Genomic DNA, 65778 nt, shown 5'->3' on the forward strand with positions numbered 1-65778 from the left:
ACGTGTCCAGCACCCAGTTAAAGCCTGGTCACACTGCAGCTGTGGTAACAGCTTCCCAGGGCTTCCCCGGCTGGAATATTGGTGTGTGTGGCTGCAATTTAAGGCAAACCCACCTCGCTAACCTGGTTACTCATCTTTTGGTAAATGTAAGAGTGCTGCCATGAAGAAAAGGCCCTCTAAGGCTGGATCAGCCAAGCCCTGACGTGCGCCGCGAGGAGTGGGGACATTGGGGGCTGGCAGAAGCATTCATTGGGTTTGTGCATGGAGAAGTCACCCGGCCATAGCCTCACAGCTGTCTCTGTGTTCCATGGCTGCTGAGAAGTGATTTCTGTGGCTGCAGTCAGCTTTCTTCAGAGGCACGATAGCTTTGCACGAAGCGTGGACGAACGTGGGAGGAGGCGACGTGGAACCGGAGCACACAACAGCAGCGTTTGTCTCCTGCAGTTACATTACACAGCGAGATGGCAATGGTGAAAGGTCAGAGGTTTGCCTACCCAGTTCCAACTTAATGCTCCTGACCCCTCGGGATTTCTGAAGCGGATCCGATGTTACCTTATAGGAAAGGACAAGCACCTGCGTGGAAAAAGATTGCCTTAATTTGTAAAGCTGTGATTTGACGGTAGTGCAGCCTGCAATAATTGATATTCCCGCGTGCTTAAAGGAGCGCGTTTAACATCTGGCATTTAGCAGAGAGGAGCTGTGCATGCAGATTGCAAGTCCTAAAATAGTTTTCTGCTCCCTCGTGGTATCGGGCCACTTGCTGGCTGGCACCGGCCCCGCTCCAAAGCCTCCGAGCGGAGCTGTGGGGCCTGCCCGTGCAGAGGCTGCCGGCTTTGTCCCTTCCCTGCCCACCCTTCCCTTCGGCTGCCCCCGCTCCCCTGCCCTTCATCCCTGCTCGCCCTGCTGGGATCTCCTCACAGCACCCAGGGCAGCGTCCCTCTGCGGCTCCTGAGCTTCATCCGTCAGCTGCTGGGGCTCAGATTATAAAGAGCAGTTGTTAGGTCACCTCTAATGAACGCCTCTCCCTCATTATGACTTGCCCTTGCTGTCGTCTCTGTTCTTCTGCAGCTTTTTTTTTCCTCTGCATTGTTTTAATTGAGTGCTGCCAGGCCTTTGTGACGGGGAGAATCATCTCCATGCCCCAGCTCTGTACCTGCTCGGACTGCTGCCGGCCGTTCGGATCTCAGTGCTGCTGCAATCCAAGCTCTAGCACGAAGGACTAAGTGAACAAACTTACCATATTCACAATATTCTTTTCCAGTGCTCCGCTTTGCTTCCTCTATTTTAAAACCCCATTGAAAAAAAAAAAGCTGTTTTGCCCGAAAGGAGCTTCCTGTCTGCTGCATAAATCTCAATGTTCTCCTCGGAGCAGACCTTAAATCTCATTTCTCATTGTGTTCCTTTTCCTGTAGTTATAATCGTGTTTAAATCATCCAAAAAAACAGATGCTGTCAGAGTTGCATAATGCTAAGGGCTGGATTCTCACTCCTTACTGCCATGCAGAAAGGATTACGTGCATGAAACATAGGTTAGCCTTCTAAAGGAGCACACCATGACTGAAAACAATTCCATATTTAAATACGGCCGTGTCGGTGTGCTAGAGCACCGGGGTCCTTCCCCCTGCTCGTTAAAGCAGAGCTCTCTGTGTGTTAGCACTGAAGTTCTGTTCACTTCTGGAAAACAGGAAGCAGCTTCCTGGCGTGTCCTTTAATGTTAAGGGCTCGAGCGAATTTGGAGCAGAAACTGTCTTTTGTGCTAATGAGCTGTCTGTTTTGTGGGAGCTGGCGTTCGCTGCTTTGCTTCTGAATTCGGTAATTCACTCTATAAAGCAGAATTAATGCACCCCAAAGGACGTGTCCGCTGGGCAGTGGGTTTAGAAGCGAAGCTTAGACCATAGCTTCCAAAAGACAACATCTGCCTCCTGATGAAGTAGGAGAAAAAGCTCAGAGATAAAGAACCTGTTCAGTGATAAAGAGCGAGGGGTCCCCACCCCATCCCCTCCTCGCTGGCGGCCGTGACTTCAGCGTGTCTTCGCTCCCGATATCTGGCTCTGGGGAAAGGAGCTGATGAGGAAGTGGAAGGCGGTAAGGAGCTATTTGCAGATTATACCACTCTGCAGCATAAAGGAGGAACTGCTGTGCGTGTTATTAGCAGAGAACTGCATACGCAGGAGCTCGGGTTAATTAACACCGTGTTTGTGTTGTGCCCAGGGTTAAATCCCGAGCCCTAAAATTACAGGGAAGAGCGATATTCCACCTTGTGTCCAGAAAAACACTTAAAGCAAGTGCTGGAAATTCCCCATGCGAAGTTCCAGTAAAACAAGTTGTGAAGCTTATTGAAGGCAGAGAGAAACTGCTGTCTCATAAACAAGGTTTCAATAAAAGGAAATCTTCTTTAAAAAAAATAAAAAATATAAAAAGCATATTATGGGAAACATCCAGCCTGACACAGCGTGGAAATCCCAGGAGGAAGCACTTTGCCCTAACCAAGTGAAGTTCTGCGGTCTGAAGTCTGTGCAGGAAGCATCCCTTCACCGCTGTCAGATGTTGCTTCTGCTCCAAACGTCAGCGGGAGCCCTTGCCAAAAGGGACCGGCCGTGGTCTTCAACCTGAGCAGGAGCTAAAGGCCAGCCTAGGCTGGGACCCCCCCAGTGCCTGCTTCTGATCATCAGCAGTTTTAATTCACTCGCATCGCTGCTGCCTGGGGTTTTGTCTCTTTGGGGTTCTGTTTGTTTGTTTCTTTTTTTTAAGAGCTGCCCGGACTTAAATGTTAACTCTCTTCCTCTTGGCAATATAATCCTCCGCAAAATTGCCAAATAGTCCATTTAGCTGCTTCCAGAGTTTGAATTTTTTTGATAAGTTTCCACGTCTGAGATGGTGGAGATGAAGGTACTGAAATAGAGGAACTTCTAAGTGTAGAAAATTGCGTCGCCTTCCGAAGAGCAGCGATCTTGTGGGGTGTATGCACATCATCTCGGCTTTTCCAGACCCAATTTTCTGCTGTTGGGTTAGAAATGCTTCTTGCAATGGTGTTTGTTTATTACTGAGGCTCGATCTTTATATGTTACACCAGGTTGATACTGGGAGCTGACATCTAGGTTGATTTTTCTTCCATGCTGGGCTCAGCAACAGAATATTGCTCTTGCCTCATTGAGTTGCTTCTCTTCCGAAAGCTGAACAAAAACTGCATTGATACCCGGATTCCAGTTCAGCCAGGACAAAACCCAAACTGATGGAGCTGTTTCTGTGTCATCCCCAACGTAGCTGGGGGAAATGGAGCTGAAGAGGTGCCGGGGTGAGCAGCGTCGGGCAGGGGAAGCCCCACGCGTGCGCGCCCGTCCCGAGTGGGTGCAGTGGTGGCGGCCCCGTGGCACGGGGGTGTCGCAGGCAGGCTGCAGGTCGGTGCCTGTGTTCCTGGTGTGTGGCGGCCCGGATGCCCGAGCAGCGGATTTCGTTTTGTAAACTCATTGCAGTCTGTGTAGGACGGGCTGTTTAAGACTTTTCCTAGTCTAGACAGCTTTAATTAAATGTTTACGCTGCGCTGGCTACTACAGAGGAATAGCTGGACTTCACCAAGCTCCTACTGTTATGATAGGCTCATCTGTTTGTCCTGCTGGTGCAGGAAAACACTTAATTGCAGAGCAGCAAGGAAAAACTTCTCGTTCTTTCCCAGGCAAGAAGCAAACCTCCCCGGCTCAGCCCGGCCGAGCCCGGAGCTGCCTGGGAGCGAGGGAGAACCACGACTTGTGTCAGCGCCTGCAGAAAGCCAGAGGTTATACGCAGGGGGTGTGAACTTAGCTGGTGATAAATCCCAGCTCTTTGGGCTTTTATTAGAAAGCAGCAGCCTGGCAGGGAGCTCCCCAAACGTCCTCCCCCCTGCGCGCACCGTGCCGAGGGGTCTCTCCGGTGTTTTCCTGCGGCCGTGCGGTGCCCACCAGCAGGCGGGTTTGGCCCCGGGGAGGAGCAGCTCGTCTGAAAGCAGTTTGGCAGCTGGATGAATGTCCAGCTCTGTATTCGAAGCCTTTTTAATGTCTGAGTCACTTAGAAGTGCCCTGCGCGCTTGCAGCGAGGTCGGGTTGAGTCACTTTTTATAAATACTTCGGAAGAGCTGAAGTTCCCCGCCCTGCCACAAAAAAAAAAAAAAAGTCTGTAGTTTTTCCTGTGATTCATTAAGCCATGGGTGGCTTATTATCTAAGGCTGCCCTCCCGTTTCCAGGGCTGATCCTTTCCTTCCTCTTTTTTCTAAACACACAGAACAATATCTCCAGCTCTGCCCAAGCGCGTGTGGCACCCAGCCGTGCCCACCTTTCCCGGGAAGGCAGCAGGGCTATGGCAGAGCCGAATGTTCCTCTGGATTTTTGTGCTGTAGGGGTTAAAATGCAACTCCAGGTCCCTATCCTCGGACAGCTGTCTCTGGGTTGGGTCACGGAGGAGATGTGGAAGGAAAGGGGCTTTTTGTGCCTCTGGAACGTAACCCACACGCTTCCCCCTTTTGAGGGCAGTGCTCAACTTTGGCATGTTTTTTCCACGCTAATCCCATGGTTCTGTCCTGGGATATAGGCAGGACCAAAAAGTCTCCGTCAGCTATTTGAGTAAAGATTTATTTATTTATTTATTTACATCTGTGTGTTCACAAAGGTTTGGTTTGGTTTTTAGGACTTCCCAGTAGTCGGTCAGTAGGGTAAGGCATCCTAACCACCAGCTTTCCAGCTGGAAGGGAGGGCTCTAGATGTAGGAAATGTAAAGCTTAGGAAGTGTGAGCTCCTTGAATCCTTACGTGTCACCAAAAGAAACCCAAGCGTTCCTATCTCGCTCCTCGAGCCACTAAGCTTTGTTTAGTCTGGAGGAGATTAGAAAGGATTTCATTAACAATTTACAGCTTTCTAGGTTATTGTGAGAGTAGAAAACTCTTTAATTGCTCAACATGAAATTCTTTGATGGTGACGTAACGAAGCAAACCAACGCACGACTGCTCTCCCCCCCAACGTGTAAATGCTCGGAGCTGTCGGCGAGCAGGACCTGATATTTACCTTCTGCAGGGGAGGAATGGAGGCAGGTGGCTGCGGTACGAGGGTGTTGGGCTGTGTGCTCTGAAGGGTTTTGAAGCCAGACTTCCTTCTCTTCTCTTTCTGGTTTGCGTGTGTTTTCCTCCCTAAATACACTTACAGCAGGTGGTAGGTTACGTATCAGGCTCTGTCAGATTTCTATAAGTGGAAAGTTGGGGAAGGGGCTATTAACGATGAACCGTTTTCTTCTTTGTAGCTAGTTTTGTATTTTAAGTATGTTGAAATGCAAATTCGTTTTATTTTATCACAGGCCCAGCGTAGAGACACCTTCATTGAGGAGCGCTATGGAAAGTACAACATCAGTGATCCATTGATGGCTTTGCAAAGAGATTTTGAGACCCTGAAAGAGGGGAATCATGGTGAAAAGCAGCCAGTATGCTCCAATCCCTTATCTATTTTGAAAGTGGTGATGAAACATTGCAAGAATATGCAGGAAAGAATGTTATCCCAACTAGCTGCTGCAGAAAGCAGACACAGAAAGGTAAGTTTTTCCTCAAATAAGCTATACAGAATTTAACAGTTACATTTTGAAAGTACGTCAACTTAAACAAAAACTCTTAAATGCCTTGAGTTTTGGTAGCTGGAAGGACTTTTCACCTTTATTTAAACTTCATGTCACTCAATATGATGCAACTGTTAGGCTTGTCAGTTTGAAATTTGAAAGGCAAACAAGGTGTCTTTATTAGGGGACACAGGAAAGGAAGTAGTTTATCCACAACTGGGAGGAATGGTACTTACTAAAGGGTAAGAACGCGCTTCTGGAAGGTTGAATTGTCAGCAAACATATCCCTGTTTATCTCAGAAAGAGCTGGCACCAGCTACTTACGGCAGTGCACCCCTGGAAGCTGGGCTTTTCTAACAAAATAGGGCTTGACAAAAACTAAAACTTGACCAAAACTTGGCCTCTTTAATGGATTATCTATTATTCTTCATATATAGCTTGAACGTACAGTGACACCAGTGAAGTGCCTGGGCCACATGTCAGACTTTACTTCCTCAGAGGTTTGCTCACCTGCCATACGTACCTCTGTTTGCTAGGGGAGCATAAACCCGCACACAAGCCTGAGAGCAAGAGTCTGCTGACCTCAGCTTCTTAGGCTTGCTACAAGAGCTTCTCTTTAGGTAACTGCTTAGTTTTTAAAAAAAAACAAACAAAAAAAACATGTGTTTACATGGAGCTCTTTGTGTCCCACAGTAAATTTGACAAGCCGAAATGATTAAAATACTTGTCCCTCCTGTATAGTCAGAGCACAGAGTAATTGTCCAGGAGCGCATCGCTGGGATCCGCGGCTGGGAGGAGCCCTCCCGAGTCTCGAACCACCTGCACTGCAGCACCATACCTTAACCTCTTCACAAACTTCTGCTCCACCTAAAAAAGTAGCTGGGATTTTTGCCTTTACTGGCTTTTACTTGCATCAGTGGCAGACTGGTATCCGGAGGCCAGCTTTTATAATGTCACATTTAAGAATATTTTTGGCTACTGCCTGTGCGTGAGCCAGTATCATCTTGGGTGTGGTTTCTTGTTTTCTCCAGATGTCACTCCTGCTTTGATTAAAGCTTACACAATCAAATACGAAGATACCAAATGCGAGTAGTCACATTTTATTTCTAATCAAAAGGCTCAAAGTTGAACCCTCTGTTCCACTGCTCATCAGTGCATGGTTTGAAGTTTATTTTCATGTCATCTGCTGATGGGGACAAGAGCAAGGCTGTCCTTTCAGGCTGTGAAGGGTGTGAAGCATTTCTGTCGCCCTTGTGAAGAGGTTTCCTTCTAAAGAGGTTTCTGTCGCTCTTATAAAGAGGTTCCCTGGGTACCTAGAAATAGTTAAGCATTGTTTGGAAGCTTAAATTGCAGGAAAACTGAGAAGCCACTAAATCCCTGGTAAGTGTGTTTTAGGAAAGTCCTAGAGTTCTGGAGGTGAGGTGCAAGCTTCCCCCAAGAGACTCTGCCTTATTTGGCTTTTCTTGTTGAGTTAATAGAATTTCAATTATTCATGTAATTCAGCATGAAAACTGAAGGAGCTCCTTAACTGGGTCCTTATGGCAAGCAGTTTCATTTCAAGAGCTCATCTTGTTCTTAAGTGGAAGAACAAATTAATGCTCTTTAAAATAAACTTTGCACCGCAGTCCTCAAATCTCCTGTAAGAAACTGAAGAAGTCTGGGCGTGAATTAGTGCTGGAGCCGTAGCGCGGCCCATCGCTGCGACTGTAACGCCCTGCCTCGCCTGGGTGCATCCTCCCTGAGGCAGAGCATTTGCTCTGCTGGCTCTGGTGCTAGAGGTCCTGCCAGGAAACTCTGATGAGGGCACCCTGCTGCCAGTGGCAGCTGATGGGAACTTCTCGAGGCCGTTTGCAGCTGGGAGGAAAAGCGCAAATTTTGGCTACTGGGTAATAAAGCGATTTGGGAAGGGTGACATTCTCTGGCTCCTTTCACAACCTGGCTCAACTATACCAAATAACAACACAGTGTAACTTGTCCAAAAGCTGCTTTTATCTGATTTTTGGGTTGAATTTGGATGTCAGGCTGCAGTGGTAGCTCTCCCGTGTCACTTGGCTTTGGGTGGTGTGCGGCTGGGGGCTGCAGTGACCCGAGTCTCTTTGGCAGGTGATCCTGGACCTTGAGGAGGAGAGGCAGCGTCACGCCCAGGACACGGCAGAGGGGGATGATGTGACCTACATGCTGGAGAAGGAGCGGGAGCGGCTCACCCAGCAGGTACGCTGCGCCTCGGTAGCTGCTGATTACCCAGCCCACGGAAACCCGGGGCCCCGGGTGCTCAGGCAGGGTGCTGAGCGTTGGATCACACCTCCACATCTAACGAGTATCAGGGGCCTCGCTCCTCTGTAAGGCTCTCCTGCTTTTTTTTCATTTTGATGTGAAAAACAACCTCATTTCTCTGATAATTATTTTTTTTTGAAGATGAATGGTGGTTAAAGCATTAATAGACGAATGCTTTGAAATCTTTCTTTGGCCTGAAATCTGAGAAGTTCTCAAGAGCAGGGCTGCGCTTACAAATGATAACACTTCCTAGCACTCAAAAATCAGAATAAGTCGTCATGAAAGGTCTCCCGGTGTGATTGCTCAGGGATTATAATAAATATTTAAGCTGCTGTTTTCTCTTACTCAATTGCTGCAGACTTTAATGAACACATGTAATGTATCAGCATTTCAAAGCCCGATGCCTTTAAAAGGCAAACCAACAAAGTAGTAAATGAGGTGGAAGGAGATTTTTGCTCAGATCACCTGTTCAATCAGTGCGTGGTATATTGTATATCCCACAAAGTGCCAAGTGAATATCATACGTGGTGTAACTACTCATAAGTAATAACTCGTAATAGATGTGAACTGAGTTGCCTGTCATACAGGACTGTCTTGCAGACACCTGGGGCAAGAACCTCATTCTTTGTCGTAGGCATTGCCGTCTTTTACTGGGGAATGTCTCCAACGTGTATAGTAACCCCATTAGCTTTTGGGGTGCTACACGTCGTTGTCTTTCAGGAGGTCTCGTGGCTCCTTTACAGCTCTTCTTTGTTATCTTCTAGTTGGAGTTTGAAAAATCCCAAGTGAAAAAGTTTGAAAAAGAACAGAAGAAGCTCTCAAGCCAGTTGGAGGAAGAAAGGGCTCGCCACAAGCAGCTGTCTTCCGTGCTTGTAGTAGAGTGCAAGAAAGCCACTGCCAAAGCAGCAGAAGAGGGTCAGAAGACAGCAGAATTGAGCTTGAAATTGGAAAAAGAGAAGAGTAAGGTGAGTAAACTGGAGGAGGAGCTGGCATCCAAGAGGAAGCGGGGTTTGCAGATGGAAGCACAAGTAGAAAAGCAGCTCTCGGAGTTTGACATTGAAAGAGAGCAGCTGAAAGCCAAGCTGAACAGAGAAGAAAACCGTACAAAAGCACTGAAAGAAGAGGTGGAATGTTTGAAGAAAGCCCTGAAGGAGCTGGAGGCTGCTTGCCAGGAGCACAGTCCTGCTGAGCCTTTGCAGCCAAGCCCCTCGGTGATGTCCAGAGGAGTCGCTACCGACAGTCCCGCAGTGAAGTCTGTGTCTTGCCAGACGGAGTGTCCCCAAGCAGACCGAGCAAATCCTGCCAGCACAAGCAAAGCTGTGCATGCCGTGTTCCCCAGCCCTACTACACCTACGCATTCCTATGCAAAATCCAATGGCCATTGCAATACAGACATGCAAACGGGTGGTGAGCTGCTGCAGACAAACGCAGCGGAGAGCCAGGCTCAAAAGGAGAAATCTGCTGGTGCGACACCAGAAAACACAGTGGAAAATGGAAGTTCTCCTGTAAGAACAGAGTCACCAGTGCATCTGATGTCCCAGCTCCCTTCTAGTGGGGTCTCCCTGTCTCCCAGCAGCACAGCTGCCTCCTCGCTAACACCTTCGCCCTGCTCCTCACCGGTTCTGACTAAACGCTTAGTGGGAGCTTCAGCGAGCAGCCCTGGGTATCAGTCATCCTACCAGGTGGGGATCAATCAACGTTTCCACGCAGCTCGGCACAAATTCCAGTCCCAAGCTGAACAGGACCATCAGTCAAGTGGCTTGCAGAGCCCACCGTCAAGGGATTTGTCTCCTACTCTAGCAGATAACTCAGCAGCCAAGCAGTTAGCACGCAATACAGTCACTCAGGTCCTTTCCAGATTCACCAGCCAGCAGGGAGCGATTAAACCTGTCTCCCCTAATAGCTCACCTTTTGGCACAGACTACCGAAATCTGGCAAATGCCGTGAGCCCCAAAAATGAATCTGGTCATTCTCCGAGCCCTGGCAAGGTTTCCAGTCCACTAAGCCCGTTGTCTCCTGGGATTAAGTCACCAACCATTCCTAGAGCAGAAAGAGGGAACCCTCCACCCATTCCTCCAAAGAAACCTGGCCTCGCTCAGTCGCCTGCTGCTCCTGCTCCGCTCACCAAAACCTCCTCTCAGGCATCTTCTCTGGGTGCCCCCATGGACGTGGCAAGTAGCTGCTCTACCAATACTGTAGTGTCAAACGGCAAAGACATGGAGATACTCCTGCCAACCAGCAGCTAGTCTCCAGAAAATGTGAATGTGACATTCCATGGCTTAGCGTCCTAGAGCTAAGGCACTGGTTTTCCACTCCATGTTATTTATTTCCATAGTAGCAGAATCTGTCTGTATAAAGCATTTAGTATATTTTTCTTTTTTAATAGGTAGGAAAATTATTTTTGTTTATGAAGAAACCCTAACTACAGCTATACAGTAGCCTCAAAATGTCTCATGGCAACGGTCAAATCAAATCAAGAACAGGAACCATAATCATGAACTGGGACCTATCTATCAAACTAAAATGGGACTGAAATGCTACTTTTAAATTATGCAGAAATAACTTTTGCAGACTTTTTACTCCAGATGAACATTTTATATAAAGTGCCTGAACTAAGCCTGCAATATGAATGTGATTCTCCGAAAAGGGTGAGGAGGGGGACCATCTAGCTGCAGAAAGAAATTCTTCTCTGAGTCATGAATGTTAAAAACAACACTGTTTTTCTTTTTAATTCTTTCCGTTTGCTAAAGTGAGTTAGCAAATGTGCTACCAATTCTGTAAAGTGACCACCAGACTGCAGCCAGCCACACTTTGTCCTTTAGGTCTTGGCTCCTGGGTATTTTAGGAAGCATGCACAAGTTTCTTGGTGTGAAATGTAGCAGTAATGTGGCTTGCCCAGATTACTCTGCTTTCAATATTCGTTGACCCAGCAGGTTTTTTGTTTGTTTGTTTCCTATAGCACATCCTGTAGAGATGCCTGGGTGCTTTAAATGGCTAGACTCTAGTTTCTGGTGTGTCACCTTTTTATTTTCAAGTTCCTCAAGCATTCTACTGTTGTGTGTAGAACTTCTGAGAAAAGGATCTTGCTACTACTTGACAAAGATCTTGCTATTACTTGAAAAACAAAACACTAGTCCATAGGATGCAGTTTCCTTTGCAACAGTAAGACAGGATCTTCTACTATCCACAAAAGCAATAATTTTATTCATCACTTGCATCAATGGTGTCCAGCTGACATGGATTTTACACACTAGTTATGGGATCTTGTTGGCTTTCACTGGCTGCTACAAATAGAGAACCAAATCATTGCTGTCATACGTAATTGACTGTGTATGTGTGTTTAGGTAGTTTCACACACGTACCTATTAAACATACAACACGTTATGAAAATCTCTATTCTTGAGCTTCTTCCTAATATTAAGAAAACAAGGGAATTCTTTGAGACTGGAAAAAAAAATCACAGCAAGGGATTGCCTAAGTTTGAGGCAAATCCTATATAGGAAAAGTTATTTGGGCCCAAAAGGGGAGAGGCAATGGATTCCAGTGCAGAAACGTTTGGTACGAGAAGTGTAGTCCTCACTGCCATGCTCTGCCTGTGCTGCCCATCAGTCCCCAGCACGGCAGGGTTGGTTTTCTGAGTCATCGTGGTAAGAAGTCCAAGACAAACGTACCACAGATCAGTGGTAGAGGCTGAGAGCCCAACCCTGAGTTAATTATCTCAGGTGTTGTATCTGAGCTGATCCTAAACTTAGAAACGCTCAGCATTTCCCTCTCAGCAGTGTCAAGTTACACACTGTAGTTTCCCACTGCCAGCGATGCTTTCTCCTTCATCGTTTTTGAATATTTAATTAAACAAAGCACATCCCACTTCACTGGAGGAAAGAGCCCTGTGGCTGCCGGGAGGATGCGGTGCTGGACGTGGCCTGGAAGCTCCTTCACCTGGTGGCATCGCAGCGCTTGTGCTGCTTTGGCGTGGCCTTTGTCTGAAGTGCCCCTGCTGGTCTCTCCTGTGCAGGCAGATATTTATGCTAGAACAAGAGGTTTTTACAAACCTTTTAGTAGCCTTTTAAACTGTGGTGTTACGTGCCATGGTTCCTAACCCATTGGAAGGGGCTACGTGCTAACGGTAGGAAGGTGGGCAGCCTGGAGATAAGTGGGCAGTGGCTTTTAGGGAAGCACATTTATTACTTTTGTAAGTTTTCATAGCAGATTTTTTCTCTTGATGAAAGTAATTCTAAAAACCGATGGGCAGATGAATTTAGGCCCACGTATCACTGCCGATTCAAAAGTGAGGCTTTTGTATACACTGCTTTAACGTGTTTCTTTGCTTTTACATTAATCTGAATTGTATTATCCCCTTTCCTTATCAATAGCTCTAGAGAGAGAGATGCTATGATGAAGTTTATTAGGAAATGCACTGAGTACTGGTTCTTCTAAAATATAATATGGGAAGGGGGTATGCAAAAGAATGTATTTTTGCTAGTAGCCTATCTTCTGAGAGAAACTAAGCACAAGATATTAAAATGGATCCAACTAATACAGTAAGACATTTAGAGGTAGTATTTAACTGTTGATGTAGATTCTGTGTGAAAGCAACTAAATATTTCTTCTATAATTCACATCTGTTACAAGCAGAAATTGTTGCAGAGTTTGTCACTGGCTAATGGAGTATAATGAAGTGCAAAACGTACACACTAGTATTAATTCATTAACACTTGTAAATTTGTAAAGCCAAATGTACCAAGCTGAACTCTTTAATCATTTTTATAGCTGACGGCATTAAACATGTTAAACATTCATATTATCAATAAAGGATTTTATTTTTAAGATGTGCAAATTGCTTAAGGAAATGTTTGCAGTTTTGACTTGGGGCCGTGTGTGGCTCAGGGCTGCCTCGCACGAACCTGCTGAGAGCTGGGCGGGCGCCGGGATGCGGCAGCCAAGGCTTTAATTGATGCTCTGAGATTTCAGAAAGATTTCTTCGGTGTACAGCAGATAAGGAGCGAGTGTTGCTGACCGTCTTCTGGGCTGTATAGTTTCTCAGTCTCTCTCCCAGCCCAAGCACAGTGCTGGATTTCTCCGTGTGCTCCCGGAGAGCAGCACCGCGGGGCCGCCCGGTGCCACCCAGCCCTGCCATCAGGGAGAGCCCACGGCTCGTCAGCTCCTGCACATTACGCCTCAACAGCGACCTGCTTTTCTTATCTTTGCATCGGCTTGGTTGAACAGGTTTTGCAGCAAGCTGGAAGGAGCTCTTTGTTCATCTCTTGGGGCTTGATGAAATTTCTGAGGAGTGCCCCGAGAGCGCGGCCGCGGCCTTGCCGCACGCAGCAGCCGCGGAACAAGCTCTGCTTCCCTCCTCAGCCCTTCCTTCCTCCAACGCCTCGGCCCGGAGCCCTGCCCAGGCAGGAATTTGGGGTGGTACCCGGGCGTCTCGGCCACAGCCCTGCCTGCTTTTTATAGCAGCGGAGGTGAGGAGGGCTGTGTGCGGACTCTGCCTGCTTACAGCCCCTTCTGTAAACAGCAAGGTGTGCCCGGCTCTTCCCCTGCCCCTGGCAGACCGCGCTGCCCTCAGTGAGCGTTTGGGTGCTGTGGGTGAGGCCAGTGAGCCCAGCCCCTAAAATGCAGCCATTTTCTGCACAGGAGGAAGGGATGTGGTCAGTCCCTGGGCCATAAGATGCCCGTTTATCCCCCTGAGACTTCCACGCGGGCCATGCCCGGCCCTGCCCCCGGTTGACAGCCCTGCTGCTTCACCCGGGTACTGCTCCCAAGCACAGCATGAGGTTCAGCAGCCCTGGGTCTGGGGAGTGTTTGGGGTTCCCTTCTCCCCCCTCAGCCCACCCAGCGCTGCCTCAGGCGAGCCAGCCGGCTGCCCGCATGGACAGGCTGCGGTTACTCAGTGCAGCGAAGTCGAGTGTCACAGACAGGCGGCAAAAGCAGTGAGTCACCCTTTCTGTTCCGTCAACAGCCTCCTAAATCTTTGAGACTAGCCGGCTCGCGGCCCCGCCTGGAATCACCTAACTGGAGGTTGGATATTGTGGAAACGCGGGGTTTACAGCAGGCAACTGCACGCAGCACTCGGCGTTCCTGCCGGGAGCAGTGCCCGCAGCTCCTGTGGACCATCGTGCGGTGGGCCACCTCGACGCTGTGTCCCCCTTTTTGAAGGAAAATGGGGCGCAGCATCGCTTAGCGTGCTTGTTTTCCTGCTCCCCCTGGAAGGAGCAGCACGCATGTCCTCACGGCTGTGAGCGGGCTGTGCTGGTGGGCTGCTGTTAGCCCAGCTCCTGTGGAAGCTGTGTGGAAGTTTGTGGAAGTGTGGAAGCCACAGGAGCAGGGACAGGGGCAGGAGCAGGAGCAGGGGCTGTGGGTGCTGCTGCGAGATGGCGGCAGCACCAGGGATGGGGACAGACAATGCAACAAAGGCGCTTGGGGCCAACCTAGCCCAGAGCGTGGGGGCACGGCGGCACCCCCAGGACGGTGCCAAGGCCGAGCCCCCCCCCTTTACTGCAGCACCCAGGGGGGGCCCTCAGCACCTAGGGGAGCCCCTCAGCCCCCGGCTGTCCCTCAGCACCCCCCGGCCCCGGCTCCATGCCGAGAGCGGCCGCTGGGTGGCGCCGTCCGGCCGCGGGCTGCGGGGCCCGGAGGCTGCGCTGCGCCGTGCGGCCGCCAGGGGGCGCCCGGGGAACGGGGCCGAGGGAGGGGGCTCGGGGCTGGGGGGGGCGGGGGGGGGCGGGGAGCGGTGCCCGGGGACCCCTCCGGGAGGTGCCGGCAGAACGGGCACAGAAACCCCCGAAAAAGCACTAATTGAGGCGGCTTAATGAAGCCAGGCGGCTCCTCCCACCACGCAGGTGCTTTAATTGGGTCCGTTAATTGGCAGCGGGGGGGGGCTGGAGCTGATTTATTTGCTGGGCTCTGCCCCCCCCCAGGGTGCAGTGGGAGGCTTACAGGTGCTGGGAGCAGTCTTCGTGCCTCAGGTTGAGCAGAAGCAGATGTGCCAAGAAGATGAAGTTTGCTCTGCCCCGCTCTCCTGCCCTCTTGTTTCAGCCTCGACCGCTGCTGGCAGTCCCTGGGGAGCCGCCCGGGGGTCTCATCCCACCGCCAGCTGCTGCCACGGCCGTCAGAGGCTCCAGGTGAATTGGGTTGGGGCAACCCCTTGTGGGACAGGGAAAGCAGCAAGCACAGGGGCTGAAATGCCCTGCTCGTGGTTTTCAGACCTTCCTGCCCCTGGGATGTGTGTCCTGGCACTGTCCTGCACCTCTGCGTGCTGCTTCTCCCAGCTGGGGCTGCAGAGAGCTCTCATCCTGCAGGTACAAAGCCCCAGATGCCTTCATGAAGTCAATGCACGTGGCCACAGCAGTGTTCATCCTGATACAGCTGCAACATGAACAGGATTTGGTTAATCTAATTAGGATCTGGGGGGATATCCAGCTGAAACAGACTCCCTTGGAGCTGCACAGCTCCAGGCCTCTGTCCCCTGCTGCCGTGCTCGGGTCCCAGCTCTCAGGTGGGTCTGGGCCCTGCAGGGCTCTGCTCCCCTGGGCCATGAGCACCGAGATGTTCTCTGCTGGGTGCCTTTCTCCAGGGCAGCCCTACCAGGAATGGCTTTCTGTGGTGATGCTGTGAGCTCCCCTGTGCTTGCTGAGGTTTTTCCCTTTGTCCTCCCCAGGTTTCCGAAGGGCTTCAGCACCTGGGAGCCACCAGGCTGCTCGTGCACCACTGGCACCAAACCCTGCTTGGAGGCTGTGCCTGTGCCACCGCAGCACCCGGGGGTGTGGAGCAGTGACAAAAGGCAGCAAAAAAGGAGACAGGCGTGGGGCCTGGCCACCGGAGTGAGCACATGGGGCAGGACCGGGACCCTCCTTCCTCATCAAACGCAGCAGCTTTCCAGGTAGGGAGCCCTTGGCATGCACCCTGCTGAGCCCCCTGCAAGTGCAGCCCCGCTGTGGGCTTGGGGGGCCATTAGGGTGGGTGGGGGGCAGCTGAGCTGTGGGGCTGCCCGTGGCTGTGTCCCCTTGGGAAGCCTGGGGAGCCGGTGCTGCCACAGCTGCCTCTCATCCCGGGCAGCACAGGCTCTGCCAGGTGATTAATCTTTTGTCACGGGGGGACCAGGGAGAACCAGCCATTAATAAACTTCCAGCTTAGGTGCTAACTCCACTCTCCTGTCCCCGCGGGTAAACATCGCCCTTTCGCTGGCTGTGCCGGGGCGCTCGGCCGGGCGCAGCGCCGCTGTGGTTGTAGGGTGGCTGGGGGGCAGCGGGCCCGGGGTCAGGGCTGTTTGACGAGGAGGGGTCGCCATCGGGAGGATGTTTGTTTTTGTAGCAGCTGGATGTGTCTCGGGGAGGGATGGGAACGTCTTCTGTCACTCGTGGGCTGGAAGGAGGGCTGGCAGGGCAGGGATAAAGCTCCTGACAAGTTTGGACTAGCAGGCGAGTTGATTAGCTGAGAGATGAAAATTCACAGCTCTGCTCTCGCAGGGGCCGTGAGCTGCTGGAGATGTGTTTATGCGAGGGAAAGGCACCCCGTGCGTGCACAGCCCTGCTCCTGCACAGGGCAGGGCCCAGCAAGTGCCTGGGTTCGGCGGTGGGCTCCCAGCACAACCCCATCCGGCACCGCAGGGACCCGGTGGGCAGCGGGAAGGGCACGGCCGGGAGCTGGTCTCGAGAAAATGTGGGATTGTCTTCGGCTGGTAGACGCTCACGGTGCAGAGAGCATCCCTGAAGGAGCAGGAGCATCGCACTGCTGCTGGGTGCTTGCAGGGGCCCTGCCCAGAGCACGGCTGTGGTGGCAGCTTCCCCGTGAAGCATCAGGGCTGCAGGGAGCTGAATTGGGAAGGACCCCTAGCAGCAGCAGGGTGCCCTGCGGGATGGGCACGGGGGGGGACCCACGCAGACACTTTGCAGGTGGTGGTGGGCATCTGTCCACCCCCGGCCGGCATCTGGGGACACGGCCCCGGGCACCCGGCGCTGCCTGTGATGTTCACTTGCAGTCGAGGGTGAAAAAGAAACCCACCAAGGCGAGCCCGAGCCCTTGTCAGCTGATAGCCGTGCTCTTGTTGTGTCTGATGGCGCAGATTATGCGATGATAGACAGAGATAAATGTGTACAGCTGGAGGCGGAATAAATCGATGGTAGATGTTGTATAATTGTCTTGAAAATAAGGTAATGACTGGCTCTTGGAATGCTTTGATCTTATCAGAAAGACAAGGAATACACTAATGGCTTTAATTAGACTTTGGGGATGAAATGAATTCAGTCTCCTGGGTGAGCTGTTTTATGGAATTGACCATTGGTGGGGGGTAGAAAGGCTTTAATCAGATTTAGGCTCTGTAATACCCACGGCGGTGTGTCTGTGTGTGATACATACCTACTGTTATGCACGTTTTGGCAGGGCTCTGCCTGCTACATGTGCTTGGGCTGCCCCTGGATTTATGAGTCTTTGTGATGTGCTTTACCCTTTGTGTTTGAGTTCCGCAGGGCACCGTGCCATCAGGACCTCCAGGGAGGTTTCTGTAGAAGAAAGCGAGTTTTTGTGCCTGGATGTTCAAGCCGAGCACCTCTCGGGGAGGAGCGGAGTCGACTATTTTTATTTATTGACTTTTAAAGGAGAGCTAAGAACAATTTATCAAAGAGGAGCGGAGAATCTGGTAATTGTTTAATTTCACAACAGCAGGGTTACGGCCTGATGCTCTGGCAGCAGGACAGCACGCCGGCCGGGCTCGAGCATCCAGAGTAAGCAATCATCAATTACCGCTCCTCGATGATTACAGGCGAAGGCTGCAGTCACAGCAACGGCAAAGCTGCTTATCTCTCTAGGAACATATCTCCGTGCCGTCCCCCAGACCGTGTGGAAGAAGTGCAGGAGGACGAGCAGCGTCTGACTCAGCGTGGTGACTCACCGGGCCCGGCCGCTGCTCATCGCCTGCATCCGCGGTCCAAGTGTCTGCGGAGCTGGGTGGGGTGCGAGCCCCGGGGGCTCCCGGTGGCTGCATCCCGGGTTCTGGGGTGGGCGGGGGGCCCCGGAGGCTGCACCTCACCTCCTGCTGCCGACGGCTTTTCCTGGCGAAGCCCCGGCGCTGAAGCTCAGCGTGCTGCAGCTCTGCTTTCCATGCTGTGCTTGCCTCCCCCGTTGTAACCGCAGATTCGGGTTATTTTGGTGGGCTGCTGTGTTTCCCCGATGTTAATTTGTTGGTCTTAGATGAGCTCCCAGAGAAGACTTAATAATAACTTGGCTGTAGCCAAGGGAAGCACAGCCTCGGTCGGCAGTTGCTGTGCAGCCAAATATCTGTGCCGCCAAGCCTCCCGGCACGGTGTGCACTCCTCGCAAGTTGCAGAGGGTTCCCGGCCAGACAGGAGCACAGCAGCACTGGGGCTCCCCAGGCAGGAGCAGGAGGTGGCAATGACTGCTCCTGGCTCCGCTGGGTGTGAGCAGCAGGGGAAGGTGCCAACGCCGCTGGGGATGGGGAGAACTGAAGCACTGCGAAGGGTGCTGCAGCATCGGCCTCGGGCAGCGAGCACCGGTGCCTGGGGATTCTGGCTCAGGCTGTGGGACCGCAGCAGTGACCCCAGATGAGTGGGGCCGAGCCCCCTCCTTCTCTGCAGCCCTGGTGGTGTGCCCTGGCACCCGTCCTTCTGAGAGGAGCGGCCCTGGAGCAGCGTGGCCGTGCCAGAGAGGAGAGTGAAGTGGCAGCTCGCAGCGTGGCCGGTATGGGGCTGGTGACGGGCACTTTGGGGCTGGGAACGGGCACCCTGGGGACTCGGGCAGCTCGACCACTGGCAGACACCAGGCCCCCTTCTCTCCCCGTTGCCGCTTGCTGTGTTGACACAGGTTGTGACAAATCACCCGTGTGTGTGCGGAAAGCTCCTCACCTGGGCACAAACACACGCTTAGTAACATAATCTCTTAAAAGCAAAATCCCAGAAATTCCTTTTTCTTCTTGGAAAATGTTGCCTGGGGGAGAAACTCATAATGAAGGATGAAAGCTTAATCCTTGAGGTAGAACAGGACTTTGGGGAGGGAATGAGTATAAACATGACAGTTGTTGCTCGGCGAGTTGGAAAGAAAGGTGAGGGGATAAAACCTGCACCGGGAAGGACGGCGCGGGTGGTGCTGCGGCTGCGTGACCAGGGAAGAGCGACCCGGCGGTGCTTCCTCCCAGAGGTGTCACATTTATCATTTAAATGTGCCTGTGACAAATGCACAGGGTTATCTTGGCAACCTCAGGCACAGAAAAATGCTGCTGCGGTTGGAAGGCTGAAGATGTGGGGAGAGTAAATTACGCTCCGCACCTGTGTAACTCACCGAAGGAGACAGCCCTGCCCTCCCAGGTATTTGCTCTAGCAACGTGAGGAAGGGTCTTTAATCAAGATCAGGCTTTGACCATTATAAAATAAAATACCACTGTTTTAACAGATTTATTTTGATGTTGCCTGCCAGCGCCCCTATTTACGGCCCAGAAGACATGACAAAATGCGGCGGTGGAGGCTCCTGCGTGCAGGCTCCTGCAGCTGGGCACAACCAGGATGAAAAAGGCTGGGAGAGGAACGGTGCTGAGCTGACAGCCACGGCTCGGACCAGCCACAGCCCTCCAGCACCCACCACGTCCTGGCTGCTCTCCGTTCTGCTCAGGGCTTGTTCTGCTCCTGCCCTCACCGCGGTCACCGCAGGGGCTGTGGTGGTGGAGCCAGGCAGCGAGCCAAGAGCTTTGCCCTGGGCTCTGCTCGGCACAGCAGGCGCCGAGATCGGTGCTGGAAGGGATTTCACACGGGTGGCTGCTAATGCACCCGCTGCACGGCCACCTCCCCGCCCACGGCATCACAGCACCCGAGGCTGATCGAGGCAGAGAGGCGGAAACTGGATCTGGCCCTGCAGGCGGTGACCCCACGCGCTGCGGCGAGCAAGAGGAGGCCGGGCCCTCAGCACCTCCACAGCCCCTGGGGAAGCTAAAGCCCAGCTCAGAGCTGTCTGGGTTTGCCCTCAGAGGGTCACAAGAGAAAAGTTTCCCAAGGAGGGGGATTTTTGAAGTCCACAGGTTCCTCCCCAGCTCATCGGGGGGTCAGGTGCTTGCTCCCAGGACAGCATCCCTAACCTGTCACCATCCCGTCAGAGAAGGGCGAGCGCAGTCTGCTTCTCCTATTGTTTAATTCAGAAAAGGAGCAGAGGAGGTGGGGTTACACTCTCCAGAGCACAACCTGCTCTGGGTTTGCTCACTGCGCAGCAACGGTGTTTACGGACTCGGATTCCAAACCTCTCCTTTCTCAAGGCTGTGAAGATGTATTTCCTCTTGTGCCATTTCTCCTTCTGGCAGGCAGGCTCCCAGGTGTGTCTGGTAAATGTCAAAGTGGGAAATAAAGTTGTTCACTGAAAAAAAAAAATAAAAAGAGGGGAAAAAAAGAAGTGCAAGTGCTGCAGGGTGAGGGCCAGCCTGGGAGCAGCGGGCAGGCACCACCACGGCCCTGCAGCACCACCAGCCCCAGGCACGGCCACTGCAGCCCCGGAGGAGGAGGAGGGGACTGGGAAGAGCAGCTCAGGGCTGCACCAGCCCCCGGCAGGCTGCTGTCACGCTCAGCCTTTGTTTTTGTGGAGCACATGGGTGGAAACAAGAATGCTGCATGCTTCAGCCATGAGGCATCCTGAGAGCCCTGGCTCGCTGCTAGCACCGTCACGGTCACTGAGCGTGCCGCAGCCCGGCCGGTCCCTGCTCCGGGGCCAGGCTGGGTGCTGTGGGGGCAGCGCTGCAGCCACCGTCCCACTGGGGCAGCCTGAGCACCAAGTAAAAGCACAACACAAGCTGTAACCACGGCCCAACACGTGCACGTCACCCTTGGCCTTGTATCGCCTGCCCTGTGTCCAGCCCAGGTTACTGCAATTTTCCTGACGAGTGCGAGCGTGTGTGCCTGCGCCTCTTGGCTAATCTCTGAAGCCCTCATATTGCTAAAACAGATGACTGTATTTATCTGAAGTGACTAATGGGCGAGTGCATTCCTGGCTCCACCATCATCTGGTTCTCGTAATGTCAGTCATGATTAACACTAACAAACACACTCCAGCCTTTTCGGCTGCGTTGCACGTCAGCCCTGTGGCGGTGGCACTTGGTCACAGCCAGGTGGCTTTTGGGGACTGTGCTGCTTTGCGTACAAACACTGGCACCAGTGCACTCACACAGGGAGCTGTGTGGGGAGAGCTGGTGCAGTGCAGGCTGCTTCAGTGCACTTGGGTGAAGTTTGGTGCAATCCGGTGAAGTTTGGTGAGACCCGGCAAAGTTTGGTGCAATCCGGTGAAGTTTGGTGAGATCCGGCAAAGTTTGGTGCAATCTGGCAAAGTTTGGTGCGATCCGGCAAAGTTTGGTGAGATCTGGCAAAGTTTGGTGCAATCCGGCAAAGTTTGGTGAGATGCGGTGAAGTTTGGTGAGATCCGGCAAAGTTTGGTGAGATCCGGTGAAGTTTGGTGAGATCCGGTGAAGTGCAGTGCAGTTCTGTGAGGTGCAGTGCACTTTGGTGACATGTGATGCACTTTGGTGAAGTGTGGTACAGTTCGGTGATGTGCAGTGACATTTGGTGCAATCCGGCAAAGTTTGGTGCGATCCGGCAAAGTTTGGTGAGATCCGGTGAAGTTTGGTGAGATCCGGCAAAGTTTGGTGCAATCCGGCAAAGTTTGGCGCGATCCGGCAAAGTTTGGTGAGATCCGGTGAAGTTTGGTGAGATCCGGTGAAGTTTGGTGAGATCCGGTGAAGTGCAGTGCAGTTCAGTGAGGTGCAGTGCACTTTGGTGACATGTGATGCACTTTGGTGAAGTGTGATATAGTTTGGTGATGTGCAATGATGTTTGGTGAGATCCGGCAAAGTTTGGTGCGATCCGGTGCAGTTTGGTGAGATCCGGCAAAGTTTGGTGAGATCCGGTGAAGTTTGGTGAGAGCTGGTGAAGTGTGTTACACTTTGGTGAGCTGCATTTAACTTTTGTGTGCTCTGATCAATAGCAGTGCACTTTGGTGAGATGTGGTGGATGTGGTACAGTTTGGCAAGATCCGGTGCAACGCGGCAAAGTTTGGTGCGATCCGGCAAAGTTTGGTGCGATCCGGCAACGTTTGGTGAGATCCGGTGCAGTGCGGTAACATTTGGTGAGATCTGGCAAAGTTTGGTGAGATCCAGTGAAGTGAGGTGCAGTTTGGTGAGCTCTGATGCAATGGGGTACAGGTTGATGAAGTTTGGTGAGCTCCAGTGCTGTGTGGTGCAGTTTGGTGAGCTCTGGTGAAGTGCGGTGTGGTTCGGTGAGCTGCGGTGCAATGCGGTGAGGTTTGGTGCAATCAGGTGAAGCGTGGTGTGAGCTGCTGCCCTGCAGTGCAATTTGCTGCACGTTGGGGCAGGGCGGTGGCATCCGGTGCCATGCGGTGCAGTTTGGTGAGATTGAGGTGCGGCACAGTGCTGGTTGGTGGGCGGTGGTGTGGTTTGGTGTGCTGTGGTGCAGGTTGCTGTGCTGTGGTGCTGGCTGGAGGGCTGCAGGCTGACGCAGCGTGGCACAGCGCCATGTGGTGAGAGGCAGTGCAGCTTGGTGCAGGCTGTGGTGACAGGGAGCAGTTTGGTGTGACGCGGTGCAGTGCAGCTCAGGGCCCTATTTCACTGCGGGGCAGGTTGGTGCGGAGCAGAGCAGTACGGCCTGATGTGGGGCAGCGTGGGGTGCTGTGTTCTGCCACGGACCCGTGCAGGGCCACCAGCCCATGGCTCACTGGTGCTGGGGCTCCCAGGACACCCAGTGCCACCACCCCCCCACGCATCCAGGAAAGTGGTTTCCCAGTGAAAAATCAGATGTTGACAAAACAATCTTTTATTCACCCAAACAGTTCTGCTCTTCGTGGAAAATATTTGCACTCGGAGCGTGGCCCCTCACACAAACAGCAGGGAGGAGCTGGCCCAGGAGTGGGGACAGAGGCACAGACAGGCAGCAGAGCTGTGGTGCTGGCACTGTGGGGTTTGACCTCAGACCAGGATGGACACAGGACAGACATGAGACCCCCACCACCTGTAGGAGCACCCCTGGGCAGAGGTGATGACAGGGACAGGGCTGCCCACACCAACTGCAGCATGGGGACTGGGGCAGCTGCAGGACCCGTGCCCTGCACCGGGGTCAGCGGATGGCCCGTGAGCTGCTGGGCGCCTCCTGCTGCTGCCCCCAGGCTGCCCGGGATGAGGCCAGGGGGTCCTGTGTGGGTACGGGCCTCAGGGAGACCCCCTGTGAGTACACGGAGCACAGGGCTCAGGTAATTCACCCTTGATGTGTGGCTGGCGCCTCCACCTTTAAAACAAAAAACAAGCCAACCAACCCAAACCAAGCACACCCACAAACCACAACAAAGTGACAAAACAAACACACAAGAACAAAAGAAAAACAATAACAAAGACCACCACCGCCAAAACCTGATCTCTCCAAGGCAAAAACACCACCTGAGCCCCCCCCTGCCAGCTCCGTGCATGGTTTGAGGACACCAAGGGGGTCAAGGGGGCCGCAGCGGTGCCGGCACCGGGAGCTGTGCCCCCTGCCAGCTGCAGCAGCATCATTTCACCTCCAGCTCCCGGTGTCCTGAGCCCCCAGCCCCAGCAGCAGTGGGGGTCCCACGTTCACGGTCCCACCCCACAGCTTGGTGCCCCCGGAGCAGCGCACAACCTGCCCCTAAGCCTTGTGCGTGACCTCCCGGCAATCACAACCCCTCAGCCCACGGGAGCCAAGGGGCTGGGCACAGATGCTGCAGATTAGAAAATTAAAAGCTGGGAGGTTTCTGCTGAAGACATTTTTCCGTCCATGAGGACATGGGGTGGAGAGGGTGGAACATAGGGGGGGTGGGGGGGGGGCAGCTGCCTTCAGGAACAACAAAAGGGAAAAGGGGGAGGGCAGCAAGAGGGAGAGATTTTTGATTCATTGTCAAAAATTACCCAAACTTTATTGCCAGAATGTCTACATTTTTATGCGCTTAAGCACAGTGAGTTATGGAAATCTTAAAACAATGGAATGATCTCCTTCATTGCTCTCAATTTGTTCAAAGTAACCACTCCTCTTAACAAAGTGGAATCTCTTTTTCCGTTTTATTGACTTACAAAAACATCTCTGCTATCAACAGCATCCATGTGCATGTCATAAATACCAGGGTGGGACACGGCGCTTTGGGTAGGGGGGTTTTTTAAAACCCAGCTCTGCCCCAGCCCTTTCTCAAGGAACGTTTTTACGGTGTTAGGTTGATTTGGCAAATTTTCTATTCGAACCTGCCTGAACAAGAGGGGCTCCGAATTCCTTGAATCAGGTCCAAACATCCAGCTCTCCGGTTCCCTCGCTCTCGTCTTCGCTCTGTGGGAGTCCCTTATCTGTCAGTCACGTACCGCTCTTATAAATCTTCCGCAGCTACAGCGCGGGTGCAGGGTGCGCCTTACACACTCCGGCTGCCAGGTGAGGGGCTGCAGAGGTGAAAGCAAGCGCCAGTGATCCAGCTAGAGCACGTGTTTCGCAGCCCTGGACACACAAAACAAGATGGATAAAACTGGGGGGTCCTCCTGCAGCCCTGGAGCGGGCAGGTTCCCCCTGAGCGCAGCACACGCGGAGCCGGGAGGCCGTGTGGGCCTGGGCTTTGATTTACTGCTGCCCTATTTTAGGGCTACAGCAGAGAAAGCGCTGACCTGGGAGAAAGTGGGGACCAGCCTGGGGAGAGAACACGGGGTTTGCTGCGGTGTCCCGAGGGCAGAGCCGCAGCTCTGGGGTCCTGGTGAGGAGCCAGCCCCACCGCAGCCACCCGCACCCATGGGTGCCATGAGGAAGGGACACAGCTCGACACGCCCCGTCTGGGGACTGCACAAAGAGCTTTGGGAGGAACTGAGGCACCAACGGGAAGCACTGGTGCCAGAATAAAATCCTTTAGCAACCCCTTACGTGCAGGTCACGGCGCAGAGGGCTGTCAGCGGATGGAAGGTGACCCTGCACCCATCGGGGCCCGCGGACGTGCCATCCACCAGGCTTCACAACCCCCGGCGAGGACGGTCTGCTGTGGAAAGGAAAGCTTGTGTGAGCCCCAGAAAAAATGTCTTTAGCCTTATAAACTGACACAGTTGTTTATAATATTCCTAAGTGCCATTGCGTGATGATAGCAATTCTCCGACAGGGAAAATTTACTTTTTTCCTTCTTTTTTTAAATAAAGTTAGAAAGCCGTAAGTCCCACAAAAGATGTTTGGGCTATTATTCAGGGTTTGTTTGTTTTTTCTGTTTCCTATAAGTAACACACTGAGGGCCATTTGCTGGTGATAATGTTACAGCCTTACCGCAGCGCTGTCGGCGCAGCGCGGTGCTCGAGCTGCCCTGGCCAAGCCGTGCCCAGCACCATGGGCAGCCAGGACCCAGACCCAAGGCTGCCCCCCTGCAGCCGCCCACCCAGCCCAGCACCAGCACCAGCACCACTCACGGGGTCGAGGCTGGGCTCCAGGCAGCCCTGGCAGCCTCCTGGCCACGGGCTCCCGTCGTGCAGAGCCGAACCCTGGCGCTGCGAAGGCTGCAGCCGCCCCGGCGCGGCAGGAGCTGAACTTCCTGGGAAAGCGGCTTGAATGTGAACTGCTGAAAGTTAAAAGTTGTTGACCTTCTGGATAAAATTTTTCTGTCCGCATTTCACATCCTGGGGCATGAAACCATTACTTTTTGTGTGTGGAAAAACTCCTCCGTGTGAGTCAGGCGCTTTGCTGAGGACGTTGCAATCTCCAGTTTGCTTATATTGAGCTGAAAACAAACAAACAAGCAGTGAAATTGGAAAGCTGCAGCAATCCTCTAAACAGCGACAAACAGTAGGGATTTATCAAGGCCTCACATGGGACACGGCACGACTCCGGCGAGGCCGCTGAGCTGATGGCACTCCTCTGGTGCGCCCGTGCCCTCGTGCTTCAGCCACTGCGGCTGCGGCCCCGTGGTTGGGGTTGGAGCTGGCTCCCCATGGTCCTGCCCTCGCCACCAGACAAGGCACAAGGACAACAGCCGTGGGCCTGAGCAGAGCTCAGGCGCACGCAGAAGCCATCAGGTTGTGCGCACTGACCTTGCCCAGAGCAGCTCTCCCCAGATCCTCCCAGGAGCACCATTTGGCTGCAGCGATGTCGGTGCCTCCGCAGTTCACAGAGGGTTATTTCATCTTGATCTAGATCTTTGGAAAACAGGAATTTAGCCTGAGAAAATGCTGTTACTTTTCATCCAAGTTCCCAAATTCCAATCCCCTCCCATCCCCAGGAAAGCCCTGCTCTGCTCCGAGCTCAGTTCAGCAGCCCGAGCTCCCTCATCGCTGCGGCTCCGTGTTGTGCTGCCCCAGGTACTGCAGCCGCTGCTCCGCAGCACGCGGCGCTGCCAGGACGTTTGCTGTGAGAGTCAGGAAACAAGATATGGGAAGTTTATAAACATGCCGTGGATGGTTTATGGAAAGAGGTTATGAAATGCAATTAAATGTTTTATAAAGCGTCCTGATTTCACTCCTCGGTCACTGTATCATTTTGATCATAAATCAGAAAATGAGCTGGAGTTAGAGAACTGAAAGGAAATGGGGAAGGCCAGGAGGGCAACAAAAGGAAGAGCAGAGAGGTGGGTACCGCCATCCTCCCGTGGCACTCACTTGCATCTATTCTGCAGTCGTGGCCCTAAACGCAGCCTCGGTAATTCCACTTTGAGAATGGTGCCAGCCGGGTGCTGCCCGTGCTGGGGACGTGCGCCTGGTGCAGGCTGGGCACCCCCAGCACATCTCCAAGCAGCACAGGCCCCCCTGTGCCACGGTGCTGCAGGACGCCCCACGGCACGGCGCCGATGTGGGTGGACAGAGGGACCAACCCCACCACGGGCACCCGGCTGAGCAGGGCAGAGGGGGAAATGTTGGCCAAAGAGAGGTGAACATCAAGGGGTAGGAAGGAAGCCACGGTGCAGTGCGTGATTTATGGGTTGATTTAAGTCTGCAGAAGGCTTCCTCGCAAGAGCTCCCTGGAAGGAGCAGCAGACGGCCGGTGTTTACCAGGGACGGCACAGCAGCCCGCGGAGCTGGCCAAGAGCTAATTGCAAAAGTCTGAACTGCATCCTCCCAACTGCGAAGGGCCGGTCAGAAATAGAGATGCAGGGCTGCGTGCTAACAGGCAGAGGCACAGCCAGCATGGGAACGCCGCCTCTCCCATTCCCCTGCAAGTGAAACGCTCCCTGCTCTGCCGGCTAGGGGCTGCAGTGCCAGGGCTGTGAGGGGTGATGCAGTGACTGGGGGTGACTGCTACGTGGTCCCAGCACCATCCCCAGGCACCTTCCCCTCCCCAGGAGAGAGCCACAGCGCAATGAGGGGCTGCCACGTGGGAGGAGCCCCCCTCCCTATCCCAGTTGGCACTTGTGCCCCTACCAGTGACACAGGGCACAGGGAAAAGGTCACGGAGAAAGCATAAAGGATCTTGTGATTTAAGTGCTATTATTATTTCCTGTCCATTAAAAGAAAAAAAAGTAACAGCAACAAACCCCTACATGCAGCAGTGCAGGCATCATGTGTCTGACATTTGGCTTCTCCCTCCCGAGCCACTGGTCCAACAGCTCACAAGCCAGAGGTTAAGCTTCCTGGTTCCTCTTTTTGATCTGCATCGTTCACATTCTTCCGTGTTGTTGGACACAATCAAAAAGAAAAAAAAAAGAAGAAAAAAATCCCTTTGAATTATCAGGCAGGGAGAGACTCTAATTGCTTTCCCAGCTCCTCCCCAGGCCAGGTCCAGCTCGCTGCCCAGGGACGCGCGCACGCAGCCAGCCCAGGAGTTCAACAGGCGAGACAAGAAGAGGAGCCGCACCTTGGGGCGGGCAAACAGACAGCAAAACACATCTGAAAGTGCCCTCACCCGAGCGCAATTCGCGCTGAGCCACATCCAGCCCACCAGAGCAAAGCTGCTCTCACCGCTGCCTTCAGCGGAGCCCCGAGGAAGCTCGCGGCGAGCTGCGGCCGAAGGGCTCTTGAAGGGGAACCAGCGCTCCCAGCCCCTTGAACCAAAGCAGTTACAGCATCCCGAGCTGCTCACCCATTCACATCTCCATCCCCCTCCCACTTTGTCAAGCCCCCCTCCAGCTCCGTTCCCACCTTTCCCTGACTCCCCCCACAGCTGCCCGAGCGCCATCCCCGCTCCGAGGGCCTGGGCAGAGCGGGGCGGGGATGCTCCCGTCCGCACGCGGCTCCACGTGCACGGGCTGGCTTGGCAGCCTTATTTATATCCATTACCAGCTAATGCAATGGAACTGGCTGACAATGGGCGAAGCGGCTGCCAAAATCCAACATGCGGCCTGCAGATGTCCCTGGGAACGGCAAGCCCTGCTGGAAGATCTGCGCGGTACAAAAGGTTACCCTCGATTTGCTTCAGATGCTACTCTCGCCATTCAAAAGCCATCACTGGAGGAGGGGGCTCCTTCGGAGAGAAAAGCATAAATCCAGCCCTCCCTTCAGACCGTTATTATCTTCTCTGGTTCAAATTAAGTGACTGGGGTCATTTTTTATACGTTGCAATTTGTCTTTTACCTGAGGGCATTGTGGAAAGGAAAGAAAAAAAGGTGAATCTAGCACGAAAGCAGGGAATGAACAGAGTCTTTAGCAGACAATTAGCTGAACCAACATCAGGTCCTCCCTAAAACATCACAACGGAGATTAAACGTAGGCAGACACAGCTAATTCCTCACCAGTGGGTCCAGCAATAAATCATCGCCTGTGCCTGCGGCTGCCTGGCAGAAGGATGCCGAGAGGCGCATGCAAGCCCCGTGGGACATTTTGGGATGGGAGCGGGGCAGGAGAGACCCAGCTCCCACCGGCATCACCAGCACAGCATCGGGGCAGGCAGCAGCTCTGCACACCCCTCCTGTGCTCACCAAGGCCAAGGAGCGAAGTCAACGCCAAGGCCAGGGGAGCAGCGTGCCAGTGCCACCGCCACGAGTCACGGGGCGTTTGTTGCTTCCTGCAACTCAACTGAAAAACAAGTCCTGGAGGCATCTGGTCCTCATTTCCAGCGACAGCGGGCTTTGTGTTTTGGGTTGGCTTTGTTGTACAAATACTTGAAGAAAAATATTATTTTATCAACTGCTCCACTAACAGCAAACGAGCTGCTGGAGAGCCCAGGTCAGTGAGCATCACTGCCGCCCACACCACCACACCTCACCATGCGCCCGCTGAGCATCCAAGGTGCCGTCTGCGTGCCAAGGAGGGGCCGGTGCTCACAGCAGGGTCAGTGCCTGGCAAAGCAGCAAAGTGACCCCAGGGCTCACCCACAGCCCCACAGCCCCTTCCACAGCCGCTGCCAGCCCGCTCAGGGCTCCCCCCTTCCTCCCCGGGCTCCCCTTTCCCTGCTCGTGACACCCGGCAGCCCCCTGGCAGCGCCAGCCGGCTGGGCAGCCCGTGGGCATCCAGGCTCGGGGATTTGCAGAGGCTTCCAAAGAAACAAACCAAACCACCAAACCAAAAACAAAGAGGAAAGCCCACACACAAAGAAGAAACAACCCTAGGCTGTAACAATGCAGTCTGGGGATGGCTTCCCAGGCTGTGAGACAGCACCAACGGGAACCCGCCGGGTCTCGTGCTCCGGGGCTTTGCTTTAATACACCAGCTCCTGGGGGCCAGGAGCATTGCTCTGACCCACGGGTGGGATGAGCAGGCTGCTCTGATCCCTGGGGACAGAGCACATCAGCAGGTGGGCATCCCAGCACACATAATGACACTTCAGACCCCATTCAGCAACTGGCTGTGCAAGGCCAAGAGCGCGTCCCACTGGCCATCACCGCAGCCTCTGGGAACCCCTGCACCCATCGGCCCCACAAAACACCCACGGGCAGCCACAGACAGGAGCCTGGAGCCCACGACGGACCCCGGTGGACCACAGCCAGGCTTGGCTCCGGTCCCAAATGCAGGGTCCCGACCTGGCGGGGTGAGCCCTTGCTCTTAGCCAGGCATCACACAGCAGCAGCAAGGGCACAGAGCAGGGAGAAGGCAGCTCGCCAAGCCCCGGCGGAGGTGCCTGCAGCAGCCTCCGCACCTCAACCCTTCGAGGCACCGAGGTCTCAGCCCTCCTGGAACCCAGGAAGCCTCCCCACTGCTTCTCCCCGCTTGAAACAAAGAGCCCACTTCTCACAGCCCTGCAAAGCCAACAAATAGGCGACACCACTTGGCGGACGAGCACGAGGAGCATGCTTGACTGGAAATGTTTACTGCTAAGATACACACAGAGTGCACTGATAGGGCAAGGCAGTGTATATTTAGGTTCTGGCTTCGGAGGAGGGCACGTCCTTTACTGAGAAACCGCTGGGCGGAGAAGAAAGGAAAGGGTATCCAATGCTTACAGCAATCTGATCTGCCCCAAAAGCAGATTTTTTTGCCCTTTCTAAGGGTTTTATGAGGCTGCAGAAATCAGCAACCTTGGGCTGGTCCCAAGTTCCCCTTACGGAAAGCAGCAAAAGGCTGGGAGCCCCTCGCCTGCTCGCCCTGCCTAACCGCCCCGTTAGCATTAAAACGCGCTCATCACCTTCACCAAATTTCCGCAAAATTCACGTACACCAACAAAAATGATTCCCCACACCAGAGCCAGCTTCGCACCATCACAGCACCAAGAAGGGTGCCCCATCCTGCCCTGGGGACACCCCGAGGGGGCTGCAGGGTGCCCACAGGTGCCGGCCCAGCCCCTGTTAGCCCCGCGCCTCCCGCGGCCAGCACCGGGCAGGGACACAGAGGGAAGATTTATGTCCTCTGACAGGCTCTGCACGCCGCGCTATTTTTCTTCATTGCTCTTGACACGTCTCCTGTCACACCGGGCAAACTCCTGGGTCGGCTGAGAGCCGGTGTCAGGGGGAGATGCGAGCTGCTTTCATGAAATTAGCGTCCCCAGGGAATCCCAGTGTTTGGGGAGGTGAAATCGGCGACTACGCCGCATCCACCTGGGATTATTCACCACCGAGTGACCTCGTCCTGAGCCTGCCTTCCTCTCCCAGGGAGCTGGGTGGGGGTGAGGTCCTTGTGTGGAGCTGAGCACCCCACACATGGGGCCAGGAGTGAGGGTTTTCCCCAGCCAAAAGCTCTGGGCATGCCGCAGCTCCCACAGAGCCGCCCCGACACCGCTCACGGTGAGGAACTGGGGGCAGCAAGCACCCCGCAGACACCCTTCCACTGGGAGGGGAAGGATAACCTTGCCCTGAACTTCCCATATTAGAGGAAAAAAATTTAACTAACTTTTTTTGTAGAAATTCAGCCTTAAAGCCTGCGATCTGTTCTATTTTGACCGGCACACAAGCAGCCTCTTTTCAATATATTCGGTGATTTAATGAAAAATACGATTTCCTTTGTGCTGAAAGCAGATGCGTGCCATGGTTCCACCGAAAGAAAATGTAAGCTTTTGGGGGAAAAAAAAACAGTTTGATGAAAAATTGTTAAACCAGCCCTGTTTGTAGCTCCCACGGAAAACTATCTCAGCCAGCTCTAACGCTCAACACCCAGCTACGTAGTTTGGGTCGGTCTCGCTCTTTTCAGCACTCCTGTTATTTTTTTTCTCCTGAGGATGGGGCTGGGAAGGACTCAGCCTTCAACACAATACAAATCCTGCCCTTTCGGTAAAGTGTAATAAACTTCTTCCCCTGACACGTAGGAAAATGTTTTAAGGCAAGACTTTATAGAGAGCATCAATCACTTCAGAGGTGATGGAATTGCTGCAGAATTATAAGCAAGTCTGAAGTGTCTACAGAGGACTCTAAACACTGTCTTCTATTTATTCTCTGTGTCCTTTGTAAATGTAAACTTCAGTGGAGTCCAGAGGCCTTTCCGTCTCCATGACTTGTCAATCCAGCACCTTTCACCACCGCTAAAATCACAATTAAAAAAAAGGGGGATTACAAAAACAAACACAGAGCTCGCGCTCGCGAGTGATGGCTGCGGACTGTCGTGCCGCCCCGGCGGGCGGTGGGATCCTGCCCCACACCAGACCCCGCGGCCACCCCTGCCCTGGTGCCCCCCGTGCCCGTCTGCCAGGGGGGCGAGCTGGGTGTGCGTCCTTGCCACAGTGCCCAGGCCACCAACCCGTCCCTGCTGCCCCAGGGGCAGGAGGGGAAGCCCCCACCCAACCCGTAGCAGACCCTGTCCCATGGGGATGCTCCTGGGGCCGGCCCTGCCACGGGGAAGGTGCCCCACCGGGTGCGCCCACGTGTGCCATCGCGGGGCACGGGCGCGCTTTTATCTCCTGCAGACATTAGACTACCAGAAAGGAACGGTTAACGGCGCACCTCTGAATAAACACAGATTATGGCTCTGAAAGGCTCCAAGAAGATCAAGCAGAGGACAGTGCACTGACAGCGGGATGAAGCTGGGTGTGGGAGAGCCATCCCAGCTGGAAGGCTGCTCGGAGGACCCAGCAAGAGAGTGGGGAGCGACTCTTGCTTCCACAGAAAGGAGGGGGGAAAAAAAGGAGAGAGAAAAGCTCTTGAAAGTTTTGAAGGGAGTCTATTTCAAAACCTTTCCTTCCTTGCCAGAATACCCAGGAAAAAAATAATTTTAAAAAATCTATACATTGAAATGTCCCACAGCTGCTCTAGCAAGAAAATAAATAAATAAATAAATTGTTTTTGAAAAATACCTTGCACGGGAGAGCTGAGCCATCCCTTGAGCATACTCATCCCCTTGGGGAGCAAAGCCAACACACTCAGCACGGAGCCTGCGATGGGACAAGCTGCAGCTTTGTCCCCATCAGGGAAGGGGCCGGGAGATGCAGCCAGAAATGAAGCACCGGGGCCAGTTTGTTACGGGCATTCACAACCGTGTGGGTAGGCACGGACAGCGCCGAGCACACACAGCAGCCTCGCTAACTGCGGGCACACCTCGCAATAAATTCTGTGTAATAAATTCATCTAAATGCTGCGATGGGAGCATTTATTGGGAGCATTTATTCCTGCGCACCCCCCAAGCCCCGCGGGGCGCATCCTGCGCCGGGTCCCCGCCGGCAGCGCGGGGCTGAGGGACCCGGGGGGGGGACCGGGCCGGGCTGTACCGAGCCGGGCCGGGCTGTACCGAGCCGTGCTGGTCTCTACCGAGCCGTACCGGGCTGTCCCGAGCCGTACCGAGCCGTGCCCGCCGGCAGGTAGCGCTGCGGCTCCGCGCCCGGCCGCGGCCCCGAGCCCCCTCCCGCATCCCTGCCCCGCACCGTGCCGGTGCCCCGCAGCCCTCGGTGACTCCGGAGCGGCACAAAGCAAACCCGGCCCCTCCTCCCGAGCCCCCCTCAGATAATGAGAACGATTCTGGGGCGCCAGGAGCTCCCTGCAGCCCCTGCCGTGTGCCACTGCTTCCTAAAACTGAACCAGGAGTGGGGCGTTTGTGATTCCTGCGCTGCTGGCCTGGGCTGTCCTACAGCCACCGAGACCGAGAGCAATCCCGTGACCTTCAGCCTTGGCGGGATGAGCCCCTGCCCTCGTGCTAACGGGGAGCGTGATTGAATGCAGCTCCTTGCTGCTGTGTCCCCTGGACCAGCTGCTAAGGGGAATGTGATCAGGACCCACGGGCAGCTGCAGGTCTGTCCACAAAGACACGCAGAGTCCTCTCTGGACACTCCAACATCGCTGGCCAGGGCAGTAAGATGCAGGCATGTAAGTGATGGTGTGGGCAGGAAGACACGGGATGCCCCTGCGCACACAGGGCTGCGGACTCACCCTCCTGCAGGACCTCCCGAGCGGCTCCCGCCTCGCAGCACAACGCTGGGCCCTTTGCCCTCTGCTGGATCAGCCCTCGTGTCCGTAACGGCGATGGCAGCTTGAAGCACGAGTTGATCTGTACCTACAGGAAAAGGACACACGGTCACATTTTGCAAGAGATTCTCCTCCTGGCGTGCTGCAGAACGCCAAGCTGTCCCCCCGGCCCTCCACGCTGCCTCCCAGCTGAGATGCAAACAGCTGATCCCTGTAGGATCACACCAGCAGCCTTTCCTGTGCGCTGACTCAGAGCACCCCTGCCTCCCCAGCCCCGTCCATGGCCCCGGTGACTTTCCGCAGGGGCCTGTTCTCACCAAACAGTTGCCGTAGCAGAAGTGCAATACCAGCAAAAGCTGGCAGGGAATCCAGAGGGCAAGTCTGGAGTAAAATTCTGATAATGCTGTGTTTATACCAGGAATTTCTTCAGCAGATAAATCAAGCGAGGAAAATAACAGATGGGAACTAGCCGGAGACACCGCAGCGGGGCTCACCCCACACAGCCCCACTGCCCCTTCACCTGCCGGGCACGCCGCTGCCCTGCTGCCTCTGCCTGCAGGCAGCAGCTTTAAACAGGGATGGATCCAGCAGAGATCAGGGCACGGTGTGGACCTGGTGTCGCAGTCAATGGGACCAGCTCCCAGCATGACCACAGCGCACTTCCCAGTGACTGGGATGCCAAAACCCTCCTAGCCAGGGAGCTGCTCCCAGTGCCAGTCCCTTGGAAACACGCCTCGTGGTGGGCAGAGCACCCGTCGGCACCAGCACGGCAGAGGGACGATTTCTGGGTTATTTTAATAACAGGGACGATTTCTGGGTTATTTTAATAACAAGGCAGCTTGCTGAGAAAACCCCACTTGCAGCGCTGCTTAGTCCCCCCCCCCAGCCTGCTGAAAGAGAGAACTCCAAGCAAAAGGAATAATTTTAACCCCATGGATCTCTTGCAGGGAAACCCAGGTCAGCCAGGCAGGTCTGAGACTTTTGGATCTCTGTAAATCCACCAGACACGTCGCAGTGCTGCCCACAGGCACACATCCCCAGGGTGCTGCAGGTCCCAGCGCCAGCAGCGCGCCCGCCCTGGGGCCGCCCTGCACCCAGCAAACTGCCCCCCTTCAGGCTGCAGAGGGGCAACATATGGGACCCGTTAGCTGGATGTGTATAAAATCCGAAGCTGCATTACTCATCGGCTCCGTTACGCTCACCCCACCACCGGTAGATGCTGCTTTTGCAGAAGCGACCGACAACCGCTTGTGTTTCTGCTGTCAGCTCCAATAAACAACCGTGTTTAATGCCATGGGGGGAGAGGGGGCTCGGAAACTCTATCCAAAACTAACAAGTTTCAAGCACGACATCCTTGCCAGCTTAATGCCTCGGTCTCTCCCCCGGCTTGCTGTGCTGCACTAGGGGGAAGCAGGGTGCAGGAGCCGAGGTGACCCATTGCTCATAAATCACCAGCCCCCCGCACGCTGTCCCAGCCGCCCTCCCGTGGGAGCCCGCCGCAGGGCCACACACTTCTCAGCACGCAGGACCCCGTGAATCACGCACCATTAACATTCTTGGAGCGACATCTCCGAAATACTTCGGGGATAAATTGTTTGCTGGCTGATTTGCAGCGCATTTAGGCAACGTTACGAGGAGGTGTGCTGGTGGGGAGCCAAGGGCGCGCTCCCTCGGGTCATTTGGATGTCACCAGGCACCGGCAAACGTGGCACAGCCTCGGCCTTGTGATGGACACGGGTACCCCGGGGCCATGGGATGACCCTGCTGAATGTGCACCACTCGGCAGAGGCCGTTCCAGCATCTCTCTGTCCTCGCAGCCCCTCTGGTGCTCCACAGCCGACCTCGCCGTCAGAGGGCTCCGCACCCAGCGCCAGCCCCAAGAGCATCGCCTGCCGCAGCACAGCCCGGCACCAGCAGGCAGGATTCCGGCACTCGAGGGGGGATTAGACATCAAAAAGCAGGCAGACAGGAACACAGAGAGCCCCTTCCATCTGGTTAGCACAGCCACGGCCCCGCTTACCCTGCTCTGCCCCCAGATCAAAGCAGCGGCCGATGGCACTGATTAGCATCTCCCTGCAGAGCCGCGCCCAGCCGGCGCAGCCGAGAGCTTCATCTGCCCGGCAGAAGGAGCAGGGGGATGAGGATGGAGCGAGAGGAGCTGGGGGGCTGCAGGGAACCTGCGGGGAGATAAAGGTGATGGTGGAGAAAAACCTCCCTTGGGAAGACCCCCAGCTGGAAGGAGGAGAGCCACGAGGACAGAGCACCTCCAGCCTGCAGAAGGGGAGCGAGCAGCAGCCCCTTACAGCAGACCAGAATTTTAGTGCAGCACTGAGGGGGAGCAGTTCGGCAGCTCTCACGACGCTCTGGCCATACTGAAGAGCAAAAGTTCCCAGAGCAGACAGCCTGGGCAAAACCAGGGCTGCTGCGCATGGAGCCGTGGGCTTCCCCCATCCCCTCACCTCCTCTGCAGCAGCACGGGGAGGTCACGCAGTGTTCAGGACACCATCCGTGCCTGCAGGGGCTGGAGACACCTCCCTCGGGAGGGGAATAATGCTCACTCCTGCTGGCAGGGTTGGCCATACAGCGGGGCAGCTGAAGCAGAGCTCAGCCACTAATAGGATTACGCCCCGGGGACTGCCAGTGAAGCGCAGCCACCAGCGCTGCCACAGCCCCGCTCGCAGAGCTCCCCCTGTGAGGTGCTCGCTTTTTGTTTGAGATATCACAACATTGGGCTGAATCCTTGGCACAGGGTGAGCCCAGGGATCAGGCTTCTCTTCCACCACCCAGAGGGGCTTTGTCCTCCAGCATCCCACCAGGCAGCACCAGGGCTGAGCCGAAACCGTGCCAAAACCCTCCTCACGAGCCCCAGCCTGCACACCATGGACGTGGTCCCACAGGGCAGGACTGCAGGGCTGGGATCCCCCCCTGTGCTGGGACACCCCTGCAGGGCCGGGGTGAGCAGCAGCAGCTGGGCAGCGTTCCTGGCAGCACACCCACCGCAAAATGCTGGTGCCAGGGGCATCCCACACAACCGGGCAGCACCAAGCCCTCTCCACTTCAAGCTTTGACATGATACCCCCAGTACCAAGGGGGTCTTCCCATGTTGTTTGGGAACTCCAGCTCAAACCCTCAATTTCCAGGGAAGCACAGACCTTCAGGTGTCCAACATAAGGGTCTCCACTGCATTCCTCCAGACGGCCTGGACGCTTCCCAAACACACTCCTCACACGCGAGGATTAACTGAATAATCAGGTCAAATGCGAATCATCAATACAGCTCAGTGAGGTGCTGCTTTCCGTGACACCTTCATTTCCTCGAGCAGCAGATTTGCACCAGGCCAGACATTTTTAAGGCATGGGGAAGCACCAAGCAAAATAGCACTGTACAGTTTTTAGGATAACAATGGATTTCACCTGCTTCAGCCTCCGATCTCCACAGTAGCTAACGTTACCTGGCACTGGCTCTTGACACATCAGCACGCAGGCTATCAGAGCAAATGCCTCTGTTCCTGGCACACTGGGGCTGAAAGCACAGCTTGCTGCCCTGACTCCTTGTCAGACTTCACAGGGGCTGGCAACTGAAAGCACATCCAATTTAGCCACAGTTCATTATCCGACATAGCGTGACATTGGGCCACTTGCAGACATAATCCAGCTTCCTCCTGCCTTGCAAGATGTATTGACCAAAGGCGAGGAAACAGCATTAATAGCTCACTGCTGTGCAGACGAATCTGGGCAGCAGCAATGAGGTTCTTTGGGCTATTTCTGTCCAATCCTACATGAGACTAAATCAGAAGCTTCTGCAGACTTCCATTAAATTTCTCTCCATTAACACCACCGAAACAGAGATCGGAATTTATCCTCTCTTTTAGATATATATATATATTATTTTCTCCTGGTACTTTAAAAAAATGCTAAAACTCTTCAGCTTCTAGCTGAGCTTGAGATAAAAGTTAACCTCTGAACCATACAGCATCTTTCATATAAGGCACCATATAGAGAGGGCTTCTTAAAGCGAGTCTAGCTTGGTAACACGTATATTCTAGATGGTTTCTGCTTGCCCTCATCCTCACCTCCTGGAGCCAGGGCACAAGGGCCACCAGCCTTCCCCACGCACAGCAGACCGAGGCGAGAACCAGAGATGCCAGCTTTGAGCCTTTGAGCTCGGGGCCAACCCACATTCCCTGGGGGGAAACGCGTTTGCACCCACACTGGCAGAGGGTGGTCCTAGTGAGATCTGTAGGAGATTCGCCAGGACTGTGGATAAACACGAGAAGAGGTCCCTGCTCCCTCAGGCCCAAGAACGTTGCCCTTGCAGCAGCAAAGATTCATTCATTGAGGCTCACAGCTCTCATGCTACAGAGGCTCCAGCACAGACAATTTTTTAGAATGTACACATGTGTACGCACACATACGCACACTCTTTACCAACTTTAACAACTCAGAAGAGCAATAAAGGGTGACTCTGTCTCCTGCAGAGGCTTTGGGGCAGGAGGCACAGCCCCAGGCTGGAGAGCAGCAAGGACTGCGACGGTCCCACCTGCAGAGCGCGCTGGGTTTGCAGCCAGAGCAGCCCCGATGCCGGCTGCTCTCCTGCTCACCACCTGCCCTCGGGGAGCAGCTCTGGGTAGGTCGGGTCCACATCAGATGGGGCTCAGGCAGGAGACCCCCAGCAGCAGTCTGGCCCCCGCTAAGCCCCCAGCGCTGTGCTTGATTGCAGCCCTTCCTGTTGGCTCCTGCACGAGCCCTCGTACCTCACAGATGCCTCCGTCCCTGGCACTGCTGCCAGCTCCATTCAGCATATGGCCCAGGACGGACACAGCTTGTGGCACCTCCTCGCCAACACAGCACCACAGGAATCAGCCCCAGCGAGCAGCACCTGCTGCATGGCAGGCGTGAGGGGCAGCCCCAGCCCGGGCAGTGCCCGCACCTTCCAAACACAGCCCCCAGCAGCTGGAGGTGCTGCCCGTGCTGCCACCCGGCCTCTGGCACACCCCTGCTCACCCCCGGTGATGCTGCACGAGCTGATTTCTTGCCTTGCCTCCACACCAGGGCCGACTTGGCAGATGCACGGAGCCAGGCAGGCACGCGGGCTTTGTGATAATCTGCTATCCGATCTGGGTTTCTCTGGCCTCTCACTCCAGCGGACAGTCCTTCGAGCCCATTCGGGGACTATGAGTCACTGAAGAAGCACTTAAAGCCCATCCTTGACGATAAGGTTAGAACTATGCGCTGTACGTTTCCTTCCCTAGTTTGGAGTTACGCTCGGGCTGTCCACACTTCCTTGCCTATTCCACCTTCCCCTTCCATCCCCGTTCCCCACCACGCTGAGCTACACATCCGTGAGCGGGGCCGTGGAAGCCCCCAGCTGCTGAGGACACCCAGGGCACAGCCAGCTCCACCGTGCCCTGTGCTGGCCCTGGGGTAAGGAAAGCGCTCGCGTGCAAGGACAGAGCAAAGAGTGGGGACTGGGACCACAAAACCAGCTGCGGTGCTGCCACCAGCCCACGGCACATCTCCACAAGAGCTTGGGGATGCTCGGAGATGCCTCTGGGACAGAGCCAGCCTGGGTGAGCACGGGTGGACTGAGCTCGCCGACCTCTGCGCCACGCTGGCAGCAGAACGAGGTGATGAAGTAACAGAGGAGGTGACGGCCTGCACCCGCTGCCGAGTCTGCGCTGGCCAAGCCGCGTATCCGACATCGTGCCAAGGAGGCCGTGTCGTGTCACGTCCCTTGTGTAAAACAAGGCTGCGAGCGCTGCATACCTTTGGGCAAGGTGAAACTCGTCGGGTTCCTCACGGGCACCAGGGCTAACTTCAAGTCCGGGTTTCAGAGCCCCAGAAGGAGTGAGCACCGAATCCAGGCTGACAAAAAAAGCAGGGAATTGCCTCGCTGGCATGTACCAAACCATCCACGGCTCTGCCACATCCACCACTGCTATCAGCTGCACAGGGAAAGAAATTCCCCCTACATTAATGAAATGATTGTTCTTAATGCTTGGGCACCGCTCATATTCCTGAGGAAAAGGAAGCACAAATCCTCGCTTGCACTGACAGCAACAGCCCGCATCCCCAGGTACGAGGCAGCTAATTACATCTGATCCTACCAGCCAAGACCTGAGCAGCGTGTTTGTGCAAGCACTACAAAGTATGTGCGGGATTTGGCCCTATTTCCCTTTTTTATTAATCACAAGAAAAATTCTCCATTTAGAAACAATGTTAGAGACATACCTGATAGGTGTTTTTTTTTTTTTTTTCCCTTGGCCACTTACCACTTGGCAGCAGAGATGAAGTTTTGGCTTTGCAAAACATTTCAAAACCTGTTTCTGTTCCAATTCAGAGTCACCCACCTTCCCAGAAGCTTTCCAGGTTATCTGCGAAAGAAAACCCAGAGAAATGGATGGCTTGAAGTGCTTCAGCTGATAAACTCAAAATATATTATTTTAACTACGATTTTGTTTTGCTTTATAAAGCAGAACAAAGATCTTAACAACCACAGAACCAACAGGCTTTGGAAATGGAGAGGATTGTTCTGGAAGCAAAGAAATGGAACATTTGTGCCCTTATGACCATGTTCCTTTCCCCCTAAAGCCTGACAGAGTTTCACAGAACATTTCAAGCTGGATGTGCTGCATTTCAGGGGATCAAACCGCCCTTCCTGGGGAGGCTGCCTGCAGCACGATGGGGCCATGGAGCTGAGTGGCCACCTGGAGAGCAGCACCGTGCCAGGATAGGATACTGGGTTGAACAGGAACCCCCCACAGAGCCCGGAGCAGGGTGAGGAACAGCCAAAGGAGCAGAGACAGCGGCTGGATGGAAAGGCAAAGTGCACGGTGCTACAGTGGTGCCAGCCCCTGCAGCCAGGCCCTGGTCTCCTGCGCTGCCCCAGGCTCTGCTGAGGGCTCCCGCACCCCATCCATGTCCCAGCTCCGGGGACACCCTCAGGATGTGCTCACGCACCGCTCGCCACGAGGGCTCCTCGCTGCAAAAACCCAGCTCAAACACTGGCCTGGTTATAAATAAAGCAGCCAGTGACCCTGGAGATTAATCAGGGGGCTGGTGTCTCTGCGTGATGTCACCCCATGTTTTTCCACAGGCCTGTCAAATTTCAGCCCCGTCTGATCCGCCGATGACAGACGGGGCTCGCGCCTGCCAGACAGCACCGGGACGCTGCGGTCTGTGGGAGGGGAGCAGCCGAGCGCGGCGGCCGGCAGGATTTATGGCCTCCCTTCTCCTCGGCGTGCTCGCCTTCGCTCCCCGCCGCACACACAATACGCAGATGCCTCCGCAAGACGACGGAAAATCGGGGCTGCTTGGCGCAGTCGGGGTATTTTTAGGCACATTGCGCCATTTCTGGCTGTTGGTGACTTCCATGATCCGCCCGAACCTGGCTGCTGGCGTGCACGGAGCCGCGGCTCAGCGGGGCGAGGAGCAGGTGGGGAGAGCACGGACAGAGCTGCACTGGGACTGCTCCTGTGTGTGAGCTCGGCTCTTCCCAGGGCACCAGATCTGGCAACCAGACAGACCTGTTCGCCTCCGGGAGGGCGAAAAAGTTTCCTGGGTGGAAAGCCACACCTGAGACCATTCATGGTTTTAATGCCACTAGCCAAGCTTTATGGCTGCTTGCAGTTCAGCTTGCTGCCCAAACACCACCCCAGCCACTGGGGCTGGAGGAGGACAACGATGGCCATGGAGCCACGGGGTGGAGAGTAAGCGAAAGGGCACTGCAGCACGAGCTGCTCTGGGCAGGCAGCACCACACATCTCATGCCACATGCTCAGGACACTGCAAGGACAACACCGCGACCCATCCCAGGGCGCACCAATGCCCGAAGCCCCCCCGTTCCCATCCCCTTGCTGCCTAACACAGGGTGAGCAGAGGAGCTCTGGGTGCAGCTGCAGCACCGCAAGCACAGGGAGCTGCCCCGCGTGGCAGGCAGGGGCTGGGCACCGACCGGCACAGGAGCAAACAGTCCCCACCCTCTGGTCCCCAACACAGAGTCCATCTCCAAATAAGTTCCCAATAAAAATGCTCAAAACAGGGCTTTGTGGCCTCAGAAAATGGGTTTCCACGTGAGGTCAGCGGGCCAGGCAGTGCGGGTTATCCCTGGGCAGCGATTTTCCCCATTGGGGTTCCAGGCGGTGCGATTATGCAAGGCTCCGAGTTATTCCTGGGGCTGCCGCGTGTAAGGTGAGCTCCCTGCTGTGCCCAGCGCGGGCATTGCGGAGGTGCAGCAATCCCTCTGCAATCCCCGCTAGCTCTGTGCGCCCCTGGCACAGCACCAGCACCTGTGCCTGCACAATCAAAGCAGGAATCCAGGGCTGCCAGGGGACAGCTGGGGCGCGAGGACGACCTCTCCGCTCACGCAGCAGAGCGAGCTCTGCTCATGGGCCAGAGCGCAGCCACTGCCACCGCAGGAAGGGCACAAGAGCACAATGCCTTCACCTCTGGAAGGGGACGGGGAGACTGCTGCAGAGCAGGGTCAGGTTCGTGCCCCCAGCTCACAAACTTTGCCCCAGCCAGTGCCCAAGCACTGCGCAGGCTGGACACCAGCTATGGGGCAGCTCACAGGGTGCGAATGCCTGAGGCTGTCCCTGCCTGCGCGTTCCCACACGCTGCTTTCTTTCCCAGGGACAGCAGAAGCAAGTCCCTCTGTCCCTAGCCACAGCACCTCGTGCAGCAGGTGCTCAGTGGTGGCCAATGCAAGGCACAAACCAGCACCACACCCTGCAGCACGACACCTCCAGCGCCCGGGAGCGAGCCCCAGAGCAACCGACCTGCTAGGAAAACAGAGAGCTCGGCCCTTTGAAGTTAATGAATCGTGAAAGCCTTTGAAAGCAGAGCTTTGTTTATTTACTCCCGGCAGCTCATGTGGCTGAAGCACGCACACATCCCCAGCGCACTGCTAATTTGAGTGAAAGATCAAATGCGAGCCTCCTGCCCGGCCGAGCTGCAGCCGGTGGAAGAGCGAGGGCTGCCCCGCTGCACCGAGCCTCCACGGGATGCAGGTGGGGAAGGGAGAGCCCGATACAGCCCGGGGAGCCAGGGCAACAGCCTGGGCTGTCAGCCAGACCCTGCTGAGTGCAGTCAGGAGCCAGGCTGACAGAAATGCCACCCGTTGGATGTAAAGCTCCGTGAATTCGGGCCAAAGGGCACCACCCCAGCACCTAGGTTCAGCTGCAAGCCCCCCAGCAGCACCCTCCCCTCCCAAGCTCCCACCTTCAGCTGGAGCTGCTGCAGCCTGGGCCCAAATCCTACCCAGTGCCACGACGCAGCCAAATGAGCACCTGGGAACGTGCCGCCTGCCAAACCTGCTCTCCTCTTCCCCACAACAGAGGGGTGCAGAGAACTCGGTCTCTTCTCTTTGAATGAAAACCAACCGAGTAACAGGGAACAGCCCACGAGATGCCAACAGCGAGTACCAGCCCTGCACCGCCTCGCTGCGAAGTGCCACGGCACCGGGGGCCTGGCTCTGCCCATCGGCAGACACTCGTGCTGTCCCGCAGCAGCCACAATCTTCACTGGAAGCACCAGAGCCCCCAGCACGCTATCTGCTCTGACGGGTCTTCTAAACAAACGCACGGCCTTCCACAATACTCTATAAATATCGGCCTTTTCAGTGCAACGGCTTCGCGAACAAGCTGTAAGGCAATATTTCATTCAGGCTCTCAGACAAAAGGACGGCACCCTACCAGCGCTCGCTTTCTGCTGCTGCGGTTCTCAGAAGTATAATTGGATTTTAACCAAGCGCGAGTTTCTATCCCCATTTCTCCCAGGCCAGCAAAGCCGCTCTGATCCGTAACAACAGGAGTCGGAAGGAAGGAGCAGAAAGCTCGCGGGGCAGAGGGGAGGGGAAGGCTGAGGGCTCCGGCAACGCTGGAAGGACTTCAGCAGATATTGGGGCTGCGGTCCCAGTAAAAAATTAGGCATCTAGGGAAGTGCCAGCAACGAGAGAGAGGTTACCCATGTAAGACTAACACCTTCACCACCAGGGTGGGGAAGGGCTGGCCTGCCAGGGGCCACAAGGGAAAGGGGAGCTCCCAGCCCCGGCCCTCACAAGCCACCAGCGGGGAGCTCAGAGTCAAGGGCAGCTCCCCCGCCAGCCCGCCCCTGTCCCCGCAGTCCCAGGGAGCCAACAGAGTTGGGAGACCCCCAACCCTCCCCGGGGGGCAGAGGCCCGCCGGGTGCTCGCAGCCTCCAAACGCGACCCGACGGGGCGGGCTGCGGCCGGGGGTGCCCTCGCACGGGGTCAGGGAGCGGCGCTGCCCCGGGACCACGCGTCCCCGAGGGGGCTGCGCCCTTCCCCGGCCCCTTGCCCCGATCCAGAGCGCGGGGGCCCGGGGAAGCCTCGGGCACGGCGCTGCCCCGGGCCCGCCCCGCGGGTGCGGAGAGGCGCGGAGCGGGGTCCGGGCGGCCGTTTCCCACCCTGCAGTGACACCTGGCGGGGGCGAGCGCGGCAGGAGCCGGCGGCGGCCCCGAGCATCCCGCCTGGCCGCTGCGCCCCTGCCCCGGGCGGACCCCGACGGGGCGGCCGCGGGAGCGCGGGCGGGGGCGCGGCGGCGGCCCGGGGCTGCCCCGCGGTGGGCAGGGGCCCGCAGGGGGCTGTCCGCCGTGCCCTCGGGGAGGCGGGGGTCGGTCCGGCCGGAGCCTCGGCTCCGCGCTTCTGACTCTGCCCAATGAGAGCCCGCAGCCCGCCGCGAGCTGTCAATATTTGGCCGCGGCCCCCGCGCTCCCATCCCCAGTGCGTCCTCGCCCTCCGCGCGCAGCCCTCCATGGCCCGGCCCGGCCCCGCCGCCCGCCCCGCACCGCTCGGGGGGCGCTGAGCCCCGGGACCCCCCTCCCTTCCCCTCTCCGGAGCCCTGCCGCCGCCCCCCCCCTCCTCGCAGCAGCAGCAGCATGCTCCCGGGCGCGGGGGCGCAGCCGGGGCTCGCTCAGCCTCGCGGAGCCGGGAGCCGCGCACCGGGGCAGTGACGGGCACGGCTCGGCGCCCGCACCGCCGTCGCCCGAGGGGAGCACGGGCGGGCCCCCGGCCCCGCTCGTTCCTCCGGCCGGAGCGCGCCTCGCAGAGATATGCTGAGCACAAACCGCCTGGAAGCGCCTCCTGGGATTGCCGTGGCCCCCGGGCGTGCGGAGTGCGGAGCCTTCCCTCGGACGGCGGGCGCGGCCCCGCGGATTTACCTGCCCTTCGTCCTCATCCTGCTCGCCCTGCCGCCCCGCGCCGACTCCTCGTGGTGGTGAGTGTCCAACCGGGGGGGGAAAAGCCCGGTCCCGGCCGCCCCGACGGGCAGGAGCTGAGCCGCGGCGCTCGGGGGGGAGCCGGGAAGCGACCACGGGGCCCCAGGCAGCGCTGCGGGACCGGGCAGAGCCGGGCCGGGCCGGGCCGGGCAGCCTCGGCTCCCCCCGGCCCCGGCTTCTCCGGGGGTCCCACGCAGGACGCGGCCGGTCCCGGCCCCGCCGGGCTCCGCGCCGCCACCTGCGCGGCCCTCGGGGAGAAGCCCGCGGGGGCTGCCCCGGGAGCCCGCTCCGCCGCCCGGTCCTTTAAAAAGCAGAGCAGGATCAGTGCCCTCGGCACGGACAGGGGGAAATGGGGCTGCCCCCGATAACCCGCGGAGGGCAGCGTGGTTGTCCCGAGCCTCTCCCGGCTGCGCTGCGGCCCCGGCGCTTGCACGGCGGCTGCTCGTGGGCTCCCGGGGCTCTGCTCTCCCTTCCCGGAATGAGATAAGGCTCCGTGACAGCTGGAAGTGATGCCATAGAAAATGCCAGCGGAGCTGCGGCGAAAAGAGCCACGCAGCCTCCTGGAAATTAATCTCCTTCTCTCCTAATTGCTGTCACAATGAAAATTCGTGTCTGCAGAGTGAGGGTAATTAGGAAAAGTGGGAATGGGAAGTTTATCAAGTGAGCCTGTGCCGCTTCGACAGTTCAGTAACGCTAAAGGGGGGAAGAAAAAAAATACACGTTTGCTGCCGAAAAGTTCTCGGTATCCTCCCGTCCTGTAACAGCCCTCTCTAATTTCGTGGAAAACACCAATTAACACGCCAATCCCATCATCATTAGCACATCGCGGTGGGTGAAGCCGAATTTAATCAAATTCAATCCATCTGACACCGAGGGGGGATCCGGTGGCTCTGGAGCTTGTTAAGTGCCGCTGAGCACGGCCCGGGGCTGGGAGCGCTCCGAGGCTCTCGGCGAGAGCTTCCCGGGATGGGAGAGGGGAAAAGGGGAAGGGAAAAGAGGAAAGAAGGGGAAGGGAGCGGTGCTGCTAGGGGCAGCCCGGAGCCCAGCCGGCGGCGGCGGTGCCATTCCCGGCACTGCCCCGGGAAAGCTCCTGCAGCCCGATCGGCCCCCGTGGAACCGAAATCAGCGGCTGGGAGAATGAGTCACCGGCCACGGGGATCAGGTTGATACAGGGCTGGCCTGGCTTCCAGCCGCTATCTGCCCCCACCCATCAGGGCTGGCGAAGACAGGACAACATCTGCGCGGAAGGTGATGTTGCTGATATGCTAAAAGCTGAGGGAGGAAGAGGCTCAGGGTAGCGGGGAAGCTGGAATATTTCTCATCAGTACCAAGGAGGCAGGAGAAGGAGAGGGAAGCTGCTGGAGTAGGCGCGAGGGGTAAAGCAACTGGAAAAAGACCAGGCAACGGCACGGTCACAAAGTCTCTGCCCAGAGCTGAACTGTTCTGCTCAGGCACCCCGGTACCAGCTCACCAGAGTGAAGTCTTTCTTTAGGGACAGCGTGAAAAGCATTTTCCTTGCTTTTGAACCCCACTTCTCCCCACAATGACCGTGGTGTCGGCCCCAGTTCCAAATGCGCATCTCTTCCCAGCAAGCGGGAGCAAAACCAGCCACGTTTAAGCCTCGGTAGCTGTGGCTTATTTGTAGGAAGCTAGATTTAGCTCGCACAGCAGTTTGTGTTCTCAGCTTGCAGGCTGACTCCCCGGCTGGCAGCCTCTCATTTGAGGCAGAAAGAGGAGCTGGGGGCAACCTGGTGATGGGGGCAGGGGCTCAGCTGGGGCACAGAGCAGAGCCCCCACCCAGCCCAGCACCCTCCTTAAGCCACAGCAGAGCCCAGCATGCTTCTTTTGACCTCTTTCATAAAGCAGAATCAGTCCCAGTGTCCTTTAGATATGACTTTTTTTTTTTAATTTAAACCAAATTAATTAAACTCAGAAGTTCACATTTTTCGTTGCACTTTCTCTTTTTGTTTAAGGCCAGAGCATTCCTCAGAAGACCTTCATCGAAACAAATGCTTGTCCGCAGTACATGTCAGTTCTGATCAAACAGCGTGTTTAGATGAAATTGTGTTTTACTGAAAACGGTTTCAGCCAGCTGTGGTTTGGGAAAAAGTTGTTCAGTGATTTGCATAGGTTTCCAAGCACATCTTTAGCACTACTGATATTACAGTAAATACATTTGGTGGTGCATCATCGTTCCTTATTTTTATTATTATTGCCAAATTCTTCTAGGGATTCACACACAATAAACTTGTGGAAATAGAGGAAATGCTTCTCATTTTCAGAGTCAAGTTTTAAAGTAGATTAGTAGAAAAAACTGGGTCGCTTCTGATCAGAGTACATGGAAAGGAAATATCAACCAAATGTTTCTTCTAAACAACTGCAAATTATTAATTTTTGGTGACGTCAGGCACGGCCCCGCCACCTCACAAAAACTTCAGGAATTGGTGAACTTTGGCGCTAGAAAAAATGTCCGTGGACGTGCGTGTGCTCGGGCGCGTAGTGGGAGAGAGGAGCGGGGGCGAGGGCTGGGGCGGCGCTGCCAGGACCACCAGCGGCCACGGGACGGACGTGGCTGGGGGAGCAGCATCCATGCAGAAAGCTCCCAAACTATAAAACGTTCCTTAGCAACCAAATACCAGCTGAAACACAGAGAGAAATTAAAAAGGAATGCAACGGGAAAATCCCTAAATCCCGTTTACACTCGAGTGCGTCCAAGGGTAGGGAGCGCAGCATCACCCGCGGTGTGGGGCCGGGCGGCAGGGAGCCGTGCCCAGCGCAGGCCCGGCCGCGCCGCGAGGCAGCGTCAGGCCCCAAAAGCGGCCTCCAAAATTCCTTCCGAAAGATTTGGAAGATTAGACGAACGTTGCTTATAAACATAAACTGTGCAATAAACAAACTCGGTGTAAATAACTAAGTAGAGTTTACTCGCTGTTGAGAGCCCCGCTGGTCGCTCTAGTGTGGAAAGCCATTTCAGACCGAAGGTTTGGTTAAGGAGGAATGTACACAAAGCTGCATGCACACACACCCCGCGCACCCCACCCTCACACGTACCCGCTTGCCTGCAAACCCACATGAATCCCCCCCACCTCCCAGACACACCAAATCCTCGTTAGCTAACTTGTTTATTGCTAACCACAGCCCTTGGAAACTACAAATATTTAATTTCATCTGGCATCGGAACAGATGGGAGGCATCAGGCTCCCAAAGAGATAAAACAAATCTGGGGAAGGAAGAGCGGCGTGAGTTTGTGCTGGGGCCGAGCAACGAGCAGGATCTGGCCACGAGCGGGGCTCTGCTGGGAGCGGGGCAGGTCGGGGCCTGGAGCACGGTGTTTGGGCACGGGACCCAGGCAGGCATCGTGGGGGATGCTCGGTCCCATCAGGCAGCCAGCACCACGTGTCAGCTCCCTGCCTTGGCCTGCCAAGGGGCCCGGGGCTCACGGGCAGGGAAAAACGTGCTGAGGGCAGAAAAAAACACGTTGTGGAGAAAGCATGCGTTACGCTCTCCCTGCTGGAGTAGCCCCAGGAGAGGGTGCCCAGCCTTTGCCCAGTGCCTGATGAAGCCACAGGCACAGTACGTGGGGACGGGGACACTGTCCCCGCAGTGGGGAGGCAGCAGCAGTGGTTTTTGTCGCTGCTCAGCTCCAGGGCTTGCCCTACATTTCCATCCCAGCACCAGTGCCAGGTCCTGGTCCAGGTGCCGTGGATGGGCACAAAGAGGGACGGAGAAACGGAGCCACGTGTCCGCGCGGTTATCGGATAGACGAGCGAGGCGCTCGTTTAAACAGGCATCACACTGAGGTGTGTGGGAGGGGAAATAGCATCAATAGGAATGTTTGAAATTAAGCCAAGGGAAAGACAGCTGCGTGCGCGAGCCTCCCAGGCAGCCGGCGTAACCCTTTGGGGGAGCGCGGGCGCCGCCAGCTCCCCTCGGTGCCAGCCTCGGGCGGGCAGACCCCCAGCGACCCGTCCGGGCCTCACCGGTGGAGGCTGCGGCTACAGCTCAGAGGCCGGTGGCTCCGGAGGCCCCGATGCTGCCAGGCACCAGCCGCTTCCCTCTGACACCATCCCCGCAGCCGCTCAGCACCGGGGCTGTCCCAGGCACGTTCCCGGGACGGGAGCTGCCACCCGGGGAGTGTGAGCAGTGAGCGGGGGTCTGGGGGGGCCCAGCGCTCGTCCTGGCAAAGCGCTCTGCTCGGTATTAGCAGCGGGAGGTCAGCGACCAGGAAGTCTTTATCCCCAAGTGCTCCGTAGCCCCAGCCATCCGGGGAGCCCTCGCTTTGAAAAATAAGTTTCAGAGTAACATCAGACTGATGGAGAATGAACTCCCTGGCCCCTGTAGCAGCGCTGGTGTTCTGCGTATTGGAGTGTATTGGAACAGATGGGTTCTCTCAGTCACTCCACTCAGTTATAATAATCCTAATTGTATTTCTTAGTTCATTTTTCATTAGGGTCACTTTCACCTATAGGAAGTGTCTCTTAAAAAAGAAACGCGCAAGGAAAAAAAAAATCCTTCTGCTTTCCCGAACTTGTTAGCTTTTACTATTACTAAAACCAATTTCAGCAGCACCTACAGAGCACCGTGAAGTGAGACTGTGCCAGGCCTGCTGAAACAGGCGGCCCCTGCCACAGCACACGCGATACGCCAAGGACAAGAGAAGCTTCTTTGCCACCAGTGACTGCATTTTCTCCACACCCCTTGGCAAAGTGCTTTGGGATTTCGGGATGGGAAAAATAAATTGTTACTTGAAAGGATAAAGCATAATTTTGATGAGCGCTTTGGATTGTGTTCCTACATCAGCTGGCATCTGTCAGAGGAACAGTGCTAGGTTGTGGCTGTTATTTCAGAAGGCCCCGGGGCCCTTTTCTCCCTCAGCTTTCTTAATTTCCACCCCACCAGCTCCGCAGGCGCACCCAGCACCCCCCATGTCCCACTGCCCCCAGGGCATCCCCATCTCCAGCTGCTTGCCCACACAGGGAGGTCCCAGAGGGGAGACCCCGACAAGGAACCGAAGGCAGGCGGTGGGGAAGAAGGGTGGCACACAAGAAAAGAGATCACAGCACAGAAAATGAGAAGTACTTGAATGGCACTGGTAGTGGCCCAGCATTATGATATTAAAAACCATTCAAGTGAGACTAACGCTCTCAACATGCGGAGTAGTGGCTCTAAGTGAGGAAATTAGGACTATTAATCATTCCAAGGCGTTAACAATTCCAGCAGGCCAGGATGGCCCCGTTCCCAGCGGGGCTTAATAAAATACTCAGAGTTTACAATAATAAAATAATATCTCAAATGTCTATAGCACCTTGCAACCCAAAGCGCTTTGCAATTGGCTATAAATTGTCCACCCACAGCCATGGAGAGCAGGGGAAGGAAAGCACAATCTCCATGGGAAGTATGCAAAGCACTTGAGGAGGCGAAATGTTGTCAGGCTCTCCGGAATTTGCTCTTTATCAGATAGAGAGACAGGGATGTTGGATTTGATCCTATCTGGAAGGTTCGTCTCCCAACCGAGAGCTGCCTAGGGCTCTCCAGCCTCCCACCAAAACACAAGTTTCGTATCAGCTCCTTGGGAAGGAAAAAGAGCAGAAGCCAACAGAGCTTGGCTCCCAAGTTGGTCTTTCAGGACTACCAGCGTGCTCATGAGAGCAGTGGGGAAATTAATTGGTTTCCCTGGGGGAAGGACCCCAGCAGTGCCTGATAGCCCAGCCGAGCCAGGCAGTGCTTTCAACTCTCTGTCAGAAGCAGTGCCCCAGGAGCAGAGGGCAGAGGCCGAGCTCCCCCATGCCAGGCACCTCCTGGCCCCCGGCTGCAGGGGCAGAGCCTGGGCAAGGGCACGGCAGCGGGCACCCACCCGCTGGCCATCGGGGTATCAGGTTCAGAGGCATGCCTAACGCATGGCTGGGAACAATTCCTCGGCTGCCTCGCTTGCTTTTTTTGGTTGTTGTTGTTGTTTTAAACGTGGTCTGGCAAACAGAGAGCCCCGAGCACGGCTCTGCAGCAGCGCGCAGCTGCCCGTGTCCCTGCCCTTACAGCAGGGACAGGGAGGGAGCCTGCAGGAAACCACAGGGAGCAGCTTCGGCAGCAGGGGTCCTGGGTTTAAGCCGACCCGACTGTCTTCAGCAATCTTGGTGGAAGAGGCCAGGCCACGAGTGGCAGCTCCTCAGGTCACAGCCTGTTAGATGGGATGGAGAAGCCGAGCCTGGTGCCTGCCCGGAGACCTGCTCCCAGCTCCTCCAGGTCGGAGCAGCATCTCTCCGTGATTTCAGAGCCACAGAGCTGGCTGCATCTGTCAGGAGCAGGCTTTGTGCTGCCCTGTCTGCCCCCGTGCACTTCTGTTCCCACCCTGCACAGCAGCTACAAGTACTTCGCAAGGTGTTTCAGGATCCTCAGGAGGAAATGTTAACCTGCCATCATTTTTCAGCCATTAACTCTCTCTGCACTAACAAATGACAAAAAGCCTCGTGCCTCAGCTCCCTGCACGCCAAAGCAGGCAGCAGCTGCTGCTGCCCTCACTCAGGGTCTCCCCGCGGGGATGCTCCGAGCATCCTCTTCTCCTGCGTCATCAAACTTCCTCGTGTGGGCATCCCTCTCCCAGGGTAAATTTAACCTGGGATTATTCTAATTCAAAATTCTGCCTTTAATGGTATTGGTGCAACCCTGATTCCCCACGGTGGGAACTTCCAACATTTCAACAGTTGCTTTAATCATAACGCAGAGCACAAAAAAATTAAAATTTTTAGATTTGCCTTAGAATGGCAATTCCAAAACTTTGCCTCTTGAAACTAAATAAAGCTCAAATAGTGTTTTTTTCAATGCCATATAAAATATTAGATACAGCAGTGTCTAATATTATTTTCATTAGAAACTGAATCACAGCACTCATTTCTCAACACCGCCTTAACCTTACAGAGAAGTTACAAACTATAGCAAGTTCTGGGTCCTCTGAAATTTACCTATTTCCATGAAACATTTTCTTTCTTCAGAACTCATTTTCCAGGAGCCATTTCCCACCAGATACCCGCTGCGGGGTCCGGACAGAGGCACGACCCCACAGGAGCCCCTCATCCTCATTGGGATCTCAGCACACAGAGCAGGCTCGCGCCGTTGCCTTGGTGAGGAGCGGTTAGGAATTAAGCAAAATTAGGAGAAATTTCTTTACCGAAAGGGTTGTGCAGCATTGGCCCAGGCTGAGGCAGGCAGAGCTTCGCTCGCTCCAGCGGGAGAGGTTCCCGGCCGCCTATTGCCGGGCGCCTTGGACTCTGGTGGAGCTCTGGATCTGCGCGCTGCCACGCCTGGGAGCCAGCCCTTCTCCTCAGACTTCTGGTCTTTCTCGCTAAAGAGCTCAGCAGCAGGGGGCTGGTGCCAAAAGCACAATTTCTCGATCCAGAAAGAGGTTCCCAAACACCAGGAAGATGAAGTCAGAGGAAGGCATGTGGACCTCTGGTCCCGGGGACACCGTGCAACACATCCCCGGACCCTGCAGCCAGCACGCAGTGGCACGAACGCCCCCTTACCCCGCAGGAAGGGGAGCAGCAGGAGGTAGAAGAACTCTGAGCTGCTGTGACTGCACCAGAGCAGCCCTAACCACGGGCAGAGACGTGATACGGGCCACACAGCTCTGCGAGAGCACCCCAAGGAGCCCACGAGCCCTGTGGGGAGCCAACACGCTGCCATGGGAAGCGCGGAAGCAGAGCGCGCACAACGCAGGGGCGAGCACTGGGAGGGGGTTAGCACAAAATGCACGCTGCCAAGTAAATAGATGCGTCTGCCTCCGATTTGCATGTTTATCTTAGAAGCAATTTAGGTTTCTCCTTGTTTACAAGAGTAGAAGTCAGCAGACTCTTAGAGTAAGAAAAACAACTGGGAGCCAACATGTGACAGTTGTCTCCTGTTCTCGCAATGCGCCGCAGCAGCCAGCACTTGCAGGCTATTGAGAAAGAGCTGGGCTCGCCTCAGCTGCATCGCCGGCTGCCTGAGGGCAGCGGATTTCCTTGCAGAGAAGAGAAAAAGGGAGCAGGAAGCTGGGACCACTTTACCTCCTCTCCGCCCAGGCTCTGGGAGCACTTGCCTGTGGAGCACGAAGTCTGGTCCGTGCTGGTGCCGCGCGGGTCGCTCCTTGCAGGAACCGGGGATGCGCGGAGGTGCAGCAGGGCGAGCAGCAGCACGGTGCTCCCTGCACCACTGGGAGCTGAGCTCCAGGAGCAGAAGGGAAATGTGACACACGGCACAGCACGAGGCCATCAGAGGGACCAGTGCCAGCCCCCAAAGCTGAGCTGAGCTGAGCAAACCCCTCTGTCTGTAGCAAAGGGCTCTGCAGACACTGCGGGGCTCGTTATCCCCACCTGCACATAATTAGCCATGCCCACCCTCTGTCCTGGCTCCTCCTTGCTGCAGGATGCCCACGGGGACGTGCCCTGCCTCTCTCCATCACCTGTGCTTCTCCGCACCCAGAAGCCCAGGGCCGAGCAGTCCCCGAGGACGCAGCAGCACTTTGCTCTCGCAGCTGTTTCTGAAGTTTGGGGTAGTTCCTTCCGGCTGTAAAATGCAGATTCCCCAAGAGTAAAGCACTTCACAGAAATTTGCCACTTCCAGCACGACATAATTTCTAAAAAATGAAGCAGAGCATTCTGATAGGGCAGCTGGGGACTTTTCAGAACATCCTTCTTATTTCCTATTTCAATGTTTTTGAAATGTCATAGATTTTTAGAAATAAGATCGGAAGGGATGCTTTAATCAATCCAAAACAAATGTTTGTTGTGTTTTTTTTTCCCCTCCCAAAATTCTGCTTGGCAGGAAATTTTTCGATGTTCTTTTCTTGCTCCATTTCAGAGTAACTGAACCCCACTGGAGACTTTCCCATGAAGTGGAGGAGCCAGGTCTCGCCGCTACAGCTGTGGGCTTTCCAAGACAAAAGAGGAAATTTCTCCCCTTGTGCCATGCCACTTTCCAGTGCCACATTCGGGGAAGGGTTTCAGTCCATGACTGCAGGTGAAGGCCTGCAGGCACTGCTGCAGATCATCTGCCTGTGGTGTGCAGCCACGGCCAGAGCAGAACAGGGGACAGCAGCGAGGTGCTTGCTGCAGGCAGGTGTCTGCCCTCCTCCTGTGCCCTCCTTCCACTTTCTTGCTGATAGCGTTTGCTCAGATCTGGATATTTGGCAGAAGAATTAATAACGGGAGAAGTCATTAGCTCAGCGTGTAAAAAGGGGAATTCTCTGGAGGGTTTCCCTTGGTCTGGGTCCCTGGGGTGGTGCTCAGCACCGCCGTGTCCGCAGGATCCCTGGAGTGGAGCTGAGCCCCCTCCCCTGCCCAGCATCAGGCAGAGCCCCCCCGGCGTCTCCCCGTGCCAACTGATGGGGAAGGCTCCATCAAGGAGCCTTTCACCTCTTCCAGCTTTCCCTGCATCTCCCCCTCTACCCCAGCCCCGGGCAGCTCCAGCAGGGACACTCACACATCTCCATCCCCAGCAGGGACACGTGCACGTCCCTGTCCCCGCCTGGGTCCAAGAGGGCTGAGCTGGGCCAGGCATGGCCAAGACCCCGCGCTGCCCTCACCGTCGCACCAGGAGCACGCAGCCTCCAACCCTCCTCATCCTCCTCCTCCACCACAGGGAGCCCCCACTGCTGGTGGGCAAAGGGCACTGGGGAGGGCTATGAAGGAAAAAAACCACCACGGCTGCGCGAGGGGAGGCTGGCGAGCAGGGCTGCAGGAGTAACTTTCGCTGGCCCTCGGCGCCGTGGCTCGCAAAGCCATGGGGAGCTGGGTTTGTTATCCTCAGCTCCAGCCTGAGATGACCTTGTGCTTCTGCCAGCATTTAAACAAAATATTTTAAAAAAAGGGAAAAGATCCCATTGCTTTCTGTGTTCGCAGGGCTTTCCTGAGCTATCTGTGAGGCCGATAGAAATGATAGAACATAGCCAGAGAGAGAGAGAGACAATGAAATGTTGCCCAAGTTTATTGCCTTTTATTATTATTAAAGGGAGGGTCTTATTTCCATACTGGGGGTTTGAAACATTTGAATCCCACCCAAACCTCTTCCCTTCCAGCCAGAAGCACAGCTCCGTGGTATGTGGCAAAAATCATTCCCCGGCACAAAGCAGCCTGCGGCTGGCTGGGGTGAGCAGGCGGCGGAGGCAGGGGCTGGATGGGGATGGAAAATTCCACCTCGCCTCCATTGTCCGCGCTGGCCCGAGGCAGCAGTGAGGGCTGCTGGGTGCAGAAGGAGTCGGGATCCCCCTCAGCTCCGTGGAAGGCTGCCCGTTGGGCTCAGCGGGCCGCACCAGGCCGTGCTTGCGCATTGTCTTTCTGCACCGAATCCCTGCCCACCCCCTGCTGCACGGCAGGAGGCCGAGATGCAGGCAGCACGCAGGCAGGACAGGGGATGCAGCCTGGCCCTGGACGTCCACCTTCAGTGGTGCGTCCATCATCTGCTGCTGCCACAGACCCCCGTCCCCACAGAGTGCCCCAACCGGAGGGGAGGGCGGGCGGCATCGTGGAGCCACCCCAGTGCTGGCTGTGCTGGCCCCAGCTCGGCTCCATCCCGCTGTGCTCAGCAGGGCCAGGCTGCAGCATGGGGCTGGGATGGAGGGACGGAGGCTGGGAGAGTTCCTCCGCTGCCCCTGGGGGCTCCCCTCCCGCAGAACAACCTCCAGCCCCCCGAGTGCAAGGTGCTAACGCCGGCCCCGTCTCTCCTGCAGGTACATCGGGGCGCTGGGCGCGAGGGTGATCTGCGACAACATCCCCGGGCTGGTGAACAAGCAGCGGCAGCTGTGCCAGCGGTACCCCGACATCATGCAGTCGGTCGGGGAGGGAGCCAAGGAGTGGATCCGGGAGTGCCAGCACCAATTCCGCCACCACCGCTGGAACTGCAGCACCCTGGACCGGGACCACACCGTCTTCGGCAGGGTCATGCTGCGAAGTAGGTGCTGCCCCGCCCCCTCTGCCCCCACCCGGGGACGTCTGCGCCGCGATGGGAAATGCAGGTGGCTACGGATGCCACTTGTTTAGCAGTAATGTTTTGAAAATGACTCAAAAAAGGGGGGTGGGATTAAAGATCTTGGTCCCTAGGGGGGGTGCCGCATGCCGTCCCCGCTCCTGGAGGCCTGGGGACCGTGCCTGGCCTCGGTGTGAGGCTGGGAGCATCTCTGCTGCCGCTCGCTGCCATGCCCGGTGGCTTGGGTTACTGCCGGAGGAGAGCTTTGCCTTTCCCTGTAAATTAATCAAGCCGTAATGGGAGCAGGCCACTGCTTTTGAAATAGCTGCACCAGATGAGATGGAGCAGGGGGAGCACTGGGGGAGAAGGGGGAAGGAGGAGACACCTCCGGAGAACAGGCTCATATGTAAACAGTAATGGGATATATAAATATTTGGAGAGCAGGGTTGGCCAGGAATCAGCAGTTCACGTGGGAACTCGCTGTTCCCTTGCATGGCAAGGGAGGCAAGGCAGAGCTCAGGCTCCAGCCCCTGCTTCAGGCTTCGACCTGCAGAAGGACGGCGGCCACGAGGCAGGCTCCAGCACTGCAGGGAGGGCAGGGACCAGGGCTCCAGGTGAGGTCGGGGACACCGACACGGTGCCCACGAAGCGCTGAAGGTGGGGTGGGGCGCTCAGGGTGCCACCCGCCTGTCCCCGTCTGCAGGCCGGGACCTCGCTCACCGAGCCAGGCTCAGCTCCCAAATCCCCGAGGTCAAAATTCACAGCGTGGGACCCAGTCAGGGGCTGGGGGGGGGGCGAATCAGGAGGTATGCTTGCTGAAGGATACCCACGGACTGGGTATTGCCCGGCTGTATTTCCCATTCCTGACCCAAGGGATGAAGAGGAAGGGCAGGATGGAGGCAGGGATGGGGATGGGGGCACTTCCAGCGCAGAAATCGCCACGTGGCTCCCGCAGCCAGCAGGAGCGTGGGGAGCACATGCGGTGCCCCGCTGCAGCGCAGATGCTGCTCCCCAGGACGTGACGGGCCGGGGCGCATCCAGCCATCCCACCCCAAATCAAACGCGGCTGGGAGCAGGAGCAGCTTGGATGCACCGGGAGCCGCTCATCTGGAGGACACGTGAGCGGGGACGGCGCCGGGGGCTCGCTCCTGGCTGGCGGGGGCTGGCGAGCGGGGCAGGCCTGGAGCAGCCCCGGCTGGGGGGAGCTGCGAGGACGGGGCCATGGCGCTCACCCCGCCACGCTGTGGCCTCATCCTCATCCTCGTGTCCTGCCACAGCTCCAGCCCCACGTCCCCGCTCCAGCCCCACGTCCTCTCCCAGCTGCTGAGGACAGGGGATGATGAAAGCTCCTCTCCCTAGCCCCATCCTGCCAGGCCCAGAGAGAGCTCTGTTCCCTTTGAAGTTGCTTTCAAAGGCTCTCCGAACGGAGCCTAGCATGGTTTTGATTTGCAGCTTCTTTTACAACGTTATAAAAACAGCTGCGAACTCAAAGCAGAGGCGCAGAGCGCCAGGCAGCACTCTGGGCCGTGTGGGGAGCCCCGTGGCAGCCGAAGCCCTGTCTGTGGGGACAGCAGCACCCATGGGAGCCGCCTGTCCCCATGTGTCCTGGCGCTGCCACCACCCATGCTCAGCACCCATGGGTCTGGCTGAGTCAGGGCCATCGGGGGCCGGGTTGGGAGCCCCATCAGCAGCCTGGTGCCAGCACCCAGCGGGAGCTGCTGCTGTGGGGGAGAGGGGATGGGGTAAGAGAACGGGGTAAGGGAACAAAGCAGCGGCTCAGTAGCACAGCTCAGCCCCCTCCAGCCGCTCCGTGAGCTCAAAATCCCCCTTGGGCTGGGTGCTGAGCAGTGCGGGCAGCAGGGACGGGCAGCGCTCAGTTTGTCTTGACCCAAGGTGCCGCCAGCTCCGCGCCCCCTTCCCCAGGGCTGCCCGTGCCCAGGACGAGCCCGTCCCTCACTCCCCGTGCCCTGTCTCCGCTCTGCAGGCAGCAGGGAGGCCGCCTTCGTCTACGCCATCTCCTCGGCGGGGGTGGTGTACGCCATCACGCGGGCCTGCAGCCAAGGGGACCTGAAGGCCTGCGGCTGCGACCCCCTGAAGCGGGGCCGCGCCAAGGACGAGCGCGGGGAGTTCGACTGGGGCGGCTGCAGCGACAACATCAACTACGGGATCCGCTTCGCCAAAGCCTTTGTGGACGCCAAGGAGAAGAAAGTGAAGGACGCCCGGGCGCTGATGAACCTGCACAACAACCGCTGCGGCAGGATGGTGAGTGCGGTGCTGCCGGGGACGCCTCCACACCACGGGGACCGCCTGGCCGTGCTGCCAGGAGGTGCTCCCTGCTCTGCGGTGGCAGGAGGGACAAGGGGGGACAGAGGGAGACGGGTCGTGTCAGGCAGGACACCCACCCCCCAGCGCCCCTCAGCAGGCTCCGGCTGGCATCAGTGACCCTGGGACCGCTCCTCAGCCCGCAGCGCTTGCACTGCTGGCAGCCCTCCCACCTCTGCCAAGCCCAATTCCTAGCACTCGTTGCCCCCAGGGCCCCACCGGTAGCCACAATCGCAGTTCCCCAGGCTTGCTGTGGGCTGTTTGAGGGAGGGGGCCGGGAGCAGGCTGCCCTCTGGCACTGGGGCAGCCCCGGGTGGAGGAGTTCTGCGGGGCCGGGGACGACAACGTGGGGTGAGTGCCGCTCCTCAGGGCCTCCCTCTGCTCGCAGGCTGTGAAACGCTTCCTGAAGCTGGAGTGCAAATGCCACGGCGTCAGCGGCTCCTGCACACTAAGGACTTGCTGGCTGGCCATGTCAGATTTTCGGAAAACAGGGGACTACCTAAGGAAGAAATACAACGGGGCCATCCAAGTGATAATGAACCAGGACGGCACCGGCTTCACCGTGGCCAACAAGAACTTCAGGAAGCCCACAAAGACCGACCTGGTCTATTTTGAGAACTCGCCTGATTACTGCGTGATGGACAAGTCAGCAGGTAAAAAAAGCACCCGGGATCACCTAAAAGCAGCTCTTCCTCCTCTCCTGGCAGCCCTGCAACTCCCAAACGGTCCAGCCTAGAAAGACCCCTTTGGGATGACAGCTCCCGAGCCAAGCAGGGGGGGGCAGCAGGGACTGAGCACCCCCAGGGCCCTGGGGAGTGCTGGCGGTCACTGTGCCAAGTCCCCACAGCACACCAAGGTGTGCCCACCTGCACAGAGCTGGATAGGATTTGTCCAAAATCCCCAGGCTTTACACCAAAGACCCGAACCTTGTAGGCCTCTTGTAGTTAACACAGCATGGAGCCTTGCTTCTGCTGAGTGCAGATCCCTCAAATAAAAAGCCTGCTGGTGGGCCAGCCTGGGGCATCTCTGAGCACAGAGGGACGAGGGGCAGGGCAGGCAGTGTCTGTGCTCAGCCCCTGCCAGGAGGGTCAGTGGCTGTCAGAGCCCGGAGCATGGCAGGGGCCGGGGATGCTCCCCAGTCCCCCTGGTGTAGCAGCACACCCGGGTGTGCTGTACCAGAAACGGGGAGCTTTCATCTGCCGAGAAAAGAGCCCTGCGGAGGGCTCAGCTGATAAATATCAGCTGGGGGAGGCACAGGAGGGAGGAGAAGGAGGAGGAGGAGGAGGAAGGACCTGACCGACTCTCGCTTCCCTCCTCCAGGCTCCCTGGGCACAGCGGGGCGCGTGTGCAACAAGATGTCCCGCGGGACGGACGGCTGCGAGGTGATGTGCTGCGGGCGGGGGTACGACACCACGCGCGTCACTCGGGTCACCAAGTGCGAGTGCAAGTTTCACTGGTGCTGCGCCGTGCGCTGCAAGGAGTGCGAGGACACTGTGGACGTGCACACGTGTAAAGCCCCCAAACGGGCGGAGTGGTTGGACCAGACCTGAAGAGAGGAGAGCAGCGGAGGGAGGAGGCAGCTGCAAGGCCCCCCCCCCCACCTTTCCAATTTTGTAAAACACCCGTGCCCTGCGGGCCATGGTGTTCTGGGAGCTGTAGTTCGACTGCATGGCTTTTATTTAATTAATTCTGCGAAGCACTAAAGAAAGGACTACATTTCCCAGGAGGTACTGTGGACCCTTCTCATTGCTCAGCAAAACTAATCCCTTCCCTAGGAGGAGTCCGTGCTCCTTGCTTCAACTGTGAAACTTCTGTTGCCTGTTGTTCTCTCCGCAAAGGGACGGTGCACCTGATGGACTTGGAGCACCCAGCGCCAGGATGCAATGCCTGAGGAATGCTGCATCTCGCCAGAGAATTTACAGGGAAGTTTCACCAGCAAAACACCACTAGTTCCGAGTAACAAACTCCCGCAGAAAGCACTCTTGCTTTTCCTTTTTTTTTATTGTTATTTTTGCAAGGCCAGAGGAAGGGTGTTGCGAATTCTGACGTTCCAAGATCTCCACGTTTCCCTCGAGCAGTCCTGGCATACTGACCCCAGCTGCACTACTGACGCTCGCTGAACGAGAGCAGCTCCTGCAGCCTTCTCCCATCTCCCCAGGGGGGATGACGAGCAGAGTTGTGAACTGCCAACTGAAGCCTGAATGACTGCAAGAAGACAAAGGCTACCCAGAGACGTTTGCAGACACAGAGGGCTAGAGAGAGCAAACAATCTGTGAACTTACTGGTAGGTTCAGAAGTTGATGGGTACAACAGCATCTCTCTGTAAAACTCACTTGTATGTTGTGTATACTGCTTATTATTTTAAGTCAAAATTCATTATAAACCTGTATCAGAAAATGACGTTCTTGCTTTTTGAATTTCTGCACGCCCAGTTGTGTGCTTCCTCCCAGGTGGGACTCAGCCTGCAGGTCCTCCTGTTTGTCTGCAGCTCCTGCCACCCTAAAGCAGGGACCTCCCCACCCCAGGAACCACCCCCTTGTTTCTCCCAGGGCAGAGCCGTGGTATCCAGCATATAAATCCCCCAGGGCAATCCTCACAAGCAGCAGCAGGCTCCAGGACATCTCCTGCCATAACACTGGGTCAAGCAGGAGGCACCAGATTAGCTTCCAAATCCTTCCCTTAAAAAAAAAAAAAAAAAAAAAAAAAAACACCCACCACCCAAAGCCAAAAGCTACCACTTAAAATTGCAGCTGATGAGAGGAGGGGCAGGGAGCAGCAGAGCAGTAAGTGGATGCGTTACGGAGATCATCCCCTCGGTCTCTAGAAATTTCCTTTTCCCCCAGCTCGGGGGAGCACTGATCGCAGAGATGCTTTGTTTAGCACAGAGATGCTTTAGGGTCCACTCCACACAAGCAGCCAAAGTACAGGGGAGAGCTGAACCCATTAACCAGATCGATCCACCCCAAATTTCCCCAGTCCATGGCAGTTCCTGAGCATGTCCTGGAGCTTAACAAGCATAATGCCCCGTGCCAAGGCTGCACGGAGCTCACCTCGGCAGGGGCTAGGGCTGCAGCAGCTAATTAGCCACCGGACTAACGAGAGCAGCAGCCCTACCTGCTGGGGCAGCTCTGTGCTTCCCTCCCAGAGCTGGGCAGGGCAGGGCAGGGCAGGGCAGGGCAGGGCGCGCTCCTCCTGTCTGAGCTGAAACAGCACCGGCTGCCTGCACACCCACCCTCACCGTGCTGAAGGGCAGCGACGACAGCTCACGCACCTCAGGAGACACTCGCAGCACCTTTTTGTGAGTGCTGTAAGCTTACAACAACGGGAAAGGAGAAGCCAGCAGCGATGCTCATCTGTAAATGCTTGAACTCGGGTCTGACTTTGTGCTGCTGCCGCGTCTCTGTGAGGGCTGAAGGTTTTCTCCTGCCAGCAGCGAGCTGTGGCTGCCCAGCTCCCCAATGCAAACGCTGGAAGGAAGGGTCAAAGAGCAGGATGGGATTAAAGCAAAGAAGATTATTCAGTTCCTAAGCCGGCCACCGCATGAAGAGCCAGCTGAGGGAGGATTTTACCCAAGGGCCCCAGGGAACGCCAGGCTGAGGGAAAACCACGTTGAGAACTGCTCTGATGGAGGTGCTCAAAGCATTTAACCAGCCGGCCAGGTGGTGCAGAAGAAGGCCCTTCAGCAGAGCCTCAGAGGAGCAGAAAGGGGACCAAAACAGCACCAGTGAGAGTCTCGAGGACCCCTCCTCTCCCCACCTGTGCTCCCTGCAGAAAGAAACCAGCTCCAGCTCCTGTGCTGATGCCGCATGAGGGCCCGGCCGCGCTCCTCTTCCTCTCGCTGCTCACGCACACCTGCACCCAGGCTGGGTTCAGCTTTTCACCAAGGTTTGTCCCGTCCCCACGCTGTGTCAGGAATGCTGGCAGGTGAGCGGGAGGAGGGCTGAGCCAGGCCAAAGGCATTTCAAGCCCGCTGCAGCCGCGTTCACGAGCGTGCAGGCGAATCTACTGGGAAGAGCTCTCTCATTTATCTTCATTACTGCTCCACCTACCATCAATTTACGACAGGCTTTAAAAAAAAAAATGCTGCCCCCTCTGCAATCAATCCAGGCCTCTCCCCCCTCGAGCTCCCAGAGCAGCGTGAGCTGGGAGGGACCCCAGTGCCCTGGGACCGGGGGTCGGCTGCTGATCAACATTTCTTCTTCCCCAGCAGAAACACTGCTCCTGGGCAGCTCTGTGGGCCCACCTGATGAACGATACCTCCACCTTGTCTGCTAACAGATCTCTTCCCTTTGCAGATATTCAACGTTGTAAAACAAAGGAAAAAGTAGCCCTTGAGGACGGGCTGTCTTGCCTTTACTGGCTCTCCCCCTTCCTGTATCAGCACCGACGCTAAAACTGGATCCTTTATCACCTTAAAGAACAGCCCCAGCTGAGAAGGCCGCCCTCCACACCCACACCTGTTTTCACATGACTGAACTCCGGGGCCTCACAGCCTTCCCCTTTTGCTCTTCTCCCCACACATCAGAGGAGCAAAAATACCTCGCAGCAGGCACGAGGCTGACAGAAGCACCCGGAGCAGCCGCGGGGACAGCCCAGGAGCTCGAGTCCATCCGGCAGAAGAGGCACGAGGCTCTTCTGCAGAGGGCTATGGGAGACCGTGCTTGTTTCTTGTTTATTAACGAGCAATTAGCAAAAGCACGAGAAGCACGATGCCCGAGTCAGGCCGCCGGTTAGCCAGAACTAATGTCCAGTGCTTGTGCAAGGAGACGGCCCGCTGGCAGGCTGAATGTAATGCAGAGCGCTGGACGTTTGTGCATAGGAGGCCTCCCGAAACTCCCCTTCAGTGCACTCATCTTCAGAAAGCAGATGTTTTCCATCTATAAAAGTTTATGAAGGCTGCAGTCTTGTCAGGGAATACTCGGTTCCACTCACAAGCCCCTCTTAAGTAATCTAAAACGTACAAGGAACCTTTTATGGAAGATCATGTTCTAATTATCTCCCAGTCAAAAGCATGGCTGGACTCAGAAACGAGGAGAAGGAATTGCTAAGTGAGCTCCTGAACAAATTACCTCCTCTGAAGAAGGACACACGGGAGGAGGAGGAGGCAGAGGACACCAGCACCACGGGACCTCCACAAACGCAGGGCATTGTCTGCTAAGTGAGAGGGCCTCAGCCCAGGCACCACCATCCTGCGGGATGGGCATGCTAAAAAAAAAAAAAAAAAAGATTTGATTTCTGACCTACAGAAATCCAGAGCGCCCACGCCACTCAGTTACACCCCCGTCCTAAAAACCCCTCGTCACAGCCACAGACCTTTCCTGCTCAGCATCACGTCCATGCTCACACAAAGGTCTTTGCTCTCCTACCTGTGCCACCGGCCTCTTCCCCCAGCGAGGGCGGTGTCCGGACAGCCACGCTGCCTGAAACAGGTCCACATCTCACGGACAGATTTATTGGGGCATTTTGACTAACGTTTGCATAACCTGTCAAGGTCTGTGTGGGAGCTTTCATATCCCTCATTACCGAACACGAGTCATGAAGGGCTGCTCCAGCTAGCAGCAGGGGATTACTGCTCCGAAATCGCAGCTGGTGAGTCACGGTAGGGGAATGCAATAGTCACAGACTGTCACACGTCTGTAACGGATGGCAGCCTGCAGCCAGATTAGAAAAGAAATCAAGAGGTTCTTTAGAGAAGAATCTGAGCTGATGGGGCTACAGTGCGATTGCACAATTCAATGCATCCAGAGGAAAAGGAAAATGTCATTGACCAGACATAACCAAAGCAAGAGCCCCAACAGAGAACTGAAGTCAGCTCCACGGGAGCACCCTTCCTGATGCAACGATGTGGGTGTGTGCTGAGCATTCCCCAAAGATCAGGCTCACCCAGGTGCCTACCAAAAAGCAAGACGCAACAATCGAAGCTGGAAAAGAAGAGGAAAATGCCAAGCACGTGAGCAGCATCCCTGCTCCCTGTCTTCTCCCTGCAGCACGAAGGGCTGGGGCGTGCAGAGCACACCCCAATTCGGAGGCTCTAGAAAGGGAAAAGGGAGCCAGGAGGCAAGGGGCAGAGTCTGGAAGTGAAGTTGCCTTTATTAAAACTGGGCAGTGTTCAAACCACAGGAGACTGAACACAGAAGCCCACTGCTATTGCTACCGTCAGCATAACCTGGTGTTTAGGGGATGTTTCCCCACCACCCACAGACCAGAACAGGGGGCACGTCACCGATGCAGCCACGCAGCCTTCAGCTGCAGCAGAAAGCAGCAAGGAGCCTGCTTGTTCTTCTTCACAGCACACGGGAACGCAGGTACTGCTCCGAGGCTGGCAGAACATCAATCCCATCTGCTCTCGCTGCCCTTGCTACCACCACCATCCTCTGCTCCGAGCACAGCACCGGCGCACATCTGCTCCCTGCCTCCACAGCTGGTCCCGTTCTGAAGCCTCAGCGCAGCTTCACGTGGCTCCCAACCACACACCCCATATATTAGTGGGCCGGGAGGTGCATCTCCCCTCAGCCTGTCATCTCGGGGCAGGGCAACATTAATTTATGGCCGTAAGACCCCCACATGTACGTCTCCTTTTCTCTCTCTCGTGTTTGGCCTCCCCAGCCTGCTGGCACAGGAGGCTGCTGATGCAGTTCGGAGAGGTGCAGGCACTTCGCTCGCCCCCCTCCCCCTGGAATCTTCCTCTCACTTGTGGTCCTTGGGATTCACCCAACGTTTTTCAGAAAAAAAAAAAAAAAAAAAGAGGACCTCAAGACAAGTATGCATTTAATAAGCAGTGAGACAAATAAGCTCCAGTTATCCCAGCAGAATTACAACACCAGAGAACAATTTTCTGCATTCCTCTGAAGGCCTGAAGGAACCCAATTGCCTGCTCTCAGCCTAAATAGGTACCAGACACCAAGTGCTCCATAAGCAAACAGAGCCCTCAAAGTGCAAAAATGAAATAAGTAAAAAGCTTCACATTACATATAAACCAGCCGTTTGCACCTTGTTATTAATGGTCTTGACTATGACCTTTACACCCCGCCTTGCTCAGAGTCATGGATCTACAAGCCTTGGCACCCTCGCAACAATTCCAGGACAAGGAGGCAGGAACTGAACGGGCCTGGCGGATGCCGGAGGAGATGTGGCAAGGAAAGGCAGGGAATGGGAAGCCTGGGCCAGGAACCGCTCCAGCGTGGCAACCAGGGCTGAGGGGTGACCACCTCCAGCACCAACTTGTCGGCACAATTTGGTGACCGCGGTTTGGGACACGATGGGGAGCTCTGCTGCCACAAACACCCCCGCACACAAGCCAGCAGTGCACGCGTCTCTCCCCGTTTTTGGGAACACAGGACTCACCCCAGAGCATACAAGTGTGACACCGCTCGTTACCTATTACCAGATAATTCTGAGGTGGTTTATTAGCACAACCAAAATAGAGCTGCTTCAGGCTGACTCTGTCACAGAGTTTTTATTAGCCTAACCTGCCTCACTGCTGTGCTTTAAGGGTTTGATTATGTTAATATTATAAACCAGTGGAAAGTTGTACCCCTGGGAAGCTGTTCAGCACAGTCACCATCTCTGGAGGAGACAACCCTGCAGTGTAAGTGTCTGAGGAGTGCTCTGGAGGCACTGCCACGTGCCTGGCTCATTCTCACCTCCTTCCCAGGCAACTGGCACTGTAGATCCTGGGTAGGACGCACCATGCCTGTCATGGACTGGGTTGGAACACTCCTCCTTGTGCAATGGGGCAGAGTTAC

At 55.9% G+C, this 65778-nt stretch overlaps 3 protein-coding genes across 3 annotated transcripts in view; 2 read left to right on the forward strand and 1 right to left on the reverse strand.

The window, feature by feature from the left end:
• CTTNBP2NL (CTTNBP2 N-terminal like) overlaps positions 1-11251 on the forward strand; it is a 16277-nt gene extending 5026 nt beyond the window's left edge. The window contains exons 3-5 of the mRNA XM_084301799.1: positions 5316-5546; positions 7671-7778; positions 8606-11251. Of these exons, the coding sequence (XP_084157925.1) occupies positions 5316-5546; positions 7671-7778; positions 8606-10087 (1821 nt within the window). The 3' untranslated portion in view covers positions 10088-11251. The remainder of the gene's footprint in view (positions 1-5315; positions 5547-7670; positions 7779-8605) is intronic.
• Positions 11252-24155: 12904 nt separating this feature from the next.
• Positions 24156-44726, reverse strand: LOC311218860 (uncharacterized protein). The gene is made up of 8 exons (XM_084301737.1): positions 44720-44726; positions 39814-39915; positions 33507-33630; positions 25888-25992; positions 25497-25577; positions 25270-25415; positions 24743-24854; positions 24156-24328 (listed from the first exon to the last, which is right to left on the reverse strand). Exons 4-7 carry the CDS (start codon positions 25928-25930, stop codon positions 24768-24770), a joined length of 357 nt encoding a protein of 118 aa, XP_084157863.1. The 5' UTR covers positions 25931-25992; positions 33507-33630; positions 39814-39915; positions 44720-44726; the 3' UTR covers positions 24156-24328; positions 24743-24767.
• On the forward strand, positions 44384-60574 carry WNT2B (Wnt family member 2B). Its single transcript, XM_084301736.1, has 5 exons — positions 44384-44775; positions 55476-55696; positions 57696-57973; positions 58422-58686; positions 59354-60574. The coding sequence occupies exons 1-5, from the start codon at positions 44612-44614 to the stop codon at positions 59581-59583; spliced, it is 1158 nt and encodes a 385-aa protein (XP_084157862.1). The 5' UTR covers positions 44384-44611; the 3' UTR covers positions 59584-60574.
• The last annotated feature ends 5204 nt before the right edge of the window (positions 60575-65778 follow it).

This window comes from Netta rufina, assembly GCF_964035555.1.
Source record: "Netta rufina genome assembly, chromosome: 26".
Classification (NCBI taxonomy): domain Eukaryota; kingdom Metazoa; phylum Chordata; class Aves; order Anseriformes; family Anatidae; genus Netta; species Netta rufina.

Excerpts from the sequence above, each read along its gene's own strand:
- LOC311218860 (XM_084301737.1), bottom strand. The coding sequence starts at position 25,930 with ATGGTGCTCCTGGGAGGATCTGGGGAGAGCTGCTCTGGGCAAG. Across the intron at positions 25,578-25,887 it reads GGAGAGCTGCTCTGGGCAAG|CTCAATATAAGCAAACTGGA; the intron begins GTCAGTGCGCAC and ends GTTTGTTTTCAG. Across the intron at positions 24,855-25,269 it reads TGGAGCCCAGCCTCGACCCC|CAGACCGTCCTCGCCGGGGG; the intron begins GTGAGTGGTGCT and ends TCCTTTCCACAG.
- WNT2B (XM_084301736.1), top strand. The coding sequence starts at position 44,612 with ATGCTGAGCACAAACCGCCTGGAAGCGCCTCCTGGGATTGCCGTGGCC. Across the intron at positions 57,974-58,421 it reads ACAACCGCTGCGGCAGGATG|GCTGTGAAACGCTTCCTGAA; the intron begins GTGAGTGCGGTG and ends CTCTGCTCGCAG. Across the intron at positions 58,687-59,353 it reads CGTGATGGACAAGTCAGCAG|GCTCCCTGGGCACAGCGGGG; the intron begins GTAAAAAAAGCA and ends TCCCTCCTCCAG.